The 72,089-nt window shown below is 38.8% G+C and overlaps 1 protein-coding gene across 1 annotated transcript; it reads left to right on the top strand.

Annotated features, from left to right (window-relative positions):
- The first annotated feature begins 13,268 nt into the window (after positions 1 to 13,268).
- On the top strand, positions 13,269 to 20,747 carry CDX4 (caudal type homeobox 4). The gene is made up of 3 exons (XM_033210918.1): positions 13,269 to 13,758; positions 19,544 to 19,689; positions 20,452 to 20,747. The coding sequence occupies exons 1-3, from the start codon at positions 13,269 to 13,271 to the stop codon at positions 20,656 to 20,658; spliced, it is 843 nt and encodes a 280-aa protein (XP_033066809.1). The 3' UTR covers positions 20,659 to 20,747.
- The last annotated feature ends 51,342 nt before the right edge of the window (positions 20,748 to 72,089 follow it).

Below are 72,089 nucleotides of genomic sequence, written 5' to 3' on the forward strand. Positions count from 1 at the left end.
AATCAACCTAAATGCCCGTCGATGGTAGACTGTATAAAGAAAATGTGGTACATATATACCATGGAATACTATGCAGCATATAAAAACAAGATCATGTCCTTTGCAGCAACATGGAAGGAGCTGGAGGTCATTATTCTAAGCAAACTAACACAGGAACTGAAAACAAAATACCGCATGTTCTCACTTACAAGTGAAGGCTAAATTATGAGACTACCTGGACACAAATAGGGGAACAATGGGGACACTTGGACCCAGCTGAGGTTGGAGGTGGAAGGAGGGAGAGGAGCAGAAAAATAACTATTAAGTACTAGAATTAGTACCTAGATGAAATAATCTGTACAACAAATTTGTGACACGAGTTTACCTATGTAATAAACCTGCATATGTACCTTGAACCTAAAATAAAAGTTTTTTTAGAAAGAAAATATACAAAGAAGTTGTAGAACACAACAGTAAGAAAGCAAATAACCTGGTTAAAACATGAGCAAAAGACCTAAGCAGACATCTGCCCTGAAAAAAAACAGATAAACAGATGGCAAATATGCATATACATGGTTATTCAGCATTATATGTCATTAGGGAATTGCAAATTAGAACAATGAAATATGACTATATGCCTATCAGAATGGCCAAAATCCAAAACAATGACAACATCTAATGTTCTCAAGGATGTGAAGTAACAAGAACTCTCATTAGTTGTTGATACAAATGGAAAATGGTACAGCCACTTTGTAAGACAGTTTCACAGGATTTTACAAAACTAAACATACTGTTATCATACAAAACAATCATGCTCCTTAGTGCTTACTCAAATAAATTGAAAACTTAATGTTCTTACACAAACCTGCATGTGGATGTTTATAGCTGCTTTATACATAATTGCCAAAACTTGGAAACAACCAAGATGTCCTTCAGTAAGTGAATGGATAAACTGTCACACATCCAGACAATGAAATATTATTCAGTGCTAAAAAGAAAAGAGCTAGCAAGTCATGAAAGATATGGTGCAACCATAAATGTATATTACTATATGAAAAAAGTCAATCTGAAAAGGTAACACATTGTATGGGTCCAACTATATGACATTGTGGAAAAGGCAAAACTATGGAAACAGGAAAAACATCAATAGTTGCCAGGGGTTAGGGGGAGGGATGACAGGCAGAGCAGAGAGGATTTTTAGGGTGGAGACTACTCTGCACAATAATTCAATGGTGAATACACGTCACACATTCATCAATACCGATAGAATATATAGCACCAAGAGTGGACTTTAATGTAAATCATGGACTTTGGGTGATATTAATATGTCAACGTAGGTTCATTGATTATAACAATTGTACTACTATAGTGTGGGATGTTTTTTGTTTTGTTTTTTGCTTTAGCTTGAACACATTTTTTAATTGAAATATGTTGTTAATTTTCTATTCCAGGAGCATCCATCAAGCTGCTTTCAAAGGGTAAGCTGCCTGCTTCCTGTAGATGTTCTTAATCCTGAAGCTAAGGAACAGTATAGAATAAGACATTTGCATACAAGTCATGTTAGTAATCCTAATCCCTAAACGTTTTCTATGGAATATTAAATGACTATATTCCCCCAAATATATAAATTGAATTCTTGCATCTAGATGTTGATAATGGGGGAGGTTATGGAGGGTCTATATTTCTTTTATCAACTTGTTCACCTATCCGGAGGCTTCTGGCCATCAGACTGGGCATATTCTTCTTCAGAACTAATCTAAATCTCTCCTATTTAGTCTTGCCAATTTTCCATTTATACTATGTTTAGTAAATATAGGCACTACTGCTAGGTCATTATTCTCCATCATGATCTCCAGGACCCGCATGAATGTTGTAGTCAGTCTGGAGTATGATTTACCAGCTGCCGCTTAATGGACGTTTGACCTTGAACCCATTACTAAACCTCAGTGAGGTTTAGTTCTGTATTCTTCACCTCTATAAAATAAGGCTGATCCTATCTACTCCCTTTGATTTTAGTGAGCCTGATGGGAATTTGCACAAGCAAGGACCCAGCACAGGCTCTAGCCTAAAGTGCCTGCTCTGTGAACTAGATTTCTGGTTTTCTTTCTCCAAGCATACAGCCAAGACTTGCACTTATCTTTTTATTTTAGAGAATCGGCCTCCTTCACCCTCTCAGACTGTTAGTTTGAGACTCTCCTACCAGGGCTAGAGTGTCGACTTTGCATTATCTCCCCATTCTTCATTGGCCTATCTTTCTTTTCTCTCTCTCTTCTGCAAAATCCCTCCCCTACATGTCCCTTCCAAGTCTGGGTTCTTGGCATTAGTCATTGAGCCCTACTTGCCTCCTCATATACACCTCTTTCCCAGAGTTGAGCCATCCTTGGAAGCCAAAGAAGCCTGTTCTTCACCACTTTGTCCTTTGGCCTTCATCTCAGAGCCCTGGGCCTTTCTCACTCTTTTTACCCTAATCCAGAACCAGGTTGCTAGATCCGGTGACAGGGTGGGTATAGAGTCCCAGTCCTCCACCACTCCAGTTGGTACTTGCCCTAACTACTCATGTTCCCACAAAAAAACCTTAACTTTTCGCCAAAACATACCTAGGTCCTGCCTCAACTGAGATGCTTTAGGGAAGGCCCAGAGCCTAGTGTTGCTCATTTCCCAGAGTGTCTAGTCCTGGAAGTGCAAAGCCCATCACAGTGATCAAGAAGGTGGATGTAAAGGGCTTGAGGTTTCCCTCCTTCCAGAAACCCAAGCACTGGTGTTGCTAAGGTTCCAAAGGGATTGAGGAGGGAGATTGGAGTGAGTGAGTGAATGAGGGCTATGTTCAGAGCCCAGAGTGTAAGCTTGAATGGAGAGGCAACAAGCAGCATGTTCAAATTGCTCTGGGCCTTCACTCCAATTACTAAGCATTTTCCATGCAAGGATGTGGACCAGAAGAGGCACAGTAGGCCAATACTCTGTGGAGTCCTAGCCACTCTCCAGATGGCAATAATAATGGCTATGTACTGAGCACATTACTGGTGCACTTAATCCTCCCAACATCCCTATAGAATGGTCTCTATTGTCTGCCCCATTTATAGTGTGTTGGAAACTGAGGCTGAGAGAGGTGGAGTGCCTTACAGAGGTCTACATTCAGTCATGTTTGGGTTTAGATCGCAGTTCCACAGATCACCTAATAGTGTCTGCCTTGGGTAAGACCCTGCCCTACTCTCAGCTTCAGTTACCATATAAACAAAAAAGAACTTAACTCTGGAATCCTCATCTCCCTCCCAGTAGTAGGAGGGCCCAATGATTGATGACTGGAGCTAAGTTCCATAGCACAGAGACCCAGATCAGGCCTGAATCTCAGCCAGGATAGTGGAAAAGGGTTAGGCAGGGGTGTAGTAGAGTGGAGAGTAACCTTTGGCAACTATCACGGAACTGAGAGGCCAGACCAGGCTTAGAGAATATTTACCAGGCACTCGGATTCTCCCAAAGCATTATGGCTGCTAAAGAAAAGGTTTACCCAGATCTCCATAGTTCATCATAGGTGGATCTCATTGTTTACAAGCAATTTCTCATTCATTATCTCCCTCAAGCCTTAAAACAAATCTGATCAGTGGGAATCAGCCCAGAGTCCAACAGATGCCCTATTTGATACCTGCCTCTCTAAGTCTCAGAAAAACTAAGAGATTACTCCCTAGTGGCAGTAAGATCTCTGCAGAGAAGCCGCCTCTCTGGTTAATCTTCAGGTTAATAAATAAATCAAAAGTTCCAGTAAAATAAACCAGACTAAACCTCCCTGTCTGTTCCTCCCCATCACCACACACACACAAACAAAAACCAGAGGAAACCTGAAGCCAAGTTCTGTCAAGCACTGGGCAATGTTCTTACTCGCTTCTCTTCCAGACATCCCTGGAGCTGGATCAAACAGTGATTTCCAATCTGCGGTTCCAAGGTAATTTACTGATTCAGTACACAAATATTTCCCAAGACCCTACCATGTACAAGGGCACTTTATTCCACTGGGTTCAAACATAATTCCCTATGCCCCTTCAAGGTGCTCAAATTTCAGAAGATTCAGATAGATCTCAAATAACTCTAAGGTAGACAAAATAGTCTCCATCAGTCCATCGGGAAGGGGAATTGATAATGGATTCCTAGAAGAGAAAGAGTGTTTTCTGAGAGGAGCATCACTACATAGGGCTTCAGGGAGAAGGGCACATTTCAACTGAACCTTGAAGAATAGGACAGCTGGGTAAGTTGGTAATGTGCCTGTAGTCCCAGCTACACAGAAGGCTGAGGTGGAAGGATTGCTTCATCCCAGGAGTTCGAGGCTGTAGTGAGCTATGATATGCCACTGCACTCAGCCGGGTGACAAGTGAGACTACATCTCTTAAGAAAAATGGGAGATTTTGAACAATTTTTTTTTCTTTCTGCATTAGAAGATTGTAGAGAGACACAGCCTAGTAGAAAGAATTGCATATGCGGAGGGGCGGAGCAAGATGGCCGAATAGGAACAGCTCCAGTCTTCAACTCCCAGCGCGAGCGACACAGAAGACCGGTGATTTCTGCATTTTCAACTGAGGTACTGGGGTCATCTCTCTAGGGAGTGCCGGACAATCGGTGCTGGTCAGCTGCTGCAGCCTGACCAGCGTGAGCTGAAGCAGGGCGAGGCATCGCCTCACCTGGAAGCGCAAGGGGGAAGGAAATCCCTTTTCCTAGCGAGGGGAACTGAGACACACAACACCTGGAAAATCGGGTAACTCCCACACCAATACTGCGCTTTAAGGAAACAGGCACACCAGGAGAATATATCCCATACCTGGCCGGGAGGGTCCCACGCCCACGGAGCCTCCCTCACTGCTAACACAGCCGTCTGCGGCGATCTATCCGCAAGGCAGCAGCGAGGCTGGGGGAGGGGCGCCCGCCATTGCTGAGGCTTAAGTAGGTAAACAAACCGCTGGGAAGCTCGAACTGGGTGGAGCTCACAGCAGCTCAAGGAAGCCTGCCTGTTTCTGTAGACTCTACCTCTGCGGACAGCGCACAGCTGCAGTCCATTAGGGGAAGAGCGGGGCCATGGCAGACGCGAACGACTCTGTCTGACAGCTTTGGGGAGAGCCGTGGATCTCCTAACGCGGAGGTTGAGATCTGAGAACGGACAGACTGCCTGCTCAGGTGGGTCCCTGACCCCTGAGTAGCCTAGCTGGGAGACATCCCCCACTAGGGGCAGTCTGACCCCCACACCTCACAGGGTGGAGTCACCCCTGAGAGGAAACTTCCAAAGAAAGAATCAGACAGGTACACTCGCTGTTCAGCAATATTCTATCTTCGGCAACCTCTGCTGCTGACACCCAGAAACAGGGTCTGGAGTGGACCTCAAGCAATCTCCAACAGACCAACAGACAGTCCTTCTGACTGTCAGAGGAAAACTATCAAACAGGAAGGACACCTATACCAAAACCCCATCAGTACGTCACCATCATCAAAGACCAGAGACAGATAAAACCACAAAGATGGGGAAGAAGCAGGGCAGAAAAGCTGGAAATTCAAAAAATAAGAGCGCATCTCCTCCTGCAAAGGAGCGCAGCCCATCGCCAGCAACGGATCAAAGCTGGTCAGAGAATGACTTTGACGAGATGAGAAGAAGGCTTCAGTCCATCAAACCTCTCAGAGCTAAAGGAGGAATTACGTACCCAGCGCAAAGAAACTAAAAATCTTGAAAAAAAGTGGAAGAATTGACAGCTAGACTAATTAATGCAGAGAAGATCATAAACGAAATGACAGAGATGAAAACCATGACACGAGAAATACGTGACAAATGCACAAGCTTCAGTAACCGACTCGATCAACTGGAAGAAGAGTATCAGCGATTGAGGATCAAATGAATGAAATGAAGCGAGAAGAGAAACCAAAAGAAAAAAAGAAAAAGAAATGAACAAAGCCTGCAAGAAGTATGGGATTATGTAAAAAGACCAAATCTACGTCTGATTGGGGTGCCTGAAAATGAGGGGGAAAATGGAACCAAGTTGGAAAACACTCTTCAGGATATCATCCAGGAGACTTCCCCAACCTAGTAGGGCAGGCCAACATTCAAATTCAGGAAATACAGAGAACGCCACAAAGATACTCCTCCAGAAGAGCAACTCCAAGACACATAATTGCCAGATTCACCAAAGTTGAAATGAAGGAAAAAATCTTAAGGGCAGCCAGAGAGAAAGGTCGGGTTACCCACAAAGGGAAGCCCATCAGAATAACAGCAGACCTCTCGGCAGAAACTCTACAAGCCAGAAGAGAGTGGGGGCCAATATTCAACGTTCTTAAAGAAAAGAATTTTCAACCCAGAATTTCATATCCAGCCAAACTAAGCTTCATCAGTGAAGGAGAAATAAAATCCTTTACAGATAAGCAAATGCTTAGAGATTTTGTCACCACCAGGCCTGCCTTACAAGAGACCCTGAAGGAAGCCCTAAACATGGAAAGGAACAACCGGTACCAGCCATTGCAAAAACATGCCAAAATGTAAAGACATCGAGGCTAGGAAGAAATGCATCAACTAACGAGCAAAATAACCAGTTAATATCATAATGACAGGATCAAGTTCACACATAACAATATTAACCTTAAATGTCAATGGACTAAATGCTCCAATTAAAAGACACAGACTGGCAAACTGGATCAAGAGTCAAGACCCATCAGTCTGCTGTATTCAGGAGACCCATCTCACATGCAGAGACATACATAGGCTCAAAATAAAGGGATGGAGGAAGATCTACCAAGCAAATGGAGAACAAAAAAAAGCAGGGGTTGCAATCCTAGTCTCTGATAAAACAGACTTTAAACCATCAAAGATCAAAAGAGACAAAGAAGGCCATTACATAATGGTAAAGGGATCAATTCAACAGGAAGAGCTAACTCTCCTAAATATATATGCACCCAATACAGGAGCACCCAGATTCATAAAGCAAGTCCTTAGAGACCTACAAAGAGACTTAGACTCCCATACAATAATAATGGGAGACTTCAACACTCCACTGTCAACATTAGACAGATCAACGAGACAGAAAGTTAACAAGGATATCCAGGAATTGAACTCATCTCTGCACCAAGCGGACCTAATAGACATCTATAGAACTCTCCACCCCAAATCAACAGAATATACATTCTTCTCAGCACCACATCGCACTTATTCCAAAATTGACCACATAATTGGAAGTAAAGCACTCCTCAGCAAATGTACAAGAACAGAAATTATAACAAACTGTCTCTCAGACCACAGTGCAATCAAACTAGAACTCAGGACTAAGAAACTCAATCAAAACCGCTCAACTACATGGAAACTGAACAACCTGCTCCTGAATGACTACTGGGTACATAACGAAATGAAAGCAGAAATAAAGATGTTCTTTGAAACCAATGAGAACAAAGATACAACATACCAGAATCTCTGGGACACATTTAAAGCAGTGTGTAGAGGGAAATTTATAGCACTAAATGCCCACAAGAGAAAGCAGGAGAGATCTAAAATTGACACTCTAACATCACAATTAAAAGAACTAGAGAGGCAAGAGCAAACACATTCAAAAGCTAGCAGAAGGCAAGAAATAACTAAGATCAGAGCAGAACTGAAGGAGATAGAGACACAAAAACCCTCCAAAAAATCAATGAATCCAGGAGTTGGTTTTTTGAAAAGATCAACAAAATTGACAGACCGCTAGCAAGACTAATAAAGAAGAAAAGAGAGAGGAATCAAATAGACGCAATAAAAAATGATAAAGGGGATATCACCACCGACCCCACAGAAATACAAACAACCATCAGAGAATACTATAAATGCCTCTACGCAAATCAACTAGAAAATCTAGAAGAAATGGATAATTTCCTGGACACTTACACTCTCCCAAGACTAAACCAGGAAGAAGTTGAATCCCTGAATAGACCAATAGCAGGCTCTGAAATTGAGGCAACAATTAATAGCCTACCCACCAAAAAAAGTCCAGGACCAGATGGATTCACAGCTGAATTCTACCAGAGGTACAAGGAGGAGCTGGTACCATTCCTTCTGAAACTATTTCCATCAATAGAAAAAGAGGGAATCCTCCCAAACTCTTTTTATGAGGCCAACATCATCCTGATACCAAAGCCTGGCAGAGACACAACAAAAAAAGAGAATTTTAGACCAATATCCCTGATGAACATCGATGCAAAAATTCTCAATAAAATACTGGCAAACCGGATTCAGCAGCACATCAAAAAGCTTATCCACCATGATCAAGTGGGCTTCATCCCTGGGATGCAAGGCTGGTTCAACATTCGCAAATCAATAAACGTAATCCAGCATATAAACAGAACCAAAGACAAGAACCACATGATTATCTCAATAGATGCAGAAAAGGCTTTTGACAAAATTCAACAGCCCTTTATGCTAAAAACGCTCAATAAATTCGGTATTGATGGAACGTACCTCAAAATAATAAGAGCTATTTATGACAAACCCACAGCTAATATCATACTGAATGGGCAAAAACTGGAAAAATTCCCTTTGAAAACTGGCACAAGACAGGGATGCCCTCTCTCACCACTCCTATTCAACATAGTGTTGGAAGTTCTGGCTAGGGCAATCAGGCAAGAGAAAGAAATCAAGGGTATCCAGTTAGGAAAAGAAGAAGTCAAATTGTCCCTGTTTGCAGATGACATGATTGTATATTTAGAAAACCCCATTGTCTCAGCCCAAAATCTCCTTAAGCTGATAAGCAACTTCAGCAAAGTCTCAGGATACAAAATTAATGTGCAAAAATCACAAGCATTCTTATACACCAGTAACAGACAAGCAGAGAGCCAAATCAGGAATGAACTTCCATTCACAATTGCTTCAAAGAGAATAAAACCTAGGAATCCAGCTTACAAGGGATGTAAAGGACCTCTTCAAGGAGAACTACAAACCACTGCTCAGTGAAATCAAAGAGGACACAAACAAATGGAAGAACATACCATGCTCATGGATAGGAAGAATCAATATCGTGAAAATGGCCATACTGCCCAAGTTATTTATAGATTCAATGCCATCCCCATCAAGCTACCAATGACTTTCTTCACAGAATTGGAAAAAACGGCTTTAAAGTTCATATGGAACCAAAAAAGAGCCCGCATTGCCAAGACAATCCTAAGTCAAAAGGACAAAGCTGGAGGCGTCACGCTACCTGACTTCAAACTATACTACAAGGCTACAGTAACCAAAACAGCATGGTACTGGTACCACAACAGAGATATAGACCAATGGAACAGAACAGAGTCCTCAGAAATAATACCACACATCTACAGCCATCTGATCTTTGACAAACCTGACAAAAACAAGAAATGGGGAAAGGATTCCCTATTTAATAAATGGTGCTGGGAAAATTGGCTAGCCATAAGTAGAAAGCTGAAACTGGATCCTTTCCTTACCCCTTATACGAAAATTAATTCAAGATGGATTAGAGACTTAAATGTTAGACCTAATACCATAAAAACCCTAGAAGAAAATCTAGGTAGTACCATTCAGGACATAGGCATGGGCAAGGACTTCATGTCTAAAACACCAAAAGCAACGGCAGCAAAAGCCAAATTGACACATGGGATCTAATTAAACTAAAGAGCTTTTGCACAGCAAAAGAAACTACCATCAGAGTGAACAGGCAACCTACAGAATGGGAGAAAATTTTTGCAACCTACTCATCTGACAAAGGGCTAATATCCAGAATCTACAAAGAACTCAAACAAATATACAAGAAAAAAACAAACAACCCCATCAAAAAGTGGGGAAAGGATATGAACAGACATTTCTCAAAAGAAGACATCCATACAGCCAACAGACACATGAAAAAATGCTCATCATCACTCGCCATCAGAGAAATGCAAATCAAAACCACAATGAGATACCATCTCACACCAGTTAGAATGGCAATCATTAAGAAGTCAGGAAACAACAGGTGTTGGAGAGGATGTGGAGAAATAGGAACACTTTTACACTGTTGGTGGGATTGTAAACTAGTTCAACCATTATGGAAAACAGTATGGCGATTCCTCAAGGATCTAGAACTAGATGTACCATATGACCCAGCCATCCCACTACTGGGTATATACCCAAAGGATTATAAATTACTCTACTACAAAGACACATGCACACGTATGTTTATTGCGGCACTATTCACAATAGCAAAGACTTGGAATCAACCCAAATGTCCATCTGTGACAGACTGGATTAAGAAAATGTGGCACATATACACCATGGAATACTATGCAGCCATCAAAAAGGATGAGTTTGCGTCCTTTGTAGGGACATGGATGCAGCTGGAAACCATCATTCTTAGCAAACTATCACAAGAAGAGAAAACCAAACACCGCATGTTCTCACTCATAGGTGGGAACTGAACAATGAGATCACTTGGACTCGGGAAGGGGAACATCACACACTGGGGCCTATCATGGGGAGGGGGGAGGAGGGAGGGATTGCATTGGGGAGTTATACATGATATAAACGTCATGCACATGTACCCTAGAACTTAAAGTATAATAAAAAAAAAAAAAGAAAGAAGAAAGAATTGCATATGCAAAGATAGTTTTATTTTAGTGGAAAGAGTGCTGACCTGGTAGTCAATGGACCTGGGTTCACTTCCTTAAAGATTACCTTCCTCTCTCAAGCCATCAGTTTCCTAATCTGTTAAATAATAATATTGGGTTAGTCAGCCTCTAAAGATCTTCCATGTGCTTCCACTCTGACATATTTTTTCAAATATCAGATAGTATAGTTTGCCTCAGAATTGAACAGGTGAAAGAATAATGCAAGGTAATTGGGTCTATATTGTGAGGACTTGAATGCCAGGCCTGAAAGCTTGAGCAGAGAAAGAAAATAGAAGCTAAGCCCCAGTTCTAAACCCTGATGTTGTGTATTTGGCCTGGTACCAATTGAAGAACTCTGCCTTGCAGTCAGGGTGGCCCAGAATTGAACCTAGCTTTACCACACACCAGCCATGTGCGTTTAAATAGTCATGCCACCTCGCTGAGCCTCAGTTCCTACCTCTCTAAAATGGGAATGACAATAACTCATGGAGCTGTTGTGAAGATAAAATAATATGCAAAAAGTGTAAAAAGTGCCAATAGGTATGTTGCTTTCCTGCCTCTTAGTCCCTTCTCCCCAGCACCAGACTTTAATTGGTCTTTTCTGATCAATCACTCATTTTCCTTCTTCTCTGAAACAAGTTTCAAATACATACAGAATCCAACCACTTATCTTCACCCACACTGTCATTCACTTTTATCATTGCAATAGTCTTTTTAAAAAATCTGCCTGATTCTGTCTACTTACAGTCTATTTTTGATCCAAAGGCCAGAGAGAACCATTCAAAATTTAACTCAAATCATGTCACTCCTCTGCTCTAAACCCTATAATGTCTCCCTACCTCAAAGCAAAAGCTAGAATTTTTGCAATGGCTTATTTCCCTTCAACTTTTAGACCTCATCTAGTCTTTAGCTACACTGTCTTCCTTGCACTTTCTCCAACAGAAAATGAACATTCTCTTTTCACTTGTTTTTTTCTTCTGAATCCTCTCTCCTCTTACCTCACTCCATTAACTTTCATATTTCACTTAAGTGTCAATTCTCAATGAAGTCATCCTAGACTATCACATTTAAAATTCCAACATCCACCTCCCAGCATTCTGTATATTCCTTCCCTGTTTTTTTTCTCCATAGAGTCGATTACTGTCTGATATACCATAAAATTTAATTACTTATCAGTGTTTCTCCCCACTGTTACATATGCTTAATAAAGCCAGAGGCTTTATCTGCTCACCACTGATGTCTCCATACATAGAACAGCACTAAGTACTCAATAATATTTGTTGAGTGAATACAGTGGTCCCATACTGTGTGCCAAGCACCAAGTTAAGCAGTTTGCTTGCATTATCTGAGGAAATACTGCTTGTAAGGTAGATACAATTAGGTTCTCTATTTTTAAAAGGGGAAACCCATGAAACTCAGAGAGGTTAAGTGACTTTCCCAAAGCCATAGAGGGATTAGCTAAATGGGGATGGGGGTGCCAGGTTATGTTGGATTTTGTGTAGGAGCAAATTTCCTGAGTAGGAAGCATCCTGGAATAAAGACTGTGGTAGGTCTTGGGGGCGCTGGGTGGAGAGGAGGAACACAAGAGGTGACCTAGTTTCTTGAGGCAAGATATTGATTTCATTGGCATCTACTAGCAAGTCTATGTCTTTTTCAACGATTGGAGTTTTACAAAGAAAACTTTTTTAGTTTGCTGCAGCTGCTATGGATTTGAGACTGCAAGAGTTCTGGCCCCTTGAAGCACTGGATTTCGGACAGAAGCCATACCTGGCAGAAAGAGACACCTGAGAGTAGTGGACTGACATGAAAATAGGAAAGTTTATTATCTACACGGTTCTTCTCTCTCTCTCCTACCATTTTTCATAACCTACGTTATTCATCTTTCTTTAATTTGTGCATATTTGTAAAACATTCGATTAATTCAGCCTGCCATCCACTACAGTATAATCTTAGGGAGGCAGAGCAAGAATTGTCTTTTATTCACCGCTGTATACCCACACCTACACAGTACCTGGCATACAGTAGACGCTCAACAGAGTTGTGAAATGAATCTTTGCCCTTGGAAACAAAGGCGTCCTCTTGATGGACGGAGTGAGGAGAGTAAGGGAAAGCTCTTTTCGTTGGCAGCCTGGGCCAGTGCCATGCAGTAAACCCCTGCGAGGGAATTTGGGCAGAAGGAGACTGCAGATGCAGGTTGGACGCGGGAAGATCGGTGAAAGGGAGGAGGACGCCGTGTAAGGACTGATTCCTAGAGAGCGGAACTTTGCCCTGTTTCTGCAGGTCTCTGTCTGACTTTGAGGGGAGCTGGTCAGAAACCCCTGGAGGAGTTCCTGTCCCCAAAAGCACAATACTGACGCTATGGGGACCAGATGGACAGAATCAAGAAAGATGAGACAGAAAGGCCTGGGAGCTTGGGGAGTGGGTGAACAAGTTCCTGTGAAAGTGAAATGGCCCTTCATTTGAATGCAAATGCTATGTAAAAGCCTGAAGCCCCTTGACGTCAGCCCAGTCATTGGTGGCCTATCTATACAGGGCTACCAGTCACCTGGATACCCTCGCAGGAAACGTGGGATGGAGTAGTCTGAAGGGTGCAGAGGAGCTTGCGGCACAACTAAGTACTGATAAATTCATTCTCTGGGCTTCTCAAAGTCGAGTTGGGGCCTTACAGGGACCTCAGGATGGCTTAGGGAGCGCCTTCTACCCAAGCCACGATGTACGGAAGCTGCCTTTTGGAGAAAGAAACAGGCATGTACCCGGGCACTCTCAGGAGCCCTGGGGTTGGCGGCACAGCTGGGACAGGAGGCACGGGGGACGGTGGGAGTCCGATACCAGCCTCCAATTTCGCTGTGGCACCGGCTTTCTCGCACTATATGGGGTATCCTCATATGCCCAGCATGGATCCTCACAGGCAGTCTCTGGGAGACTGGGGCTCACCCTACAGTCTCCCGCGAGAAGACTGGAGCGTGTATCCTGGGCAGTCTAGTACAATGGGCACAGTGCCGGTGAACGACATGACCTCGAGCCCCGCCGCTTTCTGCTCGACCGACTACAGCAACTTGGGCCCTGAGGGCGGTGGAACTAGCGGTAGCCCGGCTGGTGGGTCGCTTGTCCCGACGGACGCAGGCGTCGCCAACGCCAGTTCCCCCAGCAGGAGCCGCCACAGCCCCTATGCATGGATGCGCAAGACCGTGCAGGTGACGGGTGAGTAATCAATTCCAATGCCCACACACTTTTCCTTCCTTCCCTTCTGCGCTACTTCTCTCGGTCGGTCTGCCCTCGTACTTCTCAGGCCACTCCCAAGAGGGCTTAGCTGAGGAGACCCCTATATGGCTGACTGACCTATTAGGCATCTCCCTCGCGTTCGCCTGGGCTCAAAACTCACTCACTGAGTGCAGTGATTGGGACTAAACCTATCCTAGAGGTGATTTTCGCCTTTCGCTGCTCCATGAAGAAAATGAGTGAGTGGACAATGGGTATGCTGAGCCACAAGGATTAGGATGCAATCCTGTAGTTGCCCACATAGGAAAAGAGATGCCTGAGAAAGCTCAACGAGTGAATGAAGAGAGAGGGCAGCTGTGGTGTCCCGTTGTTCAGGCACTGCTGCTTGACTTCCATTTCCAAACCCTTACCCATCTGAGCGGGCTGTCTCCCACCTCCCCGCCCCCAAAGCTGGTGATGCTCAGTTTAGGTTCACAGTGCTTGGCTGGCAACAGACTCTCCAGTTTAGCCACGAAGTCGCCGACGGCAAAGCAGCCTCGTCACCCTGGCCTCTCAGGGAAGTTCCAGCTTCCTTCCTACAAGTTGGCAGAGGCAAATTGGCCTAAAATCCATTGCCCTCTTACAATGTCCTTTCTTCTAACCCAAGTGTTGAGGCAGGCGAGAAGGCTAGAGCACTGACCTGGCACATAATACGGTGACTAACCCTCACACCCGCTGGGCACGCAAACGAATCAGCTCCAGCACTAATAAAGGGCTAAAGCCCTCATAACTATCAACGCAGGCGTCTCTCAGTCTCTCAGGCGTAGGGGCTGAATGCAGGTCTGCGGCAGTGCGCAGGAAGGCACAGCGATCGCGATCTCAGCCTAACCAGCAAGCCAGTGGGCGACTGCTGGGAGCCAGGGTGAGGGAAGTGGCTGTTCTACTTTAATCTTAGACCGGAGCGGTGGGAGGAATGTTTGTTTTCAACTGTTGTTCTTTTATTACATTCTTATTATTCCAACCCTCGCTCCCTGTCATTAGAGAAAATTAGTAAAAATCGACTCAGTATTTTCATCCCTCTGGGGAGGAAATGGCATTTCAATAGCATTTGTCCACAATGATTATGCTCCTGTTCTCAGTTGTGCACTTTGTCTTTCCTCCAAAAAGCAAAGGCAGGAGGGTGGAAAGTGACTCATTTTTACCATTAGGAGAACTTTTAGCCGGGAAGAGGAAGTTCTGTGTATTAGAACATCACTAGAGTAGCAATCCCAAGGTAAAAGTAGAGTTCTTGGTTTTAAAGCGTTTGCAAGTAAATCTGCATTTTTTAAAAATATGAGTGAGTCTGTCGACAAAGTAGAATAGAAAAAGATGTTAGGGTGGGGCATTCCCAGAGTTTTTATTACATCTAATCTCGGGGTTATAATTAACATCCACTCACTAAACCCTAACAATCAGAAAAAGACACAAAAGCTAGAAAAGTAGTTGCTCGCAGTCTAGGATTATGTTTTGAAACACATTAAGAGGAAAGTCACTGGCGTGCTGTTTGCAATAGAGAACAAGAGAGGAAATAGATGAGATAAAAGAAATTATCTCCAGCCTTGATTTTTCTGTTTATGAGGAAAAATATGACAGTTTTATCTGATTAAAGGTCTTCCATTTACATTTGCTTTTATTAGCCTGAGTCTGTCTTGGGTAATTCTAATGCCAGGAAAGTTTTCGAAAAGGGCTCCTTAGTCTCTTGCATGTTCATCATTAGCTAAACCCTCAAACCTGACTTTATAATGGCACCTTCACAAGATTTTCTATCCAATTTCTATGAGAAGTTTAAAATTGAATGATATTGGAACTCTTTAGATTATTGGCAGCCTATTCTATAGATAAGGCTTCATTAAATTAAAACTTTGTTTAATTTTAATGTCTTATAAATGAAAATAACCCCTTAGCTGTATTCTTATAGTCTAAGGTGCATATTTAGCAGCAATTTAAGAATATGATGAAAAACTTTGGTTATCTCCCTAGAAAAATGCACAAAGGCACAGCAGCACACACACAAGTAATTCGTTACATAATTTCAGGAGATTCATGGATCCATTGAAGCCCTTTCAAGGGACATCAGGTTATAAACCCCAAGAAAAAAGTTAAACCGATCACCTCACTGGGCCACCCACTGAGGACCAAAATGCACCCATTTATATGCTTAGCACGTAGTGGATCTTAAATATTTGTTTAATGAATGAATGAGTCAGATCCTCCTAAATTTTCCACTTCACCCTGTAGTATTGTGGGACAACATATGGTTTATGACTGAGAGGAAAAGATGAACTTCAATATGAAAGTAACCCTTGATTAAGGTAGTCAAATGAAAGTTCTTTCTATTACTGAAAAATGTTTTAAATAAACATAAAAAAAGAAAAATACACGTATTAGTGGGCAATCAGAAAACATTTCATAGCGACTATTATAGCATGTGAATTTCTAATGAGAGCGAAGAGGCTGACACATAGATTAAATGACTGCTCCCTAAGTGATCTGATTTAAATGGAAGACATGTTTATCTACTCTTAGTTCTCTAAGTGGTCTATTTCTATACATATCTAACTTTAAATATTATGCAAAAAGGAATATGACAGAAAAGTTTCTATGGAAAGTTAAATATTTTCATGTGCTTTCACATTTTAAACATTGGTGAGGTGATAACCTAAGCAGGCTGGAGAGAGACTTTTATGTTAGAAGTGGAAAAGAGGGGGAGAGGAGAAAGTAATTGTGATTGATTCTGATTCTGATTGATTGTTTTAAGCCACTGGACAACATGGAGGAATTTATGCTTAAAAGGCATTATGCAATAAGGACACTTCATAAAATTAGTTGCTTAATAATTCTCGAGAGTTATCATTGTCTTCCTTGGTTTTGCTCGTTTCACAGAACAACTTTTAAAAAATGAATTTGGATGCAATTTTTAGCTATAAACAGTGAAATAAATCCCATAAGATGAAAAGTCCTCACAGTGGGGTCAATTAGACAGTACTTCCTACAGAAAAATATTTGTTTTTATTATCTTTACACTCACTCCCATCATCATCATCACCTCTATGTTTGGAGAGTGACTTTCTGCCTAGCAGCACTTTTGCAGCCAGTCTTTCAAATGAACAGCATTTTAATTTTATTTAGGGTGACAAGTTATCATATATTGTGACATTTGCTTGTGAATTCTGGGGAGATAATGTGGTTGGGAGGATGGGAAGGACTCCATCCATCTTTAACTACAGAAGTTTTTCTGACTCTTTGAGGAGAAGGCAAATACGTCTTAGATAGTATTAATTTCCTAAATAAACTCAATAACGGCTGAAAATGGAGCCCATCACACTCAGAAATGATATAGTCTCTAGAAGAAGAGAACAGCTTGAGCAATAAAAGTTCATTCTGTTAGTGCTATTTTTTAGTGCTTGGGTATGGGAATATGGACATTATACTTTACCAGAAAAATGTCCAAATCCCCTTCATCGTCTATTCTGGTTTCATCATTTTATCTGGTTTCATCATTTAAGAAGAGGCAATGGGATTGGGAGAGACAATTTGAGGAGAGGGACACAAAAGGAGCACCAGGAAATTCAAATTTATTTCTCTTCGTAAACTGTGTAGTCAGTTTTTTTCCCCTGAGCTACATCTTCTTGGAGTTTCAGGTCTTATCTATCAGATTTTGGCAACAGACTCTTTTTAACACTTCACATGGCTTTGATATGCAGCCAGGCTCTTCCTTACCCCTCCTTTCTTCAGAGGTTATATTGCCGGAAAGGGTAGGATTTTTATGGCAAATAAAGGGGCCTGGTCTTGACTTTATTGTCCTCAGAAGAAACTGCAAGAGGGAAATTTATGACCAATGGGGGTGGGGAAGGACTAGAGTGTTTCCAGAGTTATTGATGTCTGGTTATATTTATTGATGATCAAAGAGCATAAAACATGGATAAAGACAAGTTGAATTTTTAACCAGTCTGCCTCAAGTTTTAATTTAAACACTCAGCAACTTTAAGATTAAGAAGAGTTTTAGAAAACATGATTTCAAAGATACATTTTGATCTCAAGATTCGATGTTCTAGAAATAAATGAAATCTCCAAGTTTTCATTTTTTCTGTAAATATACATGCTGTCTTTGCAACATGCCAAAAGGCAGACTTCTGGTTTCCAGGTTTTTGCTTAGGTTCAGAAACCCAGATCAGAATTTAGGAGTTTAAGGTAGGTTAACTGACTGGACCACATAGTTTTCCTTTTCTAAGGGCAGGGAAAGGAGATTTCATTCAGTTCATTATTTATTTAGCCATTTAGATTAATCTTAAAATATATCACTTATCTAAAATTTATTTCTTCACTCATGTCCTTTTTTTTTCCTTTTCTGGAGATGAAAGGGTGTCTCACATTTGTTTGGGGCTTGTAAATTCTGAACCAATTGGCTGGTGTTCCTGAATGTAAAGAAGATTCAGAATGGGATCTGATGCTATGTAACTCTTTTGCTCTTTTGTTAGGACTGTGCTGTATCTTAACACCTCAATGGAGTTTAGGGAATCACTTTAAAGACGTCTTTGTCCTATGGATCGCCCCCAAAAAATCACATAAAAAACAACCAGGGAAGATCAGAAGGTGTATTTAAAACCCACAGAGAAAAGCAGGAAGATCCTGGAGGAGGGTAGAGAAATTAAAAGGAAAAGGGAACTTCCTAAGTACCTTAGGAAAATTTGAAAGGAAGAATAAAGCTCTATTTGAAGGAAGGCATGAGGAATTAGTTAAATGTTGTAACACAAAGCAAATGTTTGTATATCCTTTCAAAGGGCATGGAATACTCACTTTATTCTGCTTAAGTCAATACCTCCTCCTTCCCCCATTCACTATCCACTTAGTAATAAAAATTAAGACTCCCGCATAAAAACTATTTTTTTCTAATAGGTAATGGGGTTTTCTGAAACAGAATCTGCTAAATGACAATTAATGTTTTCTTTTTAAATTACTATTCAAACCAAACTCTAGGAAATTATGTAACTATAGTGTCAGGATCCCACAAGTGTTTTCCACTCTTGGGCCACTATTATGCATCCCAGCATATTTGAACTTGGAATAACATTTAGTTAGCATGCTTAAATAGGAGTCAAAGATATATGTTTGGGTCCCCACTCCTCAATTCTCTAACACAAAGTCATTTACCCTGAGCTTCATGTTCTTATCTGTAAAATGGAGATAAGACATGTTCTGCACAATTCAAGAAGGTAGGTAAGAAGTTTAATAGGAACAGTATGAAAAGACTGCATAAAAGGTTTAATAGGAACAGTATGAAAAGACTGCATAAAATGTAATGGGAAGTACCTGTATAATGGCATTACTATTACTGCCAATGCTAATCACATATGTAAGTGGGAAGGTAATAAACACCATGGGTTAAAGTGTTTAAGCATTTTCAATGCTCTGCTATAAAAATAGGTCAAGATGGGATGATTGTGATTTGACCAATCATTTTAGGAGATACATTAATTAAAGAGATGTTGATTTTATGTATAAAGAGCGATATAGATATATAGATATATGTCTATGTCTCTCGATGGTAGACTGAGATATTGCTATCATAGCCACAGATGACAATGTATTTAATGGAGAAATGGACTTTTATGAATATTTGATTCAAAAATATATTTATTTTATATTTTAAAGTAAAGAAGAGGGTGGGAAGAGTGTCTATGATTTCTTTAACTAAAACGATCTCCAAGAAGCAGAAAATGATTAAATGCAATGCTTTCTCTCCTAACAGGGAAAACCAGGACAAAAGAAAAGTATCGTGTAGTTTACACTGATCATCAAAGATTGGAGTTGGAAAAGGAATTCCATTGCAATACATATATCACCATCCGGAGAAAATCAGAGCTGGCAGTTAACCTGGGCCTTTCTGAGAGACAGGTACACCAGAAGTATATCAAACATGTCCCATATAGTCAATTTCAATAGAATCAGAATTCTAGAATTGTAAGCTCCCTTGATGCGTTGCCTTATCCCAAGTAGCTTGCATTTCGACCACGTGTGAATGCACATTGATATCGCTCTTGTCTATCTCCAGCAAGAAATATATAATATGTCATCACCCTTGTTCACTCATTTATGTTTCATTAATACTTTACTAATAGGAAGACAAACTTCCTATTAGTAATAGTATACTTTACTGATAGGAAGACAAACTTCCTATCAGTAATAGTATACTATTACTGATAGGAAGATAAATTTTCTATTTTACTTTATTTTATTAATATTTTACTAATAGGACTTTTTAGTGAAATATTAATAAAACATAGAAATGGCTGATTATAATTACCTCTGCTATTTAAATATCTCTCTCTTATCAGCACTCCTCAGCATCTATCATTCCACCATTATTTATTTCCACCTGTGCAACAGAGGAGGTGGGTAAGGTATAATATTAAGATTATTGCATTCAAAGTTAGTAGCCCTAGACTTGGATCTCAGTTTCATCTCATGCAAAGTGCTTGCCCTCTCTAAGTCTCAAGCTTTTTTTCTAACCTGTTAAGTGGGCATATTTCACAAGGTCATTGTGAGGCTCAAATGAAGTGATGCATATGAAGGGGCTTTGTAAATGCTAAAGTCTGTGTACAATATCAGAAATCACTAAGTTAACTGCATTCAGTATGTTGCTCCATTGTGTTTCAGGTGAAAATCTGGTTTCAGAATCGCAGAGCCAAGGAGAGAAAGATGATCAAAAAGAAAATCTCCCAGTTTGAGAATAGTGGAGGCTCGGTGCAAAGTGACTCTGGCTCCATCAGCCCTGGGGAACTTCCTAACACTTTTTTCACCACACCATCTGCTGTTCGTGGATTTCAGCCTATTGAGATACAGCAGGTTATAGTCTCTGAATGAAAGAAAGCAAAGAGAAATTTAAAGTGCCCCTTTTTTAGTGGTGCCTTTTGGGTCTCTAAGCTATCTGCAGGGGAGTTGGAGCAGGGTGTAATTCCCTGTAAGGCAGTATTTGGAACAGATGGATGTACAATGGGTTGAAGATAATTTAGGGGACTCTTACTTTTAGAAACTATCCCCAGAAAACTCCTGTCATGTGCTGTGCTTTATGTCACTCAGGAAGCTTAGTAGTAAGCTATATAATTAAAAGCTAGAATCACAGGCCCTTTCAAGTCTGTTCACAATTTCAGAAACTTGCTTATGAATAGACTGTAAAATACAATATTGCCAGAAAGCACCTTTGTGTATGTGTACTTTTGTTTGTTATTTGATGCTAGGTGTTTTCTTTTATGCTATCTTTAAGGAGTGAAAAAAGGTAAACCGAAGTTTATCTATCTTTAGCTACCTTACTAAGTGTTTAATTCAAGAGCTAACATAATTTTTATAATAAGATAAATGTTTTAAAAATCATCAGAAGGTGATTCTGATTCCATTGTCACTACTTAACAAGAACAACCAATAAAATAGACAATTTTGGCCCTCAGTCATACTTGTCTGGCATCAATTATCTCAGAACTTTCAACCTGCAGTGTCATTTTAAAATCTTGTCAAAACAATGAACCCAGACTAAAACAAAATAGGCCAGCTTGGTTGAGTAAGGCACATCTCCAACTCATAGGATAAACTCTACCCCTCTTCTGTCTCTCCATTCCCATTCTGGTAAGACTTGTGTAAGCACAAGACAGTGAACTGATATGTAACCCGTACGTGCCATCACCTTTCAACCTGTTCAATTTTACCCACATCATGTCATGTCAATGTAGTTTACTGGTTTATAATCCAAGAAGCTGCAGTTTACAAATTAAAAACACACAGCTTGACTAAGAAAAGGGGTTGCAGTGATCCAGGTTGCCGAGAGCTTATAGTGTGGGTCCAGCATACTGTTTGCATATTGAAGTGGGCAAAGACTAGGCTGCGAGTCCTTTTGAATTGAGATGGTTTAAAGGAAAGCTTGATTAAAGCATAAAAGCCATCAGGGTACAACTTTTGCTTTCAAGATACACTTTCATTGTTCTAAGAAAGTTAGAATTTTGAGCACAACTATCTGTCTTTGAGTTGGGAGTAAGAAATGTATCCTCCCTTTCCTTATGAAAATCTCAGAAAGAGGTTTTACTTCCCATGGCTGCTCCTGAAGGCACATCATTTAGTTCTGAAAAGATTTAAGGGAAAAAAAACTTTTCCATTCTTGGTCCAACCTCTTGGAATTATATTCTTCACAACACATTTATGAGGAAGGCATCAATTGCCCTATTTTACTGATAGGGAAACTGAGATGTGAGCAATCAAGTCACTTTCCAAAGATACATAGCAAGGATATTGTGAATGCTGATGTGAACCCCTAGCTACATAGGATGATCTTCCTCGGTCTCTAGTGATAAGTCCAAACTCAAAGCATCCCTTTCTTTTCATTTTGTATCTGATTATACTACTGAAGGTGCACACAGCTCCCTAAACACCAATCAGTGGATAATGACCACCTAGGAATGCAGCCTAAGTTTTCTTGTTTTCCAGCTCCCTTACCCTTCTGGTTAGTGAGTTTGAAGCTTCTACTAATAATCTTAATAATGCTTTATATATGTGTAATATTTTTATATATTTCAATGCAATTTTACATCTGTTATATTATTAGACCCAATATCCTCACGAGATATGAAAGAATTGCTACCCCTATTTTGTACTTTGAGAAGCTAGAGAACAGAAACACTTAAGTATCTTTGATAAACTAATTCACTTCTCTTAGCCCACATCTACATATTGGTGGATGGTGACAAGGATAGATCAATTTAAATTCTTTCCTCTTCAAAAAGTTACTGACTTTTTCAGTAAGTTGTTGGCAAAATCTAAAACTAGATCTCAGGTCTGCTGATTCAGTGAATGTTTATTGAGTGCCCACTCTGCCAGGCACTATGCTAGGGTTTCTTGACTCCCAGAAAAACACATATTCTACTCCACTCACCGCCTCCAATAAATTTGAGATGAACTACACAGCATGCTAATTGATTGGCAGGCCATCTGTAGTGCTGAACATAGAAAATAAGCATTGAAATGGGTCCTTCCAATCTGGTGGAGAGATGTGAAGTATTACTTGTCTATGTACACTCAGAACTTAATTTTGTCATCCTAGTCCTCACTCCACAAAAGGTATAACTTTGGCTATAGCAGCAGGATTTTCTCAGGAGTTTCTCTTTTCTGCTGCAAACAATCTTTCTCCCAAAGAAAAAACATTTTCCTATTTTTATAGATTCTGATTCTCTAGACCGTGCAAACAGAACCAAAATGGAGCTTTTGTTTTGACTAGCATATTGCGGCCACTTCCTCTAAGAATACATGCTAATTCATTCTCTGTGACCTAAGAAAAGTATACAACCACAAGCTTTTATTTCTAGCTTATGGAGGTTTATGCTGGAGGTATGTAGAGAAAAGAAATATAAACACTGAAGCTCAAAAGTTGCATTCAAAGTAGGTTTTAATAGAGGCTTTTTTCTTTTTCACGGGGAAAGCGGCAAGAATTAAAAATACCAAATAACTGAGTGTTCACTTAGGGTAATGGGATTATGAGGGATTTTCTTCTTTTATTATTACTAAAATTTATTATGTTTTATAATGGGGAAACAATGTTTCCTTCCTAAATATTTCTTTAGTTCATCCTCAGGTAATTTGCAGACTTTATAATCCTCCTTGCAACTTGTTCAAGTATTCCAGTTTCCCAGTAACTTTCTTAAGGCCCTTGATCTTATCTTGCAGTTGTTTGTGTGGAGCTGCAAAGAAAGGTCTTTGGGAGAATCTGGCTTCTTTTCAAAGAAGGAAGGAAGCAAGACCCAAGGAAAGTTTTTCACTCTTGGCTCAGATCCAGAGAATCTGGTTGCTTTTCTGAGTTGGAACATTTTAATACTACTATATTACGTCAAGAAGGAAAGAAGGGGCCGGCAAGGGAGGAGGGTGGTGGAAGGGAGAGGTGTATTTATAACAGGGAATAAGGAACATTTTGGGGGTGATGGATTTATTATCTTAATTGTGCTGATAGTTTTATGAGTGTATACACATGTCAAAACTCATCAAATTTTATACTTTAAACTTGTAGTTTCTTGTATGTCAATTATGTCTAAGAAAGCCGCAAAAAACAGCAGAGTTGTTGCAGCCCTGGTAACAAAAAAGGGAGGGAGGGAATCACTAGACTATTTAGTCTATAAATATAGTCACTTTATATAACTTAGGTTCAGCCCCACCTTCCCAGGTAGAGATCACTTGCTTGTATGTTCACGTCTAAATGTGCTACTGAGGAAGGACATCAACAATTGATAATCATTGGGTCTCTCATATCATGGTGAAAGAAGAGAGACAAATCCTCTCATACTGTTTTATACTGTTTTATACTCAGAAAAGGAAAGAGAAGTGAAACTAAAGGCAGGTAGCCCAGTGCCTAGGGACCAGACCCGAAACCAGGCCTGGGCCTACCTGACCTAAGCCTGGTAGTTAAAGATTGACTCCTGACCTAACTGGTTATGTTATCTGTATATTCCAGGCATTGTATGGAAAGGCATTGTAAAAATCCCTGTCCTGTTCTGTTTCGTTCTGATTACTGGTGCATGCAGCCCCCAGTCATGTACCCCCTGCTTGCTCAAATTGATCCCGACCCTCTCATATGGACCCCCTTAGAGTTATGAGCCCTTAAAAGGGACAGGAATTGCTCACTCAGGGAGCTTGGCTCTTGAGACGGGAGTCTTGCTGATGCTCCTGGCCGAATAAACCTCTTCATTCTTCAACTCAGTGTCTGAGGAGTTTTGTCTGTGGCTTGTCCTGCTACATTTCTTGGTTCCCTGACTAGGAAGCGAGGTGATTGGCAGATGGACGAGGCAGTTCCTTAGGTGGCTTAAGCCTGCCCTGTGGAATATCCCTGCAGGGGACTCCAACCAGCCCGAGGGACACAGATCATGAGAGCACTCCCAGGTAGGTATTTGCCCTGATAGGAACGCCTTGCCAGAGCAGTGTGTGACAGGCCCCTATGGAGGATCAGTGCGGTGGCTGAACACCAGAAAGGAACTGGTACTTGGTGTCCGGACATCTGAAACTTGATAAGACTAGTCTTGAGAACTTGCCCACTCCATTTGAGTGGAAGTGTGGCCTGATCACCCGCGGCATGCCTTTATTGGCACTTTGGTTTGGTTTTGGTTTTGGTTTTGACTTGGTTTGAATTGCTTGACAAGACAGGTCTTGGGGAATTGCCTACTCCATTTGAGTGGAAGCATGGCCTGATCACCCACGTTGTGCCTGTACGGGCACTTTGGTTTTTGTTTTTGACTTGACTTGGATTGCCTGATACTTTGGTTTTGGTTTTGGTTTTGACCGAGCTTGGATTTCTGGATACTCTGATTTTGGTTTTGATTTTGGTTTGGTGTAAACTGCAAAAAGTGTGCATGTGTGCCCTTTTTACCTGTTATTTGTTTTGTGGGGTGTGTGTGGTGTGAGCATGGTGTTTTGTCTTGAAGAAGCATGGGTCAGGCACAAATAAGCCCACACTACTAGAAACTATGTTAAAAATTTTCAAAAAAAGATTTAAAGGAGACTATGGAGTACTATGACACCAGGAAAACTTAAAACTTTGTTTAAAATAGACTAGCCAGCATTAGAGGTGGGGTGGCCATCAGAAGGAAGCCTGGACAGGTTCCTTGTTTCAAAGGTATGGCACAAGGTAACCTGTAAAACCAGGGCATACAGACCAATTCCTGTACATAGATGCTTGGTTACAGCTAGTTTTAGATCTCTCCACAGTGGTTAAGAGAACTGCAGCATAAGCGAGGCAGAGAGAGAGAGAGAGAGTGACAGAGAGGGGAGAGAGAGAGAGAGAGAGAAGCAGAGAGGAGAGTGAAAGAGACAGAGGCAAAAGGAAAGTCAAAGAGTGAGAGACAAAGTCAAGGAGAGATATAGAAAAGTAGTTAAGAAAAAAAGCCCATCTATACCAATTCTAAGTTAATTTGGACAAAACAAGGTCTGATTAATAGCAAAGGATAATTAAAATCCCAAACTTACAAGGTTTTCAACAAAAGTAAAGTTTGCTAAAAGTTAATAGTGTAACATGTGTTGTACTAACTTCTATTATTGTGAACTTAGACAGTCAAGTCTACAGACATAAAAGAAATTCACTTTGAAAAAGAATGATTATCATCTTCAAAAAAGGGGCGGGGAATTTATATAAAAAGAGTATTATATGGCAAATTCCTGTCCTGAAATAAATTAACTGGTTGTTTAAAGAAAGAAATATTTGTAACAAGTCAGAAAGTTGAGGCATGTTGAAAAATTGTCTGCGAAAGTTATAAAAGAGAAAAATGTTACAAAAAAGAAATTTATGCAAGAAATGTTGTATAGTTTAAAAGTAATTAGGCCTCCTAAATGTAAAACTAAAAAAAAAAAACAGTTTATATGCAAGGTGTATAAGGAAAGTAAAATATAACTTTGGTAAAAAAAAATTATAAGGAGGCATAAGAATGTATGTTTTTACCTACATTAAAAGATTAAAAATATGTATATTTTATTTTAAAGGTTTAATCAAGTTTTAAAATGGTAATTGGAAAGAAAATTATGTGTGTAAACCTTGGCTAAAGTTAAAGAGGTATCATCCAGTTTTTCTGTAAACTGGACATTAAAATAAAAGCATAGCAGGTTTTTTCTTAAAGCACCAACCTGCTCTTTAGCAAAAATTATAAAAGGTTAAAAAGAGTCTATAAAATATTACCTTATAGTCAAATATTCAAAATTGGATAAATATGTCTACAAGGTTTTATTAAAATTAGGTTTAACATTAATAACACACTAATATAAGGTAAAATTTAACTTACCTGTTATAAAAGTCATACAGGAAGCATTGTCAAATATAAAATGGTATTTGAGTTTCTTTGGTTTAAAAACCAATAAAAATAAGTGCTAAAGGAAATTTCTCATCAAAAAGGCACTAAGGACTAAGTTCGCTGCCAAGATCCCCACATTTAAAACAAAAGGTCAATTTCTTAAAAATTAAATACTTGGTTTATCTTCCACTTTCCTTTCCCTCAAAAACTAAAAGTCTTGTAGCACATGTACTACCCCTAGAATTTCCAGTAAACCAGCACCAGCCTGAACATCACGTTCTCATCAAAAGGTGGAAAGAAGAAAAAATTGAGCCAGCCTGGGAAAGACCCTACCTTTTGCTGCTAACCACCAAGACTGCTGTTTGTACAGCAAAAAAGGATGGACTCATCACACTCGAGTCAAGAAAACGCCACCCCCTCCAGAGTCGTGGGCCATAGTCCCAGGGAAAAACCCTACCAAACTGAAGCTAAGAAAAATTTAGCTCTTTTCATCTATTCCATTAGTCTTTTTTCTTTCCTCATTCTATTGCTGACCATCTAGTTATTAACATAACCAAGTCAATTTTGCCTAAAACTATTGCATTTAATGCTTGCCTTGTTATACCCTGTGGAGACTTGCTAAGTCAAAGACAGCTTTCTACTTCAGAAAAGTACTTCTGTCCCGTTCCTCAATCTCCTTAGACTGGACATTAGCAAAGTAGGACCATTTAATCCAGGGAGATTTCGATAAAGACCCCAGTGCCAACCGGGAGTCTTGCCCCCCAATGTAGAGCTTTCATGCCATAGTTGGTCCAACGTTCTGTGGACCACTAAAGAGCAAGGATGGATTGCTCCAACTGGTTTTTGTAATTACCTAAAATCATACATTCATTTTACTAGAGGATCATAGAAATTAAAGACTTAAACTTTAGCAATTAAGACAGGATACCAAGATGCAAATGCCTGGTTAAAATGGATCAAATATTCCATCTGCACATTAAACAAAAGCAATTGTTATGCTCGTGCACATGGCAGTCCAAAGGCCCAGACTGTCCCCCTTCCACTAAGGTGGTCCTCCAGTCGACCAGGCATAGGCTGCATGGTAACTGTTTTCCAGGATTCTATAGCCTAGAGTAGTAAGTCATGCCAAGCTCTCTCTGCTATATCCCAAAGTCCAGCACCCTGTGGGTCAGCCCCTGAGGGCCATCCAGCTTCTGTCTCCCAACACTATGTTCACTTCATGTCTCTCACGACAGGGAGGAAACTTAGCATTCCTTGGAAACCTTAGGGAAGCTTAAGAGTTTTCAAGAGTTTATCGATCAGTCAGCCCTTGTTCATCCCCAAGTGGATGTGTGGTGGTATTGTGGTGGACCTTTACTGGGCACTCTGCTGAATAACTAGAGTGGCATTTGCACTTTAGTCCATTTGGCTATCCCTTTCACCTTGGCATTTCATCAACCAGAGACAGAAAACATAAGATATCGTAAAGCAAGAGAAGCCCCTTGTAGGTCTTTCAACTCTCACATCTATTTAGATGCAATTGGAGGCTCACAAGGAATACCAGATCAATTTAAAGCTAGAAATCAAATAGCTACAGGATTTAAGTCAATATTTTAGTAGGTGACAGTTAATAAAAATGGAGATTAGATAAACTACACCTATTACAACCAACAGCAACAAGCTATTTATGAATTAAAAGAAAAGCTCATGTCAGCCCCAGCCCTGGGGCTACCTAATCTGACAAAACCCTTTACACTCTATGTGTCAGAAAGAAAAAAAAAAGGCAGTTGGAGTTTTAACCCAGACTGTATGTAGGTCCCTGGCCAAGGCCAGTGTCCTATCTCTCAAAACAAATAGACAGGGTTTACAAAGGCTGGCCCCCATGTCTAAGGGCCCTGGCAGCAATGGCCCTGTTACCACAAGAAGCAGATAAGCTAACTCTTAGGTAAAACCTAAACATAAAGTCCACCCATGCTGTGGTGACTTTAATAAATACCAAAGGACATCATTAGCTGATGAATGCTAGACTAACTAGATACCAAAGCTTGCTCTGTGAAAATTTCCACATAATGATTGAAGTTTAAAACACCCTAAACCCTGCCACTTTGCTCCTGGTATCAGAGAGCCCAGTTGAACATAACTGTATAGAGATATTGGACTCCGTTTATTCTAGCAGGCCCAACCTCTGAGACCATCCTTAAACATCAGTAGACTGAGACCTGTATGTGGATGGGAGCAGCTTCACCAACTCCTGCAAAGTGACTCTGAAGAAGGCAATAAGCCCTGTTCCAGTCACACCTGGAAGCTGACTGGTCCACACATGGCCAAAGCATGAGAAAACTCATCACAGATCTCATTTTCCTTAAAATTTGGACTTGTACAGTAAGGACTTCAACTTACCTTCCTCAGACTGAGGGCTGTTCCCAGTGTATACATCAAGTCACTGAGGTAGGACAAAAGGTTGCTATGGTCCTGTTATTCTACAGTTATTGTAAGTGTACTGGAACTCTGAAAAGAACTTGTTTGTATAATGTTACTCTATACAAGGTATGTAGCCCAGGAAATAACCAACCTAATATGTGTTATGACCCATGTGAGCCTCCCATGACCACAGTTTTTAAAATAAGATTAAGAACTGAAGACTGGTGGGGGCTCATATATGATACAAGTAAAGTGTTAGCCAAAACAGAAAAAAAAAAGGTGCCCAAACAAGTCACCTTGAAATTTGGTGCCTGTGCTGTCATTAACAGTAATAATTTAAAAATAGGATGTGGTTCTCTTAATTAGGAAAGAGGTTATAAGGCAGAAAATAAGTACATTTATCATACTGGTCTTGGGTCATTTAGGTGACTTGGATAAAAAATGAAAAAATCCTGTCCACCTTCAGCAAGGGAAAAGTGGCCTTTTCTGTACCAGTGGTCAGTGTAACCCCTTAGAACTAGTAATAACCAACCCCCTTAATCCTCACTAGAAAAAAGGGGAACGTATAACCCTAGAAATGGATAGAGCTAGATTGGATCTTCAAATAAATATCACAGTTTGAGGAAAAGTTTATAAACAATCTCCTGAGCCAGTATTTCAAACCTTCTATGATGAACTGAATGTGCCAGTACCAGAAATTCTAGGAAAAACAAGAAATTTGTTTTTGCAATTAGCTGAGCATATAGCCCAGTCTCTCAATGTCACTTCATGTTATGTATCAGCACAAGTGTACTACATGAATCATTATCAACCTATTGCACCGGAAGACATAAGTAGCAAAAATAAGAGTGAGAACTCCCACTAATAAAAAGTCAGAGTCTCAAAGTGGGGAAATAAGAGAAGAGATACAGACCCTCTCATATTGTCTTATATTGTTTTATACTCAGAAAAAGAAAGAGAAGTGAAACTAAAGGCAGGTAGCCCGGTGCCTAGGAACCAGACCCAAAACCAAGGAACCAGACCCAAAACTAAGCCTGGGCCTGCCTGACCTAAGCCTGGTAGTTAAAGATTGACCCCTGACCTAACCGGTTATGTTATCTATATATTCCAGACATTGTATGGAAAGGCATTGTAAAAATCCCTGTCCTGTTCTGTTTTGTTCTGATTACTGGTGCATGCAACCCCCAGTCACATACCCCCTGCTTGCTCAAATTGATCCTGAACCTCTCACATGGGACCGCTTAGAGTTGTGAGCCCTTAAAAGGGACAGGAATAGCTCACTCAGGGAACTTGGCTCTTGAGACAGGAGTCTTGCCGATGCTCCTGGCTGAATAAACCTCTTCCTTCTTTAACTCAGTGTCTGAGGAGTTTTGTCTGCGGCGTGTCCTGCTACAATGAGAATGAGTTTGGAGGGTAGAGGGAGACCAAGTTATGTAAGGATTGAATTTTCAAAGTGAAAAAATGCACAGCAAAGAAATGCAGTGCCTTTAGGAACAATATTGCGAGTTGTTAGTAAAAGTAGATCTTCGGCTAGACATGGTGGCTCACGCCTGTAATCCCAGCACTTTGGGAGGCCAAGGCGGGTGGATCTTGAGTTCAGGAGATCGAGACCATCCTGGTTTACATGGTGAAACCCCGTCTCTACTAAAAATACAAAAAAAAAAAAAATAGCTAGGCATGGTGGCAGGAGCCTGTAGTCCCTGCTACTCGGGAGACTGAGGCAGGAGAATGGCGTGAGCCTGGGAGGTGGAGCTTGCAGCAAGCCAAGATTGCACCACTGCACTCCAACCTGGGTGACACACCGAGACTCTGTCTAAAAAAAAAAAAAAAGAAAAGAAAAAGCAGATGTTCATGTGGTATGGCATAAGAAGTACTGAATTGGGAAATGAGACCTGACGTTCTAGTTTTACCCAATTCTGTAACTAAACAGCTGTGTAATTTTTTGTTAAGTCAAAAAAGTATTCCACCAATAAGGGTCACTTAATTTCATTTGTAAAATCTGAAGATTTGACTTGGCTTTAAGGGTTTATTCTAGCTCTAATTTCTACATGACATTTTGAGAAGACTCTATATGCTTTTCCACTTCCCCACCACTCACACAAAGTAACACACACACACACACCACACACACACACACACCACCCCTCCCTTGTTGGCTTCCCAGGGCTTATAGTATCACTGTTGAGAGAGTCAGCCCTTTGGTCTCAAAGAGATTTTCTGCCTTCTAGAGTTTACTATGAGGGCCTACTCTTTCAGAGTCCCAGTGTCTCCATCTGTAAAATGTGAATCTTGAGTTTAATCTCACCAATTTCCAAAATTCTACATTTGTGGATCTTTAATTAAAATACAAATGTCTCTGAAAAAGAAATGCACTTAAGCTGCTATAAGTTATTTCTCGAATCCCTTTCAAACCAGAAAAGCCTTACAAAGGTCTACTCTAAATGGATCACAAGAAAATGTCCCCCCAAATAGGAATAAACCCCCAAGACAGGACAAATATACCACAGAGCAATAAATTCAAATTACTTGGACTTTAGAAGTTTGCCTTTAGTTGTACTTAAGCACACATATTTGATTCTTCCCTATAGATAAGGGAAGAAGCAATTCAAATCTCTTTTAGGAAAAATGGGGAAAATTATCCTTTTTCTTTTTCTATCACAGTCTCTGCTTGCCTGACAAAAGAAAAGTGGATGTAAAATGGAGCCTGTAATGAGCCAAATTGTGGTTTCCCAAAAGACATGTCCATATCTTAATCCACATAACTTCTGAATATGACAAAAGACTACATATTATCTCTTGTGATAAAAGATATGATTAGGTTAAGGAACTTGAGAGGAGAATCTTATCCTGGATTGCCTGGGTTGACCCTAAATACAATCATGTATACTTACAATATAGTGGCAGAAAGATATTCAAAACAAAAGAGGAAAAGGAAGCAATGTAAATATGAAGGCACATATTGGAGTGATGTGATCAAAAGCTAAGTAATGCCTGGAACTAAGAGAAACTGGAAGAGGCCAGGAGCAAATTTTCCCCGAGAGCATCTATAAGGAGGAGTCTTACTAATACCTGGATTTTGAACTTCTGACTTCCAGAACTATGAGAATATGAATGTATGTTTTGTTAAGCCACCAAGTTTATGGTAATTTGTCATGGCAGCCACAGCAAATGAATACAGAGCCTTTACAAGGGCCCTTCCAACCAAGTCTAAACTGATCACCACCTTTGATCATTTCCATAAAATGTTTAGTAAAAAAGAAATCACTCTTAGAGCAGTGTCAGCAAAATGGCAAAGTAGGCAGCTTCAAGGGCCCTTCCCTTCACAAAAACATCAAAAACTTAATCAAAACCTGTTAGAATCAACTTGATCAGAGCTCTGGAGAACAGTCAAAGGTTTTCAGCAGCCAAGTAAATGCTGAATCAAGAAAAGTGCAACTTAAAGGCAATAGGAAAGCTTTGTGACATTTTTACTTGTCTTTTGCCTCACTCCCCTGCCAGCTCAGTGACAATCTTAAAAATGGAGGCTTATGTTACCAGTGTGGAACTTCGGTGCCTTGTTCTGGAGGGAACAAAAACAATCTTATTTGCAAAGAATTTTGTTTGTTCTAACCTGTTTGGAGGATACCTGAAGGACTGATGCAAAGTACTTGTCTATATTTTGCTTAATTCGGAACTTACTCAGATCTGAAAAGTGATGAGTAGTCCTCAAAACATTGTGACATTAACAAATAACTGAAGCTGCCTGGAGCAAACATTTATGGTTGACACGTAACAATAGAATGACAAAAGCCTGGAAAGAAAAGCATGGAAGAGAGCTTCTTTGGGAAATTAGGGCATTTAAAATTGCTTGTGTGTACTGGGAAATTTAAAAAGTGACACAAATGATCAAGGGAAGATTCAAGTTCATAAAAGACTTAAGAAGATGTTAAGTTTTCACTTCTGGCTAACCTCTAGGCTCAATGCAAGCAGAGAGTGAAGACTAAGCCAAGGTTGCTGCACTCTTTCTTCACAAGGAAGCAGACTTCAGTCCACTCCTGTTTTCCAACACTAAGCTCTACTTTATAATTTTAGTTCCTAGCATTTAAGCACTGCTGTAATACAGAGCCAAACTCTAAAGACTAAGACAGGGGTTTTTTTCTTCATCTTTCTCCCTTTCTCGCTCCTTCTCTCTCTTCTCTCTTTCTCTTATTTTCTTTCTTTCTCTCTTTCCCCTTTCTTCCCCACTCTTCTTCTGTTCAAAGAAACCTCTGTCAGAACTCTAGCAGACACACTTAAAGGAACAGAGACTTCCTAGATCACATATGACAGATAAATGTCATCTTTATAAAAATAGTTTTTAAAAGTATCAAACAGTTACAGTGACTGCACGCAACATAAACTGAGAAGAGGAATAAGAATCAGACGTCCAGAGTTATTACGTTGTAATATTCAAAATGTTCAGTTTTCAACAAAATTGCCAAATAATGGAAGCATAAACAAGGAAGTATGACCCATTGAAAGAACAAATTAACAGACACTGTCCCTGAAGAAGCACAGACATAGGACATAATAAACAATAATTTTAAATCCACTATCTTAAATTTGCTCAAGGAGAAAAGAAAATCACAGAAAAAAATCTAAAGGAAAGACAGAATTATACATGAACAAATCAAGAGTAACAATAAAGAACAGAGATTTACAAAGGAACCAATCAGAAATTCTGGAGTTGAGAAGTACAATAACTAAAATGAAAAAAAATGTGAACTGAAAGATAGGTCTTTTGACATTATCTAGTCTATGGAACTGGTCATTATCCAGTCTATGAAATTATAGTATCCAGTCTATATATTGACATTATCCAGTCTACAGAATATAAAAGAATGAAGAAGAAAATGAACAGAACCTGAAGGTCCTATGACACATCATGAAGTTTAACAGCATACACATTATGGGAATCCCAAAAGGAGAAAATAGAGCAAAACAACAAAAAAGAATATTTGAATACATAATATTTTGAAAAATAATGGCAAAAAAGGTCTCAATTTTATTCATAGACATGAATATATCTGTGAAGCTCAATGAATTTCAAGCAGGAGAAAGTCAAAGAGGTCCACACTGAAACACATTATAATGAAACTATTGAATGTCAATGGCTAATAGAGAATCTTGAAAGCAGCAAGATAGAAGCAACTTGTCACAGCTAAGAGATCCTCAATAAAATAATAGCAGGCTCCTCATTGAAAACCATGGAGGCCAGAAAGGATTGGAATGACACTTTCAAACTGTTGAAAGAAACAAAACCTGTCAAAAATTGGCCCCAGGATGTTGAGCTGGTAGTCCTCCTTTTTCTATTGTGACAAAATCTACTTAACATAAAATGTATTATTTAAACTATTTAAAATTTATTTTTATTTTAATTAATATGGGTACATAATAGGTGTATATATTCACAGGGTACATGAGATGTTATAATACAGTCATACAATGTGTCATAGTCATATCAGGATAATTGGGGCATCCATCCCCTCAAGCATTTAACAGTTCTCTGTGTTAAGAACCTTGCAATTTCATGTTTTTAGATATTTTAAAATACACAATAAAGGCAGAGTGCAGTGGCTCATGCATGTAATCCCAGGACTTTGAGAGGCCTAGGCGGGCAGATCACAAGGTCAGGAGATCAAGACCATCCTGGCTAACATGGTGAAACCCCATCTCTACTAAAAATACAAAAAAATTAGCCAGGCATGATGGTGGGTGCCTGTAGTCCCAGCTACTCGGGTGGCTGAGGCAGGAGAATGGCACGAAACTGGGAGGTGGAGCTTGCAGTGAGCCGAGATAGCGCCACTGCACTCCAGCCTGGGTGACAGAGCGAGACTCCATCTTAAAAAAAAAATGTGCATATATATATATATATACACACATATATATATATAAAATAAATTATTGTTGACTACAGTCATCCTGTTGTGCTATCAAATACTAGATAGAGGTCATTCTGTTGACCTATATTTTTGCACACATTATCTATCAATATATGTCCCCCTCTCTCTACTACGCAGCTCCACCCTGCCCAGTACCTTTTCTAGCCTCTGATAGCAATCATTCTACTATGTGCATAAGTTCAATTGTTTTAATGTTTAATTCCCACATATGAGTGAGAACATGTGAAGTTTTTCTTTCTCTGCCTGGCTTATTTCACTTAACATAATTGTCTCCAATTCCATCCATGTTGTTGCAAATGGCAGGATTTTATTGCTGTTTTATAACTGAATAATATTCCCTTATGTGTATGCATCACATTTTCCTTATCCATTTATCTGCTGATGGACACTTAGGTAGCTTCCAAATCATGGCTATTGTGAATAGTACTGCAATAAACATGGGAGTACAGTTATCTCTTCAATATCGTTATTTCCTTTCTTTCAGATATATACCTAGGAGTGAGATGGCTTCATCAATTTTATAATAGGTCCATTTTTTGTTTTTTTAGGAACCTCCATACAGCTCTCCATAGTAACTAGATTAATTTACATTCTTAACAGTGTACAAATGTTCCCCTTTCTCCACATCCTCACCAGCATTCATTATTGCCTGTCTTTTGGATAAAAGTTATTTTTACTGGGGTGAGATGACATCTTATTGTAGTTTTGATTTGCATTTATCAGATCATTAATGATGTTGAGCATTTTTCCATATACTTGCTGGCAATTTGTATGTCTTCTTTTCAGAAATGTCTATTCAGGTCTTTTGCCTGTTTTTAAAATTGGATTATTTATTTTTTTTCTGTCAAGTTATTTGGGCCCCTGTTAATTTCTGGTTCTTAATCCCTTGTCAGATGGTTAGATTGCAAGTATTTTCTTCCAATCTGTGGGTGGTCTCTTCATTTTTTTCATTGTTTTCTTTGCTGTGCAGAAGTTTTTTAGCTTGAAGTGATCCCATTTGTTGATTTTTGCTTTTGTTGCCTGTGTGTTTGAGGTCTTACTCAAGAAATTGCTGTCCAGACAAATATTCTGGAGAGTTTTCTCAATGTTTCATGACTTAGATTTAAGTCTTTAATCCATTTTGGTTTCATTTCTATATATGGTGAAAGACAAGAGTCTAGTTTCACTCTTCTGCATATGGGTATTCAGTTTTTCCAGTATTACTTACTGAAGAGACTATTCTTTCCCCAGTGTATGTTCTTGGCATCTTTGTCAAAAAGGAGTTTTCTGTAGATGTGTGAATTTACTTCTGGGTTCTCTGTTCTGTTTTATTGGTCTATGTGTATGCTTTCATGACAGTACCATTCGGTTTTCATTGCTTACCTCTGTAGTATAATTTAAAGCCGTCAGTTAATGTGATTTATCTAGTTTTGTTCTTTTTGCTTAGGATAGCTTTGGCTATTCTGGGTCTGTTGTTGTTCCATATAAATTTTAGAATTGCTTTTTATATTTCTGTGAGAAATGTAATTGGGATTTTCATGGGAATTGCATTGAATCTGCAGATTTCTTTGGGTAGTATGGACATTTTAACAACATTGATTTTTTCAATCTATGAACATGGAGTGTATTTCCATTTTTTTGATGTCTTCAATGTCTTTCACCAATGTTTCATAGTTTTTATTGTAGAGATCTTTCACTTCTTTGGTTAATTCTTAGACATTTAATTTTATGTGTGGCTATCATAAATGGGATTAGTCTTTTATTTCTTTTTCAGCTGGTTGATTCTTGGCATATAGAAATGTTACTGATTTTTGTATGTTGATTTTGTGGCCTACAACATTACCAAATTTGTTTATCAGTTCAAATAATTTTTTGGTGGAGCATTTAGGTTTACCTAGATATAAGTTTACATTTCTAAAAGTAAAGATAATTTGACTTCTTCTTTTCCAATTTGGATGCATTTTACTTATTTCTCTTGTCTAATTGCTCTAGCTAGGAATTTTAGTACTATGTGGAATAACAGTTGTGTAAGTAGGCATCCTTTTCTTCTTTCAGGTCTTAGGGGGAAGGCTTTCAGCTTTTCTCCATTCAGTTTGATAATAGCTATACGTCTGTCACTTATGGCATTTATCATGATGAGCTCTATTCTTTCTATAGCCAGTTTTTGAGAGTAGTTACTGTCATTAATGGATGTCAAATTTTATCAAATGCTTTTTCAGCCATCTGTTGAAATGATTATATGGTTTTGGTCTTTTATTCTTATTTGGTCCTCAATTGATGTGATGTATCACATTGATTGTTTGTGTATGTTGAACCATCCTTGCATCCCTTGTCATAATGAATAATCTTTTTAATGTATTGTTGAATATGACTTGTTAGTATTTTGTTGAGCATATTTGCATCAATACTCATCAGGAATATTGGCCTGTGCTTTGGTTTGCTTGCGTGTTTGTCTGATTTTGGTATCAGAGTAATATTTGCCTTTCAGAGCCATTTTGGAATTATTCCTTTCTCCTTAATGTTTCATAATAGTTTGAATAAGATTGGCATTAGTTCTTTAACAGTTTGATCGAATTCATTAGTGAAGTCATTGGGACCTGGTCTTTTCTTTGATATACTTTTTATTATGGGTTCAATATTGTTACTTGTTATTGATCTACTCAGGTTTTGAATTTCTTCATGGTTCAATCTTGGTAAGTTGCATGTCTTGGAATATATCCATTTCTTCTAAGTTTTCCAATTTATTGCCATGTAGTTTGTCATAGTAGTCTCCAATGATCCTTGGAATTTCTGTGGTATCAGTTGTAAAGTTTCCTTTTTCATCTCTGATTTAATTTATCTGGGTTTTCTCCATTTTCTTAGTCTGGCTAAAGGTCTGTCAATTTTATTTATCTCTTCAAAAAATTAACTTTTTATTTTGTTGACTGTATTTTTTAAAATTTTATTTCTTTTTGTTCTGATCTTTATTTTTCTTCTATTAATCTTGGGTTTGGTTTGCTCTTGCTTTCCTAATTCTTTGAGATGCATAAGTAGGCTTTTTATTTGAAGATTTTCTACTTTTTTGACATAGTTGCTTATTGTCACTAGTTTTCCTCTTAGTACAACTTTCACTGTACCTCACAGGTTTTGGTATATTTTGTTTCCATTATCACTTGTTTCAAGAAATTTTTAAATTTCCTTTTAAATTTCTTCATTGATCCACTGGTCATTCAGGAGCATATGTTTAATTTTCATGTGTTTTGATAGTTTCCAAAGTTCTTTCTATTATTGATTTTTTAGTTTCATTCCATTGTGGTCAGATAATATACTTGATATAATTTACATGTTTTTGAGTTTTATAAAACTTGTTTTGTGTCCTAACATAAGGTCTATCCTTGAAAATGATCCATGTGCTTAGGAGAAGAATGTAAATTTTGCAGCTATTAGATGAAATGTTCTGTAAATATGCATTGGGTCTATTAGATTTGTAGTGCAGACTGAGTCCAATTTTTTGTTGATTTTCTGTCTGCATGTTCTGTTCAATGGTGAGTGTGAAAAATGGTGGTCTCCGGGTACTGTATTGGGGTCTGTCTCTCTTTTGTTCTAATAATATTTGCTTTATGTATCTGGGTACTCCAGTGTTGAGCACATATATTTATGATTGTTTTATCCTTTTGCTACATTGACCTTTGTATCATTTTATAATGCCCGTCTTTGTCACTTTATAGTTTTTGTCCTAAAGTCTATTTTATCTGATATAAGTAGTTAGTCTTGCTCTTTTTTGGTTTCCATTTGCATGGAATGTCTTTTTTTATCCTTTTATTTTCAGCCTGTGTATGTCTTTATAGTGAAGTGAGTTTCTTGTAGGTATCATATACTTGGGTCTTGTTTTTTTAATTCATTCAGTCACTCTTGGTCTTTTGATTAGAGATTTTAGTTTACTTAAATTTACTGGTAACAATAATTAAACAGAAAAATGGAGAATACTCTAAAACTGTTTTTGTAGTGTGTCCATCACTCATATCTTTAATAGGAAGACAGAAAGAAAAACCTATCAAAAATATAGCTACACCAACTTTTTAAGAGTCAGGTAGTATAAAAAGACATAAATAGAAACAATAAAAAGTTCAAAAATGGGGAAGGGATGGAGTTAGTGTAATTTAATGAAATTATTGATAAGTTAGGACATACTACTGCCATTTTGTTACTTGATTTCTGGTGTTCTGCGGTCCTCTCTGTCTTCCCTCTTATCTTCTTTTGTGTAAAAGTGATTTTTCTTGCTGGGTGCGGTGGCTCATGCCTGTAATCCCAGAACTTTGGGAGGCCGAGGCAGGAGGATCATGAGGTCAGGACATGGAGACCATCCTAATACGTGAAACTTCATCTCTACTAAAAATACAAAAAGTTAGCTGGGTGTGGTGGCTGGCGCCTGTAGTCCCAGCTATTCCGGAGGCTGAGGTAGGAGAATGGCGTGAACCCGGGAGGTGGAGCTTGCAGTGAGCCGAGATTGCACCACTGCACTCCAGCCTGGGTTACAGATTGAGACTCCATCTCAAAAAAAAAAAAAAAAAAAAAAAAAGGTAATTATCCCCCAGTAATGTGTTTTAATTTCTTGCTTTTTATTTTTTGTGTATCTGTTGTAGGTTTCATTTGATGTAACCATAAGGCTTACAAATAACCTCTTATAACCAATTATTTTGGACTGATGACAACTCAACTCTGTTACAAAAATCAACCAAATAAGCAAAGAGAAAACTAATAAATACTTTGCATTTTAACTCCATTACCTCTCCATATTAGAACTTTGTATTTTATTAATTTATATTGTTTCATACTATCTCTGAAAATGTTGGTGTAGTTATTATTTTGATAAGTTCTTCTTTTTGTTTTCCTACTAAAGATATGAGTGATTTTCACACTACAATTACAGCGTTAGTGTTAGAGTTAGAGTATTCCACGTTTGTCTGTGCACTTACTGTTACCAGTGAGTTTTGTACCTTCAGATGATTTCTTACTGCTTATTAACATCCTTTTCTTTCAGATTGCAGGACTCCCTTTAGCATTTCTTGTAGGGCAGGTCTTGTGTTGATAAAATTCCTCAGCTTTAATTTGCCTGGGAAAGTGTTTATTTCTCCATGATGTTTGCAGAATATTTTCACTGATTATGATATTCTAGATTGGGAGGTTTTTTTTTCTTCAGCACTGTGAGTATATCATGCTATTCTCTCCCTGGCCTATAGGATTATCCCTGAAAAGTATACTGCCAGATGTATTGGAACTCTTTTATATGTTATATATTTTTTTATCTTGCTACTTTTAGGATCCCTTCTTATCATTGACCTTTGCAAGTTTGATTATTAAATGCCTTAAGGTAGTCTTATTTGAGTTAAATCTTCTTGGTATTCTCTAAGCTTCTTGTATATGAAATATTGATATCATTCTGTCTGTTAGAAAGTTCTCTGTTAATTTTTTTTGAGTAAATTTTCTACCCTAATCTTTCTCTATCTTTTCTTTAAGGTCAATAACTCTAAGGTCAATAACTCAATAATCCTTTTGAGGATATTTTCTTATAGGCATGCTTTATTCCTTTTTTATTCATTTTTCTCTTCTGTGTATTTTCATATAGCCTGCTTCAAACTCACTATTTTTTCTGCTTGATCAATTCTGTCATTGAAATGCTCTGTTGAATTTTTCGGCTTGTCAATTCAGTCTTTGAACTCCAATATTTCTGCTTAATTTTTAATTATTTCGTCTGTTAAATTTCTTGTATAGGATTCTAAATTCATTCTCTGTGTTTTCTGGAAGTTTCTTGAGCTTCCTCAAAACAGCTGTTTTTGAATTCTCCACCTGAAAAGTCACATATCTCTGTAACTCCAGGATTGGTTACAGTGCCTTATTTAGTTCATTTGCTGATGTCATGTTTTCCTTGATGTTTGCCAATGACTGGGCATTGAAGAGTTAGATATTTATTTTAATCTTCACAGTCTGGGCTTGTTTGTACTCATTCTTTTTGAGAAGGTTTTCCAAGTATTATAAAAAAAATTAGGTGTTTTGATCTACGTTTTTGGTCACTGTAGTCATTCTGGACTAAGGGAAGCCCCAAGCCCAGTAATGATGCTACTCTTGCAGACTCTTACCACCAGGCAGATTTTCTCATTCTCTTTTTCCATGCTTTCTCAAATAGAAGGAGTCTCTGTCTCCATGCTAGGCTGCCTGTAGCTGGGAGAGCGGTAATGCAAGCACTCCCATGGGCACCACAGTTGGGACTATGTTGAGATACACCTTAAGACAGCACACTATTGAGTTTTACCCAAGGCCCGTGGTTAGTATTGCTTGACTACCACTGATGTTTATTTCAGGGCCCTAGGTCACTTTAATCAGTAGATGGTGAATCCTGCCAGGACCAGGTACTTCTCTCCAGCACAACAGGTTTCTTTCTGACTCAGGGTCAGTCTAGAAATATCATTCAGGAGGAAGGGGCTAGAATCCGGGGATTCACGTGTCTGCTTACTGCTTTATTTTACAGTGGCTGAGCAAGTATCCAAGTTACAAAATTATCATTACTCTTTCCTCTCCTTTCCAAAAGTGGAAGGAGTCTCTCTCTGAGTTGCACTGGCTGGATTTGGGATAGAGGTGATGTGAGCACTCCTTTGGCCATGATAGCTGTTGTCACACTGAGTCACATGCATCCCAAGTTCGCTGACTCTGAGCCCAGTTCGGCATCCAGAGCTGACAATGTCTGAAGTTCTTGTGGCCTGACTGCTTTTCCAATTTTTCAGGACCTCAGATCATTTTAGTTAGCCAGTGGTGGAGCTATACAGAACTCAGGTTTATACCACTAAGGTAGAGGATTCCCCTCTGGTCAGAGATAATTTAAATGTTTCCACCATGGTCACCAACAGAATTCTGTTCTGTGTTATGTTCCACTGCTGCTTACAGTGGGAAGCCTTATACTATAGTTAGAATTTGGGTAGTGTGATGCCTCCAGCTTTGTTCCCCCCCCCCACCCTTAGAATTGCTTTGGCTATTTTGGCTCTCTTCTGGTTTTGCGTGAATTTTAGAATAATTTATCTAATTCTGTGCAGAATGACATTGGTAGTTTGACAGAAATAGTTTTGAATCTGCAATGCCTTGGACTGCATGGCCATTTTAATGATATTTATTCTTTTAATTCATGAGCATAGAATGCTTTCCCCTTTATTTGTGTTGCCTCTGATTTCTTTCAGCAGTGTTTTGAGTTCTCTTTGTAGAGATCTTTCATCTCTTTGGTTAGCTGTAATTCTAAGTATTTCATTTTCTTTGGGGTTAATGTAAATTGGATTGTGCATTTGATTAGACTCTCAGCCTGGATGTTATTGATGTATAGAAATGTTACTAATTTTTGTACATTGTTTAGTATCCTGAAACCTTTCTAAAATCATTTTACCAATTCTAGTAGCCTTTTGACAAAGTTCTTAGAGTTTTCTAAGTATAGAATCATATTGTCAGTGAAGAGACATATTTTGATTTCTTCTTTTTCTACTTGGCTGCCTTTTATGTCTTTCTCTTGCCTGATTGCTCTGGCTAGGACTTCCAGTAATATTTTGAACAAGAGTGGTGAGAGTGGGCATCCTTGGCCTGTTTCTGTTCTCAAGGGAAATGATTCCAGTTTTACCAATTTTGTATGATGTTGGCTGTGGGGCTGTCATAGATGGCTGTTATTATTTTGAGCTATGTTCCTTCAATGCCTAGTATGTTGAGGGTTTTTTTAATCGTAAAAGGATGTTGGATTTCATTGAAAGCTTTTTCCTCATGTATTAAGAGGATTATATCATTTTGCTTTTAATTATATGTGGTGAATCACAATTGTTATTTTGTGTATGTTGAACAAGTCCTGCATCTTGGGAATAAAGCATACTTGATCATGATGAATTAACTTTTTGATGTTCTGATGAATTCAGCTTACCAGTATTTTGTTGGAAATTTTTGTGTCTATGTTAATCAGAGATATTGGCTTAAATTTTCTTTTTTAATCATGTCTCTGCCAGATTTTGGTAGTAGGATTATGCTGGCTTCATAGAGTGAGTTAAGGAAGTCTTCCTCCTCAATTTTTTAGAATAATTTTAGTAGGATTGTACCAGTTCTTTTTTATACATCTGGCAGAATTCAGCTATGAATCTACCTAGTCCAGGGCTTTTTTGGTTGTTTATTTTTTATTACTGATTCAAATCAGAGCTCAAAATTGGTGTGTTCAGGGTTTCAATCTCTTTTGATTCAATGTTGAGATTGTGTGATTCCAATAATTTATCTGTTTTATTTGGATTTTCTAATTTCTGTGCATAGGGTTGTCCATAGTATTCTCTGAGGATTTTTGTATTATTGTAGGGTCAGTTGTAATGTCATCTATGTCAGTTCTGATTATACAATTTGGATCTTTTTTTTTCCTTATCAGTCTCGTTAGTGGTATGTCAATCTTGTTTATTTGAGAAGTAAGTCTTGCTTTCATTGATTCTTTGTGTGCATTTTTGCATTTCAATTTTATTAAGTTCTTATCTAATTTGAGTTATTTATTTTCTTCTGCTAGCTTTGAGGTTGCTTTGTTCTTTCTCTTCTAGTTCCTTTAGATGCAACATTAGGTTGCTAATTTCAGATCCTTCTAACTACTTGATGAAGGCATTTAGGGTATAAACTTTCCTCTTAGCACTCTTAATTTTTCATTTAGCTTCATCCTAGAGATTTTTGTCAATTGTTTCCCTATTTTTATTAATTTCAAAGGATTATTTGACTCTGTCTTAACTTTTGTGCTTGCCCACGAGTTATTCAGGAGCAAGTTGTTTAATTTCCATGTATTTCTATACTTTTGAGAGATCTTCTTGATACTGATTTCTGTGTTTATTGCACTATCGTTTATGAGTGTACTTGTTATAATTGCAACTTTTTTGAGCTTATTGAGACTTGCTTTATGACTAAGCATGTGGCCAATCTTAGAGTGTGCTCCGTGTGCAGAAGAGAAAAATGTATATTTTGTGGTTGTTTGGTAGAGTGTTCTATAAATGTCTATAGGTCTAATTTGTCAAGTGTTGAGCTTAAGTCTAAAGTTTCTTTGTTAGTTTTCTGCCTCAGTTATCTGTCTAATGCTGTCAGTATGGTGTTGAAGTCTCCCACTATTGTTGTGTTGTTAAGTCTTTTCATATGCTAAGAACTTCAATGCTTCAATGTAGGGTGCACATATTTAGGATTGTTAAGTGTTGTTGTTGAATTGCACCCCCTATCCTTATGGGATGCCTTTTATTGCCCTTTTTGATTGTTGTTGGTTTAAAGTCTGTTTTATCTGACATAAGAATAGTAACTCTTACATTTTTTTGTTTTCCATTTGCATGGTAGATCTTTCTCCATTCTTTACTTTGAGCCTGTGGGTGTCATTACATGTGAGACCGGTCAGTTGAAGAGAGAAAATTGTTGAGTGTTGACTTTGATCCAGCTTGCCACTTTGTGTCTTTTGAATGGTGTGTTTAGTCCATTTACATTTAAGGTTATTATTATGTGTGATTTTGATTTTGTCATTAGTTTGTTAGCTGGTTATTATGTAGACCTAATTGCATAGTTGCTTTACAGTGAGTGTGTGCTACAAGTGTGTTTTTGTGGTAGCAGGTATCATTCTTTCAATTCCATGTTTAGCAAGGAGTATGTTGTTAATAAATTGTGGCAGGAAATAATACAGGCATGCCTCAAAGACATTCTGAGTTCACATACAGACTACTGCGATAAGGTTAATATTGCAAAACAAATTAGTCATGCAAATTTTTTGGTTCTTTAGTGCATACAAGACATACTATGTTTACACTATACTGTTGTTTATTAAGTGTGCTATGGCATTATATCCAAAAAATTGCATACCTTAATTTAAAATTAATGTATTTTAAAATGCTAATGGTAATATAAGCCTCCAACAAGTCACAATATTTTGTTGGTGGAGGGTCTTGTTTTCTTGTTGATGGCTGCTGACTGATCAGGGAGGTGGTTGCTGAAGGTTGGAGTGGCCATGGTAGTTTCTTAAAATAAGACAATAAAGAGGTTTGCAAAATTATCAAGATGGCCGAATAGGAGCAGCTCCAGTCTCCAACTCCCAGCGCGAGCGACACAGAAGACCGGTGATTTCTGCGTTTTCAACTGAGGTACTGGGGTCATCTCGCTAGGGAGTGCCGGACAATCGGTGCTGGTCAGCTGCTGCAGCCTGACCAGCGTGAGCTGAAGCAGGGCGAGGCATCGCCTCACCTGGAAGCGCAAGGGAAAGGAATCCCTTTTCCTAGCCAGGGGAACTGAGACACACAACACCTGGAAAATCGGGTAACTCCCATCCCAATACTGCGCTTTAAGGAAACAGGCACACCAGGAGAATATATCCCACACCTGGCCAGGAGGGTCCCACGCCCACGGAGCCTCCCTCACTGCTAACACAGCCGTCTGCGGCGATCTATCCGCAAGGCAGCAGCGAGGCTGGGGGAGGGGCGCCCGCCATTGCTGAGGCTTAAGTAGGTAAACAAAACCGCTGGGAAGCTCGAACTGGGTGGAGCTCACAGCAGCTCAAGGAAGCCTGCCTGTCTCTGCAGACTCTACCTCTGCGGACAGCGCACAGCTGCAGTCCATTAGGGGAAAGAGCGGGGGCGGTGCAGACGCGAACGACTCTGTCTGACAGCTTTGGGGAGAGCCGTGGATCTCCTAACGCGGAGGTTGAGATCCGAGAACGGACAGACTGCCTGCTCAGGTGGGTCCCTGACCCCTGAGTAGCCTAGCTGGGAGACATCCCCCATAGGGGCAGTCAGACACCCCACACCTCACAGGGTGGCGTCACCCCTGAGAGGAAACTTCCAAAGAAAGAATCAGACAGGTACACTCGCTGTTCAGCAATATTCTATCTTCGGCAACCTCTGCTGCTGATACCCAGGCAAACAGGGTCTGGAGTGGACCTCAAGCAATCTCCAACAGACCAACAGACAGTCCTTCTGACTGTCAGACGGAAAACTATCAAACAGGAAGGACACCTATACCAAAACCCCATCAGTACGTCACCATCATCAAAGTCCAGACAGATAAAACCACAAAGATGGGGAAGAAGCAGGGCAGAAAAGCTGGAAATTCAAAAAATAAGAGCGCATCTCCCCCCGCAAAGGAGCGCAGCCCATCACCAGCAACGGATCAAAGCTGGTCAGAGAATGACTTTGACGAGATGAGAGAAGAAGGCTTCAGTCTCAAACTTCTCAGAACTAAAGGAGGAATTACGTACCCAGCGCAAAGAAACTAAAAATCTTGAAAAAAAAGTGGAAGAATTGACAGCTAGATTAATTAATGCAGAGAAGATCATAAACGAAATGACAGAGATGAAAACCATGACACGAGAAATATGTGACAAATGCACAAGCTTCAGTAACCGACTCGATCAACTGGAAGAAAGAGTATCAGCGATTGAGGATCAAATGAATGAAATGAAGCGAGAAGAGAAAACCAAAAGAAAAAGAAGAAAAAGAAATGAACAAAGCCTGCAAGAAGTATGGGATTATGTAAAAAGACCAAATCTACGTCTGATTGGGGTGCCTGAAATGAGGGGGAAAATGGAACCAAGTTGGAAAACACTCTTCAGGATATCATCCAGGAGAACTTCCCCAACCTAGTAGGGCAGGCCAACATTCAAATTCAGGAAATACAGAGAACGTCACAAAGATACTCCTCCAGAAGAGCAACTCCAAGACACATAATTGCCAGATTCACCAAAGTTGAAATGAAGGAAAAAATCTTAAGGGCAGCCAGAGAGAAAGGTCGGGTTACCACAAAGGGAAGCCCATCAGAATAACAGCAGACCTCTCAGCAGAAACTCTCCAAGCCAGAAGAGAGTGGGGGCCATATTCAACGTTCTTAAAGAAAAGAATTTTCAACCCAGAATTTCATATCCAGCCAAACTAAGCTTCATCAGTGAAGGAGAAATAAAATCCTTTACAGATAAGCAAATGCTTAGAGATTTTGTCACCACCAGGCCTGCCTTACAAGAGACCCTGAAGGAAGCCCTAAACATGGAAAGGAACAAGCGGTACCAGCCATTGCAAAAACATGCCAAAATGTAAAGACCATTGAGGCTAGGAAGAAACTGCATCAACTAACGAGCAAAATAACCAGTTAATATCATAATGACAGGATCAAGTTCACACATAACAATATTAACCTTAAATGTCAATGGACTAAATGCTCCAATTAAAAGACACAGACTGGCAAACTGGATCAAGAGTCAAGACCCATCAGTCTGCTGTATTCAGGAGACCCATCTCACATGCAGAGACATACATAGGCTCAAAATAAAGGGATGGAGGAAGATCTACCAAGCAAATGGAGAACAAAAAAAAGCAGGGGTTGCAATCCTAGTCTCTGATAAAACAGACTTTAAACCATCAAAGATCAAAAGAGACAAAGAAGGCCATTACATAATGGTAAAGGGATCAATTCAACAGGAAGAGCTAACTCTCCTAAATATATATGCACCCAATACAGGAGCACCCAGATTCATAAAGCAAGTCCTTAGAGACCTACAAAGAGACTTAGACTCCCATACAATAATAATGGGAGACTTCAACACTCCACTGTCAACATTAGACAGATCAACCAGACAGAAAGTTAACAAGGATATCCAGGAATTGAACTCATCTCTGCACCAAGCGGACCTAATAGACATCTATAGAACTCTCCACCCCAAATCAACAGAATATACATTCTTCTCAGCACCACATCGCACTTATTCCAAAATTGACCACATAATTGGAAGTAAAGCACTCCTCAGCAAATGTACAAGAACAGAAATTATAACAAACTGTCTCTCAGACCACAGTGCAATCAAACTAGAACTCAGGACTAAGAAACTCAATCAAAACCGCTCAACTACTACATGGAAACTGAACAACCTGCTCCTGAATGACTACTGGGTACATAACGAAATGAAAGCAGAAATAAAGATGTTCTTTGAAACCAATGAGAACAAGATACAACATACCAGAATCTCTGGGACACATTTAAAGCAGTGTGTAGAGGGAAATTTATAGCACTAAATGCCACAAGAGAAAGCAGGAGAGATCTAAAATTGACACTCTAACATCACAATTAAAAGAACTAGAGAGGCAAGAGCAAACACATTCAAAAGCTAGCAGAAGGCAAGAAATAACTAAGATCAGAGCAGAACTGAAGGAGATAGAGACACAAAAAACCCTCCAAAAAATCAATGAATCCAGGAGTTGGTTTTTTGAAAAGATCAACAAAATTGACAGACCGCTAGCAAGACTAATAAAGAAGAAAAGAGAGAGGAATCAATAGACGCAATAAAAATGATGAAGGGGATATCACCACCGACCCCACAGAAATACAAACAACCATCAGAGAATACTATAAATGCCTCTATGCAAATCAACTAGAAAATCTAGAAGAAATGGATAATTTCCTGGACACTTACACTCTCCCAAGACTAAACCAGGAAGAAGTTGAATCCCTGAATAGACCAATAACAGGCTCTGAAATTGAGGCAACGATTAATAGCCTACCCACCAAAAAAAGTCCAGGACCAGATGGATTCACAGCTGAATTCTACCAGAGGTACAAGGAGGAGCTGGTACCATTCCTTCTGAAACTATTTCAATCAATAGAAAAAGAGGGAATCCTCCCTAACTCTTTTTATGAGGCCACATCATCCTGATACCAAAGCCTGGCAGAGACACAACAAAAAGAGAGATTTTAGACCAATATCCCTGATGAACATCGATGCAAAAATCCTCAATAAAATACTGGCAAACCGGATTCAGCAGCACATCAAAAAGCTTATCCACCATGATCAAGTGGGCTTCATCCCTGGGATGCAAGGCTGGTTCAACATTCGCAAATCAATAACGTAATCCAGCATATAAACAGAACCAAAGACAAGAACCACATGATTATCTCAATAGATGCAGAAAAGGCTTTTGACAAAATTCAACAGCCCTTTATGCTAAAAACGCTCAATAAATTGGTATTGATGGAACGTACCTCAAAATAATAAGAGCTATTTATGACAAACCCACAGCTAATATCATACTGAATGGGCAAAAACTGGAAAAATTCCCTTTGAAAACTGGCACAAGACAGGGATGCCCTCTCTCACCACTCCTATTCAACATAGTGTTGGAAGTTCTGGCTAGGGCAATCAGGCAAGAGAAAGAAATCAAGGGTATCCAGTTAGGAAAAGAAGTTCAAATTGTCCCTCTTTGCAGATGACATGATTGTATATTTAGAAAACCCCATTGTCTCAGCCCAAAATCTGCTTAAGCTGATAAGCAACTTCAGCAAAGTCTCAGGATACAAAATTAATGTGCAAAAATCACAAGCATTCTTATACACCAGTAACAGACAAGCAGAGAGCCAAATCAGGAATGAACTTCCATTCACAATTGCTTCAAAGAGAATAAAATACCTAGGAATCCAGCTTACAAGGGATGTCAAGGACCTCTTCAAGGAGAACTACAAACCATGCTCAGTGAAATCAAAGAGGACACAAACAAATGGAAGAACATACCATGCTCATGGATAGGAAGAATCAATATCGTGAAAATGGCCACACTGCCCAAGGTGATTTATAGATTCAATGCCATCCCCATCAAGCTACCAATGACTTTCTTCACAAATTGGAAAAAATGGCTTTAAAGTTCATATGGAACCAAAAAAGCCCGCATTGCCAACAATCCTAAGTCAAAAGGACAAAGCTGGAGGCATCACGCTACCTGACTTCAAACTATACTACAAGGCTACAGTAACCAAAACAGCATGGTACTGGTACCACAACAGAGATATAGACCAATGGAACAGAACAGAGTCCTCAGAAATAATACCACACATCTACAGGCATCTGATCTTTGACAAACCTGAGAGAAACAAGAAATGGGGAAAGGATTCCCTATTTAATAAATGGTGCTGGGAAAATTGGCTAGCCATAGGTAGAAAGCTGAAACTGGATCCTTTCCTTACCCCTTATACAAAGATTAATTCAAGATGGATTAGAGACTTAAATGTTAGACCTAATACCATAAAAACCCTAGAAGAAAATCTAGGTAGTACCATTCAGGACATAGGCATGGGCAAGGACTTCATGTCTAAAACACCAAAAGCAACGGCAGCAAAAGCAAAAATTGACACATGGGATCTAATTAAACTAAAGAGCTTTTGCACAGCTAAAGAAAGTACCATCAGAGTGAACAGGCAACCTACAGAATGGGAAAAAATTTTTGCAACCTACTCATCTGACAAAGGGCTAATATCCAGAATCTACCAAGAACTCAAACAAATATACAAGAAAAAAACAAACAACCCCATCAAAAAGTGGGAAAAGATATGAACAGACATTTCTCAAAAGAAGACATCCATACAGCCAACAGACACATGAAAAAATGCTCATCATCACTGGCCATCAGAGAAATGCAAATCAAAACCACAATGAGATACCATCTCACACCAGTTAGAATGGCAATCATTAAGAAGTCAGGAAACAACAGGTGTTGGAGAGGATGTGGAGAAATAGGAACACTTTTACACTGTTGGTGGGATTGTAAACTAGTTCAACCATTATGGAAAACAGTATGGCGATTCCTCCAGGATCTAGAACTAGATGTACCATATGACCCAGCCATCCACTACTGGGTATATACCCAAAGGATTATAAATTACTCTACTACAAAGACACATGCACACTATGTTTATTGCGGCACTATTCACAATAGCAAAGACTTGGAATCAACCCAAATGTCCATCTGTGACAGACTGGATTAAGAAAATGTGGCACATATACACCATGGAATACTATGCAGCCATCAAAAAGGATGAGTTTGCGTCCTTTGTAGGGACATGGATGCAGCTGGAAACCATCATTCTTAGCAAACTATCACAAGAAGAGAAAACCAAACACCGCATGTTCTCACTCATAGGTGGGAACTGAAAAATGAGATCACTTAGACTCAGGAAGGGGAACATCACACACTGGGGCCTATCATGGGGAGGGGGGAGGAGGGAGGGATTGCATTGGGGAATTAACATGATATAAACGTCATGCACATGTACCCTAGAACTTAAAGTATAATAAAAAAAAAAAAAAAAAAAAGAGGTTTGCAACATTGGTTGACGCTTTCTTTTCTTTTTTTTTTTCATTGTAAATAATTTTATTTTATTTTATTTTATTTTGTTTTTTTTTTCTTTTTTTTTTTTTTCTTTTTTTATTTTTTTTTATACTTTAAGTTCTAGGGTACATGTGCATACGTTTATATCATGTATAACTCCCCATGCAATCCCTCCCTCCTCCCCCCTCCCCATGATAGGCCCCAGTGTGTGATGTTCCCCTTCCCGAGTCCAAGTGATCTCATTGTTCAGTTCCCACCTATGAGTGAGAACATGCGGTGTTTGGTTTTCTCTTCTTGTGATAGTTTGCTAAGAATGATGGTTTCCAGCTGCATCCATGTCCCTACAAAGGACGCAAACTCATCCTTTTTGATGGCTGCATAGTATTCCATGGTGTATATGTGCCACATTTTCTTAATCCAGTCTGTCACAGATGGACATTTGGGTTGATTCCAAGTCTTTGCTATTGTGAATAGTGCCGCAATATCATATGACCATCCCACTACTGGGTATATACCCAAAGGATTATAAATTACTCTACTACAAAGACACATGCACACGTATGTTTATTGACGCTTTCTTTTCTAAAAGATTTCTCTGTAATATGTAATGTTGTTGGATAGCATTTTACCCATTAGAACTTCTTTCAAAACTGGAGTCAATCTTCTCAAATCCCACCACTACCTTACTAACTAAACTTATCTAATAATTAAAATCCTTTGTTTTCATGTCAATAATTTACAGTATCTTCACCAGGAGTAGATTCCATCTCAATAAACAACTTACTTTGCTCATACATAGAAAGCAACTTCTCATCGATACAAATTTTAACATATTGTTGCAGAAATTCAGTCACATCTTCAGGTGCCACTTCTAATCTTATCTTGCTATTTTCATCACATTTGCAGGTACTTTCTTCACTGAAGTCTTGAACCCCTCAAAATTATCTAGGAGGATTGGAATCAACTTTTTCCAAGCTTAATGTTAATATTTTAATCTCCTCCCATGAATCACAAATGTGTAGTCACATCTGGAATTATGAATCCTTCCAGGTAGTTTTCAAAGTACTTTGTACAGATTGATCAAAGGAATTACAAACTGTGGCAGCTATAGCCTTATGAAATGTATTTCTTAAATAACAAGATTTACATTTAAAGTCAAAATAACTCCTTAATCCATGGGCTGCAGAATGGATATTGTGTTAGCAGACATGAAAACAACATTACTCTCCTTGTTCATCTCCATTAGCGCTCTTGGGTAACCAGGTGCATTGTCAATGAACAATAATACATTGAAATAAACTTTTTAATGAGCTGTAAGTCTTGACAGTGAGCTTAAAATACTCAGTTAAGCATGCTGTAAATAGATGTGCGGTCATCTGGGTTCGGTTGTTCTGGGCACAGGCAGAGTAGATTTAGCAAATTCTTAAGATCCCTGGGACTTTTTAAAATATCAAATGAGCATTGACTTCAATTTAAAGTCACCAGCTGCATTAGCCCCTAATAAGAGAGTCAGCCTATCATTGGAAATTTTAAAGCCAGGCATTGACCTCATAGAACTTATGAAAGTTCTATATATTATATTCTCCTAATATAAGGCTGTTTTATCTACATTGAAAATCTTTGTAGTATAGCCACCTTCATCGGTTATTTTAGCTAAATCTTCCGGATAACCTGATGCAGCTTCTACATCAGCACTTCCTGCTTCACCGTGTAGTTTTATATTATGAAGACCACTTTTTTCCTTAAGCCACATGAGCCAACTTTTTCTAGCTGCAAACTTCTTTCTACAACTTTATCATCTCTCTCAGCCTTCATAGAATTGAATACAGTTAGGGCCTTGCTCTGAATTAGACTTTGGCTAGAGGGTATGTCGTGGCTGGTTTAATATTCTATTATGACTACTAAAACTCTCTCCATATCAGTAATAAGGATGTTCAACTTTCTTGTCACTTATAAATTCACTGGAATCGCACTTTTAATTTCCTTCAAAAACATTTTTTGGCATTCACACTTTGGCTGTTGGGCACAAGAGGCCTAACTTTCATCCTCTCTTGGATTTCTACATGCCTTTTCACTAAACTTAATCATTTCTAGCTTTTGATTTAAAACGAGAGAGATGTGACTCTTCTCTTCACTTGAACATTTAGAGGCCATTACAGAACATTTAGAGGCCATTACAGGGTTGTTAATTGGCCTGATTTCAATACTGTGTCTCATAGAATAAGGAGACCTGAGGAGAGTGAGAGTGATGGAGGAACAGCCCATTAGTGCAGCAATCAGTATGCACACAATGTTATTAAGTTTTCCATCATTTATGGGTGCAGTTTGTGTGCCTCCAGACAATTACAATGGTAATATCAAAGATCATTAATTATAGATCACTAGAACACACATAATAATGGTTAAAAAGTTTAAAATGTTGCAAGAATTACCAAAATATAACAGACACAAAGTGAGCACATGGTGTTGGTAAATGATACCAGATTTGCTCAATGCAGAGTTACCAGAAACTGTCCATTTATAAAAAAAAAAAAAGATGCAATATCTGAGAACTACAGTAATACAAAGTGCAATAAAACAAGGTATTCCTGTACCTCAATGCAATGCTTGTCAATCAGCTACTCTACAAATTTGAGAGACCACAGTATGCTGAAATCCTAGGAGATCACCCTGGTACACCCATGTCCCAGATGTATGGAACACCACAGCTAGACAGATCATTTGTACAAATGGGAGGAACTTTGGATTATACACCCTGGATGAGAATAATCTTGCTTAATTAATGAATCTTTATGATAATTCCTAAAAAACCCAGAAAAATATTCTGCAACTTTGTTTACTGTCAGTAATTATGACGTGATTCCTCCTGAGTATCATCAAAACCTGTGTGAGAGGTGATAACACTCTCTATATAGTTGGATATCTGTAAAGATATTCTTTGTTTTTAGTCCTTCTCTTTTATGAGTGATATATATTGAAGATAGGGTATAACATAATTGATTATTGTTTTCTCTTTGATTTTAAACAGAGAAAATAAAAAAGCATATAACTCCTGTTGTGTTTTCTTACCATTTTTGTTATAAAGTTGCTACCTGTTTATTAAATAATGGACAACTGAGCGGCATGCTGTAGAGTGTTTAATTGCTTAATTGACAAAGCTCCTTTTGAGTGTCAGTGGTTCTATTCCTTTAATATCATGCACTTTTATACCATGCTAATGTTATATGACACAATGCTCTAAGTCTTAGAGTCAAAGATTCAATTCAGTTTAATAACTAACACACTCATCCATTTGTTCTTCCTTTTGTATGGAGCCTAAAGTAAAGCGCTCATTTTTTTAAGTCATCCATGTTGTTCCTTAGGCTTTTTATCTTTGGTCAAATTTTTGAAGAATTGTGGCTTGTTTCATGATTTTTGTATTTGTGTCTAATGCACATTTTATCATAATAAACACTGCATTGTGTAGCTACAGCTTCTGGAAAAGTAAATCTTTTAGAAATTGTCTTTCAGATTGTCAATAAACTTTTTCTTTAAATTTCAAAAAGAAAAAGAAAAAACTGTCAAGAAATGGAAATATTCAACAAAATTATCTTTAAAAAAATGAAATTAAGACTTTCCCAGATTAACAATGCATGAGAAAGTTCACCACTAGTGGGACTGCCATACAAAAAAAAAAATTAAAATGAGTTCTTGAAGCTGAAATAAAAGGACATTAAGCAATAAGTGAAAACAATATTTTTAAAAAACTGATAAAAGTAACAACATGAGTAAATATAAAAGGCAGTATTGTTGTACCTTTGAATTGTAACTTCTCTTCTTATTTCCTACATAATTTAAAAGTATATAAAACAACTATAGACCTATATTAATGGGCACAAATATTTATTTATTTTTTTTTCTTTTATTATTTATTTTTTATTATACTTTAAGTTCTAGGGTACATGTGCATAACGTTTATATCATGTATAACTCCCCAATGCAATCACTCCCTCCTCCCCCCTCCCCATGATAGGCCCCAGTGTGTGATGTTCCCCTTCCCGAGTCCAAGTGATCTCATTGTTCAGTTCCCACCTATGAGTGAGAACATGCGGTGTTTGGTTTTCTCTTCTTGTGATAGTTTGCTAAGAATGATGGATTCCAGCTGCATCCATGTCCCTACAAAGGACTCAAACTCATCCTTTTTGATGGCTGCATAGTATTCCATGGTGTATATGTGCCACATTTTCTTAATCCAGTCTGTCACAGATGGACATTTGGGTTGATTCCAAGTCTTTGCTATTGTGAATAGTGCTGCAATAAACATACGTGGGGCACAAATATTTAAATACATAATCTGTGACAATAACCTAAGGAGGCTGCAGAGATTTACAGGAGTAGAATTTTTTTTATTATTATACTTTAAGTTCTAGGGTACATGTGCACAATGTGCAGGTTTGTTACATATGTATACATATGCTATGTTGGTGTGCTGCACCCATTAACTCATCATTTACATTAGGTATATCTCCTAATGCTATCCCTACCCCCTCCCCGCTCCCCACAATAGGCTCAGTGTGTGATGTTCCCCTTCCTGTGTCCAAGTGATCTCATTCTTCAATTCCCACCTATGAGTGAGAACATGCGGTGTTGGTTTTCTGTTCTTGTGACAGTCTGCTGAGAATGATGGTTTCCAGCTGCATCCATGTCCCTACAAAGGACACAAACTCATCCCTTTTTATGGCTGCATAGTATTCCATGGTGTATATGTGCCACATTTTCTTAATCCGGTCTGTCACTGATGGATATTTGGGTTGATTCCAAGTCTTTGCTATTGTGAATAGTGCTGCAATAAACATACGTGTGCATGTGTCTTTATAGCAGCATGATTTATAATCCTTTGGATATATACATAGTAATGGGATTGCTGGGTCAAATGGTATTTCTAGTTCTAGATCCTTGAGGAATCGCCACACTGTTTTCCATAATGCTTGAACTAGTTTACAGTACCATCAACAGTGTAAAAGTGTTCCTATTTCTCCACATCCTCTCCAGCATCTCTTGTTTCCTGACTTTTGAATGATTGCCATTCTAACTGGTGTGAGATGGTATCTCATTGTGGTTTTGATTTGCGTTTCTCTGATGGCCAGTGATGATGAGCATTTTTTCATGTGTCTGTTGGCTGCATAAATCTCTTCTTTTGAGAAGTGTCTGTTCATATCCTTTCCCCACTTTTTGATGGCGTTGTTTGTTTTTTTCTTGTAAATTTGTTTGAGTTCTTTGTAGATTCTGGATATTAGCCCTTTGTCAGATGAGTAGATTGCAAAAATTTTCTCCCATTCTGTAGGTTGCCTGATCACTCTGATGGTAGTTTCTTTTGCTGTGCAGAAGTTCTTTAATTTAATTAGATCCCACTTGTCAATTCTGGCTTTTGTTGCCATTGCTTTTGGTGTTTTAGACATGAAGTCCTTGCCCATGCCTATGTCCTGAATGGTATTATCTAGGTTTTCTTCTGGGCTTTTGTGGTTTTAGGTCTAACATTTAAGTCTCTAATCCATCTTGAGCTAATTTTCATATAAGGAGTAAGGAAAGGATCCAGTTTCAGCTTTCTACTTATGGCTAGCCAATTTTCCCAGCACCATTTATTAAATAGGGAATCCTTTCCCCATTGCTTGTTTTTGTCAGGTTTGCCAAAGATCAGATGGTTGTAGATATATGGTGGTATTTCTGAGCTCTCTGATCTGTTCCATTCATCTATATATCTGATTTTGTACCAGTACCATGACGTTTTGGTTACTGCAACATTGTAGTATAGTTTGAAGTCTGGTAGCCTGATGCCTCCAGCTTTGTTCTTTTTGTTTAGGATTGTCTTGCTATGCGGGCTTTTTTTGGTTCTACATGAACTTTAAAGTAGTTTTTTCCAATTCGGTGAAGAAAGTCATTGGTAGCTTAATGGGGATGGCATTGAAACTATAAATTACCTTTGGCAGTATGGCCATTTTCATGATATTGATTCTTCCTATCCATGAGCATGGTATGTTCTTCCATTTGTTTGTGTCCTCTTTTATTTCACTGAACAGTGGTTTGAGGTTCTCCTTGAAGGGGTCCTTCACATGCCTTGTAAGTTGGATTCCTAGGTATTTTATCCTCTTTGAAGCTATTGTGAATGGGAGTTCATTCATGATTTGACTCTCTATTTGTTATTGGCGTATAGGAATGCTTGTGATTTTTGCACATTGATTTTGTATCCTGAGATTTTGCTGAAGTTGCTTATCAGCTTAAGGAGATTTTGGGCTGAGACAATGGGGTTTTCTAAATATACAATCATGTCATCTGCAAACAGGGACAATTTGACTTCTTCTTTTCCTAATTGAATACCTTGATTTCTTTCTCTTGCCTGATTGCCCTAGCCAGAACTTCCAACACTATGTTGAATAGGAGTGGTGAGAGAGGGCACCCCTCTCCTGTGCCAGTTTTCAAAGGGAATGCCTCCAGTTTTTGCCCATTCAGTATGATATTGGTTGTGGTTTGTCATAAATAGCTCTTATTATTTTGAGATACGTTCCATCAATACCTAGTTTATTGAGAGTTTTTATCATGAAGGGCTGTTGAATTTTGTCAAAGGCCTTTTCTGCATCTATTGAGATAATCACATGGTTTTTGTCTTTGGTTCTGTTTATATGCTGGATTATGTTTATTGATTTGCGTATGTTGAACCAGCCTTGAATCCCAGGGATGAAATCCATTTGGTCATGATGGATAAGCTTTTTGATGTGCTGCTGGATTTGGTTTGCCAGTATTTTATTGAGGATTTTTGCATCAATGTTCATCAGGGATATTGGTCAAAATTCTCTTTTTTTGTTGTGTCTCTGTCAGGCTTCGGTATCAGGATGATGTTGGCCTCATAAAATGAGTTAGGGAGGATTGCCTCTTTTCTATTGATTGGAATAGTTTCAAAAGGAATGGTACCAGCTCCTCCTTGTACCTCTGGTAGAATTCGGCTGTGAATCCATCTGGTCCTGGACTTTTTTTGTTGGTAGGCTACTAATTATTGCCTCAACTTCAGAGCCTGCTATTGGTCTATTCAGGGATTCAACTTCTTCCTGGTTTAGTCTTGGGAGAGTGGATGTGTCCAGGAATTTATCCATTTCTTCTAGGTTTTCTAGTTTATTTACATGGAGGTGTTTATAGTATTCTCTGATGGTAATTTGTATTTCTGTGGGGTCGGTGGTGATATCCCCTTTATCATTTTTTATTGCATCTATTTGATTGTTCTCTCTTTTCTTCATTATTAGTCTTGCTAGTAGTCTATCAATTTTGTTGATCTTTTCAAAAAACCAGCTCCTGGATTCATTGATTTTTTGAAGGGTTTTTTGTGTCTCTATCTCTTACAGTTCTGCTCTGATCTTAGTGATTTCTTGCCTTCTGCTAGCTTTTGAATGTGTTTGCTCTTGCTTCTCTAGTTCTTTTAATTGTGATGTTAAAGTGTCAATTTTAGATCTTTCCTGCTTTCTCTTGTGGGCATTTAGTGCTATAAATTTCCATCTACACACTGCTTTAAATGTGTCCCAGAGATTCTGGTATGTTGTATCTTTGTTCTCATTGTTTTCAAAGAACATCTTTATTTCTGCCTTCATTTCGTTATGTACCCAGTAGTCATTCAGGAGCAGGTTGTTCAGTCTCCATGTAGTTGAGCGATTTTGATTGAGTTTCTTAGTCCTGATATCTAGTTTCATTGTACTGTGGTCTGAGAGACAGTTGTTATAATTTCTGTTCTTGTACATTTGCTGAGGAGTGCTTTACTTCCAACTATGTGGTCAATTTTGGAATAAGTGTGATGTGGTGCTGAGAAGAATGTTTATTGTGTTGATTTGGGGTGGAGAGTTCTATAGATGTCTCTTAGGTCTGCTTGGTTCAAAGTTGAGTTAAATTCCTGGATATCCTTATTAACTTTCTGTCTCGTTGATCTGTCTAATGTTGACAATGGGGTGTTTAAGTCTCCCATTATTATTGTATGGGAGTCTAAGTCTCTTTGTAAGTCTCTAAGGACTTGCTTTCTGAATCTGGGTGCTCCTGTATTGGATGCATATATATTTAGAATAATTAGCTCTTCTTGCTGAATTGATCCCTTTACCATTATGTAATGGCCTTCTTTGTCTCTTTTCTTCTTTGTTGGTTTAAAGTCTGTTTTATCAGAGACTAGGGTTGCAACCCCTGCTTTTTTTTTGTTCTCCATTTGCTTGGTAGATCTGCCTCCCTTCCTTTATTTTGAGCCTATGTGTGCCTCAGGAGCAGAGTTTTTATATTTCATTGAAGCTAGGTTGATAATAATTCAAATTCAATTATTAGACATTTAGGATATTAATTGTAACTTTAAGGTAACTGAGAACAAAATCACCTGGTGACTATCAAGTAAGCCCCATAGAGAAACCAACTTATATGAGGAATGTAGAAGTATAATGAAGGGAGAAAAGACCCCTTGGTGACCATCAAAAAGGCCACCCAGAAGCCAATTCTTTATCTGGGGAATTTAGAAGTAATTAAACTTCTCTAGTGTCTCAAGTTGGCTTCTGGTTCCAGGCTTTTTTTTTTTTTTCTTTTTTTTAAATTTTACTTTAAGTTCTGGGATACATGTGTAAAACGTTCAGGTGTGTTACATAGATATACACGTGCCATGGTGGTTTCCTGCACCTATCAACACGTCAATTAGGTTTCAGACTCCGCATGCTTTAGGTGTTTGTCCTAATGCTCCCTTCCCTTGACTCACTCCCTGACAGGTCCCGGTGTGTGTTTTTTCCCTCCCTGTGTCCATGTGTTCTCATTGTTCAACTCCCAATTATGAGTGAGAACATGCAGTGTTTGGTTTTCTGTTCCTGTGTTAGTTTACTGAGAATGATGGCTTCCAGCTTCATCCATGTCCCTGCAAACCACATGAACTCATCCTTTTTATGGCTGCCTAGTATTTCATGGTATATATGTGCCACATTTTTTTTATCCAGTCTAGCATTGACGGGCATTTGGGCTAGTTCCAAGTCTTTGCTATTGTAAACAGTGCTGCAGTAAACATACGTGTGCATATATTTTTATAGTAGAATAATCTGTAATCTTTTGGGTATATACCCAGTAATGGGATTGCTGGGTCAAACGGTATTTCTGGTTCTAGATACTTGAAGAATTGCCACACTGCCTTCCACAATGTACTAATTTACATTCCCACCAACAGTGTAAAAGCATTCCTATTTCTCCACAGCCTTGCCAGTATCTATTGTTTCCTGACTTTTTCATAATTGCCATTCTGACAGTCATGAGATGGTATCTCATTGTAGTTTTAATTTGCATTTCTCTAATGACCAGTGATTATGAGCTTTTTTCATATATTTTTTGGCTGCATAAATGTCTTCTTTTGAAAAGTGTCTGTTCATGTTTTTGACCACTTTTTGGTGGAGTTGCTTTATTCTTATAAATTTGTTTAAGTTCCTTATAAATTCTGGATATTAGACCTTTGTCAGATGGGTAGATTGCAAAAATTTTCTCCCTTTCTGTGGGTTTCCTATCCGCTCTGATGATAGTTTCTTTTGCTGTGCAGAAGCACTTTAGTTCAATTAGATTCCATTTGTCAATTTTGGCTTTTTTGCAATTGCTTTTCATTTTTAGTCATGAATTCTTTGTCCATGCGTGTATCCTGAATGATATTGCCTAGGTTTTCTTCTAGGGTTTTTATGGTTTTGGACTTGACATTTAAGTCCTTAATCCATCTTGACTTAATTTTTGTATAGGGTATGAAAGAGAGACCAGATTCTGTTTTCTGTATATGGCTAGCCAGTTTTCCAACACCATTTATTAAATAGGGAAGCCTTTTCCCATTGCTTGTTTTTGTCAGGTTTGCCAAAGATCAGATGGTTGTAGATATATGGTGGTATTTCTGAGCTCTCTGATCTGTTACATTCATCTATATATCTTATTTTGTACCAGTACCATGACATTTTGGTTACTGCAACATTGTAGTATAGTTTGAAGTCTGGTAGCCTGATGCCTCCAGCTTTGTTCTTTTTGTTTAGGATTATCTTGCTATGCAGGCTTTTTTTGGTTTCCATACAAAATTTATAGTGTTTTTTTCTAATTCTGTGAAGAAAGTCAATGCTAGCTTCATGGGAATAGCGTTGAATCTATAAATGACTGGCAGTATGGTTATTTTCAAGATAGTGATTCTCTCTATCCATGAGCATGGGATTTTTTTTCCCATTTCTTTGTGTCCTCTCTTGTCTTTGAGCAGTGGTTTGTAGTTCCTGATGAGGTCCCTCATATCCTTTGTAAGTTGTATTATTAGGTATTTTATTCTTTTTGTAGCAATTGTGAATGGACGTTCACTCATGATTTGGCTCTCTGCATGTCTATTATTGGTGTATAGGAATGCTTGCTCTTTTCACACATTGATTTTGCATCCTGAGACTCTTCTGAAGTTGCTTATCAGCTTAAGGAGTTTTGGGGCTGAGAGGGTGGGGTATTCTAAATATGGAATCATATCATCTGCAAATAGACACAATTTGACTTTCTCTTTTTCTATTTGAAGTTGCTTTATTTCTTTTGCTTGCCTGATTGCCCTGGCCAGAGCTTCCAACAATCATTGAATAGGAGTGTCAAGAGAGGGCATCCTTGTCTTGTGCTGGTTTTCAAAGGAAATGCTTCCAGCTTTTGACCATTCGATATGATATTGGCTATGGGTTTTTCATAAATAGCTCTTATTATTTTGAGATACGTTCCATCAATACCTAGTATATTGAGAATTTTTAACATGAAGGAATGCTGGATTTTATCAAAGTTCTTTTCTGTATCTATTGAGATAATCATGTGGTTTTTGTCATTGGTTCTGTTTATGTGATGGATTACGATTATTGATTTGTATATGTTGAACGAGCCTTGCATTGCAGGGATGAAGCTGACTTGATCATGGCGAATAAGCTTTTTGATGTGCTGCTGGATTTGGTTTGTCAGTATTTTATTGAGGATTTTTGCATCGATGTCCATCAGGGATATTGTCCTGAAATTTTTGTTGTGTCTCTGCCAGGTTTTGGTATCAGGATGATGCTGGCCTTGTAAAATGAGTTAGGAAGGAGTCTCTTATTTTCTATTGTTTGGAAGAGTTTCAGAAGGAAAAGTATCAGCTCTTCTTTGTACCTCTGGTAGAATTCAGGTGTAAATCCATCTGGTCCTGGACTTTTTTTTGGTTGATAGGCTATTAATAACTGGCTCAATTTCAGAACTCGTTATTGGTTTATTCAGGATTCCACTTCTTCCTGGTTTAGACTTGGGAGGTGTATGTTTCCAGGAATTTCTCTATTTCTTCTAGATTTTCTAGTTTATTTGCATAGAGATGTTTATAGTATTCTCTGATGGTAGTTTGTATTTCTGTGGGATCAGTGGTTTTATCCCCTTTATTATTTTTTTATTGCATCTATTTGATTCTTCTCTCTTTTCTTCTTTATTAGTTTGGCTAGTGGTCTATATATTTTGTTGATCTTTTCAAAAAACCAGTTCCTGGATCCATTAATTATTTTAATGGTTTTTCATGTCTCTATCTCCTTCAGTTCTGCTTTTATCTTAGTTATTTCTTGCCTGCTGCTAGCTTTTGAACTTGTTTGCTTTTGCTTCTCTAGTTCTTTTAATTGTCATGTTAGGGTGTCAATTTTACATCTTTCCTCTTTGCTTTTGTGGGCATTCAGTGCTGTAAATTTCCTTCTAAACACTGCTGTAGCTGTGTCCCAGAGATTCTGGCACATTATGTCTTTGTTCTCATTGGTTTCAAATAACTTATTTATTTCTGCCTCAATTTCATTATTTACCCAGTAGCCATTCAGGAACAGGTTGTTCTGTTTGTTGTGCGGTTTTGAGTCAGTTTCTTAATCCTGAGTTCTAATTTGATTGCATTTTGGTCTGAGAGACTGTTTGTTATGATTTCCATTCTTTTGCATTTGCTGAGGAGTGTTTTACTTTCAATTATATGATCAATTTTAGAGTAAGTGCAATGTGGTGCTGAGAATAATGTAAATTCTGTTGATTTGGGGTGGAGAGTTCTGTGGATGTTTATTAGGTCTGCTTGGTTCAGAGCTGAGTTCAAGTCCTGAATATCCTTGTTAATTATTTGCCTTGTCAATCTGTCTAGTATGATGGTGGAGTGTCAATATTTCCCACTATTGTTGTGTGGGAGTCTAAGTCTCTTTGTATGTCTCTAGAACTTGCTTTATGAATCTGGGTGCTGCTGTATTGAGTGCATAGATATTTAGGATAGTTAGCTCTTCTTGTTGCATTGATCTTTTTACCATTATGTAATGCCCTTCTGTGCCTTTTTTATGTTTGTTGGTTTAAAGTCTGTTTTATCAGAGATTAGAATTGCAACCCTTGCTTTTTTTTTTTTTTCTTTCCATTTTGCTTGGTACATATTCCTCCATCCTTTTATTTATAGCCTATTTGTGTCTTTGCATGTGAGATGCATCTCCTGAACACAGCACACTGATAAGACTTGACATTTTATCTAATTTGTCAGTCTGTTTCTTTTATTTGAGGCATTTAACCCATTTACATTTCAGGTTAATATTGTTATGTGTCAATTTGATCCTGTCCTTATGACGCTGCCTGCTTATTTTGTACATTAGTTGATGCAGTTTCTCCATTGTGTTGATGGTGTTTAGAATTTGGCATGTTTTTGCAGTGGCTGATACCGGTTTCTCCTTTTCATATTTAGTGCTTCCCTCAGTAGCTCTTGTAAGGAGGGCCTGGTGATGACAAAATCTCTCAGCATTTGCTTCTCTGTATGGGATTTTATTTCTCCTTTGCTTATGAAGCTTAGTTTGGCTGGATAGGAAATTCCAAGTTGAAAATTCTTTTCTTTAAGAATGTTGAATATTGGCCCCCATTCTCTTCTGGCTTGTAGGGTTTCTGCAGAAAGATCCACTGCTAGTCTGATGGGCTTCCATTTGTGGGTTACCTGATCTTTCTCTCTGGCTGCCCGTAACAGTTTTCCTTCAATTCAACCTTGCTGAATGTGACGATTATGTGTTTTTGGGTTGCTCTTCTCGAGCAGTATCTTCGTGGGTTCTCTGTATTTCCTGAATTTGAATGTTGACCTCTCTTGCTAGGTTGGGCAAGTTCTCCTGCATAATATCCTGAAGAGTGTTTTCTAACTTGGTTTCATTCTCCCCATCACTTTTAGGTACACCAATCAAACGTAGCTTTGGTCTTTTCACATACTCCCATATTTCATGGAGGCTTTGTTTGTTCCTTTTTATTTGTCTCTAATCTTGTTTCCATGCTGTATTTCATTAAGTTGATCTTCACTCTCTGATATCCCTTCTTCTGCTTGATTAATTCAACTATTGATATTTGTGTATGCTTCACGAAGTTCTCATGCTGTGTTTTTCAGCTCCATCAGGTCATTTACGTTCTTCTCTAACTGGTTATTCTGCAGAACAGAAAAGATTGCTGCCTACTCCTTTCTCTGGAAGTTTCATCCCAGAGGGGCACCAGCCTTATGCCAGCTGGAACTCCCCTGTATGAGGTATTTGTCGGCCCTGTTGAGAGGTTTCTCCCAGTCAGGAAGATGTGGAGTCAGGCACTCACTTGAGGAGGCAGTCTGTCCCCTAGCGGAGCTGATGCAGTGTGCTGGGAGAATGCCTCTTGTCAGGATCAGCTGCTCTCTTCGGCGCTGACAGGCAGGAATGATTAAATCCACTGAAGCTGCACCCACAGCCGCCCCTCACCCCATGTGCGATGCCCCAAGGAAGTGGGGGTTTTGTCTCTAAGCTGCTGACTGGGACTGTTATCTTTCATTCAGAGATGCCCTGTCCAGTCAAGAGAAATCTAGAGAAGCAGTCTGGCCACAGCTGCTTTGTTACACCCAGCCCAGACCTCCCAGCCTCCTTAGCACTGTCAGGGTACAACCGCCTACTAAAGCCTCAGTAATGGCGAACACCCCTCTGCAACACCACGCTGGACAATCCCAGGTTGACTTCAGACTGCTGGGCTGGCAGCGAAAATTTCAAGCCAGTATTTCTTAGCTTACTGGGCTCTGTGGGAGTGAGGCCCACCGAGCGAGATCTCTTGGGTCCCTGGCTTCAACCCCCTTTCCAGGGAAGTGGACAGTTCTGTCTCCCTGGGGTTCCAGGCACCTCTGCAGTACAAAAAATAAAAAAATAAACTCCTTCAGCTAGATCAGTGTCTACCCAGACAGCCAACCAGTTTTGTGCTTGAAATTCTGGGCCCTTGAGGTGTAGGCACACAAGGGAATCTCCTGATTTGCAGATTGCAAGAAAACATGGAAAAAGCGTAGTAACCTGGCTGGGTAGCACAGTTCATCATGGCTTCCCTTGGCTGGTGGGAGGGAGATCCTCAGGCCCTTGTACTTCCTGGGTGAAGTGACCCTCCACCCTGCTTCTGCTCACCCTCCACAGGTTGGAGCCACTGCTTAACCATTCCCAATAAGATGAACTGGATACCTCAGTTGGAAATGCAGAAATCACCCACCTTCTGTGTAGGTCTCACTGGGAGCTACAGACTGGAGCGGTTCTTATTTCACCATCTTGGCCCCTCCAGACGAACCTACAATTGCTTGGAGTACCAGAAGGAGACAGGGAGAATGGAAACAAGCTGGAAAACACATTTCGGGATATTATCCAGGAGAACTTCCCCAGCCTAGTAAGACAGGCCAACATGTAAATTCAGGTCTGGATCAAGCAGACCTAGTAGACGTCTACAGAACTCTTTACTCCATACCAACAGCATATACATTCTTCTCAGTGTCACATGGCACTTATTCTAAAATTGGCCACATAAATGAAAGTAAAACACTTCTCAGCAAATGCAAAAGAGCTGAAATCACAATAGTCTCTCAGACCACAGTGCAATCAAATTAGAACTCGGGTTAAGAAACTCAAAACCACACAATTTCATGGAAATTGAACAACCTCCTGAATGACTCCTGGGTAAATAATGAAATTAAGGCAGAAATCAAGTAGTTTTTTGAAACCAATGAGAACAAAGAGAAAATATACCAAAACCTCTGGGATACAACTAAAGCAGTGTTAAGAGGGAAATTTATAGCACAAAGTGTCCACATCAGAAAGCTAGAAATATCTCAAATCAACTCCCTAACATCACAATTAAAAGAGCTGGAGAGGCAAGAGAAAACAAATCCAAAAGCTAGCAGAAGGCAAGAAATAACTAACACCAGAGAAGAACTGAATGAGATACAGACATGAAAAACTCTCCAAAAAACTTGAATCCGGGAGCTGGTTTTTGAAAAAATTTACAAAATAGATAGACCGCTACTTAGACTAATAAAAATGAGAGAGAAGGATCAAATAGACACAATAAAAAATGATCAAGGGGATATCACCATTGACCCCACACAAATACAAACTAACATCAGATAATACCATAAACACCTCTACACAAATAAACTAGAAAATCTAGAAAAAGTGGAAAAATTCTTGGATGCATTCACCCTACCAGGACTAAACTGGAAAGAAATTGAATCCCTGAATATACCAATAAGGAGTTCTGAAATTGAGGCAGTAATTAATAGCCTATCAACCCAAAAAAGCCCAGGATCAGATGGATTCACACCCAAATTCTACCAGAGGTACAAAAAGGAGCTGGTACCATTCTCTCTGAAACTATTCCAAACAACTTAAAAACAGGGACTCCTTCCTAACTCAGTTTATGAAGGCAGCATCATCCTGATAACAAAACCTGTCAGAGACAAAACAAAAAAAGAAAACTTCAGGCCAATATCCCCGAAGAACTTTGATGCAAAAATCCTCAATAAAATACTGGGAAGCCAAATTGAGCAGCGCATCAAAAAACAGTTCCATCACGGTCAAGACATCTTCATCCCTGGGATGGAAGGTTTGTTGAACATATGCAAATCAATAAATGTAATCCATCACAGGAACAGAAACATAGACGAAAACCACATGATTGTCTCAATAGATGCAAAAAAGGCCTTTGATAAAATTCAACATCCCTTCATGTTAAAAACTCTCAACAAACTAGGTGTTGATGGAACGTATCTCAAAATAATAAGAGCTATTTATGATAAACCCACAGCCAATATACTGAATGGACAAAACCTGGAAGAATTCCTTTGAAAATTGATACAAGACAAGTGTGTCCCCTCTCACCACTTCTACTCAACATAGTATTGGAAGTTCTGGCCAGGGCAATCAAGCAAGAGAAAAAATAAAAGGCCTTCAAATAGGAAGAGGGGAAGTCAAGTAGTCTCTGTTTTCAGATGACGTAATTTATACTTAGAAAACCCCCATCATCTCGGCCCAAAAACTTTTTTTTTTTTTTTTTTTTTGAGACAGAGACTCCTTCTGTCACCCAGGCTGGAGTGCAGTTGTGCGATCTCAGCTAACTGCAACCTCCATCTCCCGGGTTCAAGTGATTCTATTGCTTCAGCCTCTCAAGTGGCTGGGACTACAGACATGCACCACCACACCTGGCTAATTTTTTTGTATTTTTTTCAGTGGAGACGGGGTTTCACCATGTTGGCCAGGCTACTTTCGAACTCCTGACCTCAGGTGATCCGCCTCCCTTTGCCTTTCAAAATGCTGCAGCTCCAGGCGTGAACCAACACACCCAGCCTCTAACACTTTTTGAACTGATAAGTAACTTCAACAAAGTCTCAGGATACAACATCAATGTGCAAAAATCACAAGCATTCCTACACACCAACAATAGGCAAGCAGAGAATGAAACCACGAATGCACTCCCATTCAAAATTGCTACAAATCGAATAAAATACTGAGAAATACAGCTCACAAGGAATGTGAATGACCTCTTCAAGGAAAACTACAAACCACTGCTCAAGGACGTAAAAGAGGACACAAACAAATGGCAATTCATTCCATCCTCGTGGATAGCAAGAATCAATATCATGAAAATGAACATACTGCCCAAAGTAATTTACAGATTCAGTGCTATTTCCCTCAAACTACCATTGGCATTCTTCACAGAATTACAATAAAGCTATTTTAAATTTCATATAGAATTGAAGAAGACCCTGTATAACCAAGACAATCCTGAGCAAAAAGAACAAAGCTGGAAACATCACGCTTCCTGACTCCAAAATATACTTCAAGACCACAGTTAAAAAAAAAAAACAACACAGCATGGTACTGATAACAAAACAGAAATGTAGACTAATGGAGCAGAACAGAGACCTCAGAAATAACACCTCAAATCTACAGCCATCTGATCTTTGACAAATCTGAAAAAAACAAGCAATGGGAAAGGGATCTTCTATTTGGTAAATGGTGCTGGGAAAACATGCTAGCCATGTGATGAAAACTAAAACTGGACCTCTTCCTCACATCTTATACAAAAATTAACTCAAGATGGATTGAAGACTTAAAAGTAAAACCCAAAACCACAAAAACCCAAGAAGAAAACCTAGGCAATACCATTCAGGACATAGGCACGGGCAAAGACTTCATGACTCAAAAACCAAAAACAATGGCATCAAAAGCCAAAATTGACAAATGGGATCTACTTAAACTAAAGAGTTTCCACACAGCAAAAGAAAGTATTATCAGAGTTAACAAGCAACCTACAGAATGGGAGAAAATTTTTGCAATCTATCCATCTGACAAAGGTCTAATATCCAGAATCTACAAGGAACTTAAACAAATTTCCAAGAACAAACAAACAAAACTCAACATCACTGATCATCAGAGAAATGAAAATCAAAACCACAATGAGATACCATCTCACGTCAGTGAGAATGACAATTATTAAAAAGTCAGGAAACAATAGATGTTGGCGAGGCTGCAGAGAAATAAGAATGCATTTACACTGTTGGTGGGAATGTAAATTAGTTCAACCATTGTGGAAGAGAGTGTGGCGATTCCTCGAGGATCTAGAACCAGAAATACCATTTGACCCAGCAATCCCATTACCAGGTATATACTCAAAGGAATGTAAAACATTCTACTATAAAGATGCATGCGCACGTATGTTTACTGCAACACTATTTACAATAGCAAAGACGTGGAACCAATCCAAATGCTCATGAAAAGTAAAATGGATAAAGAAAATGTAGTACACATATACCACGGAATACTATGCAGCCATAAAAAAAAAAAAAAGAGATCATCTCCTTTGCAGGGACATGGATGAAGCCCAAAGCCGTCATCTTCAGCAACCTAACACAGGACCAGAAAACCAAACACTGCATGTTCTCACTCATAAGTGGGAGTTGAACATTGAGGACACATGGACGCAGAGAGGGTAATAACACACACCAGGGGCTGTTGGGGGTGAGGGGTGCAGGGAGGGAACTTAGAAGATGGGTCAATAGGTGCAGCAAACCACCACGGCACACGTATAACTATGAAACAAACCTGCACATTCTGCATATATACCTTGTTTGCTTTTTTTCTTTTAGAAGAAATAAAGAAAAAAAGAGGAAAAAAAGAAAGAAAAGAAAAGCTACCTATTGGGTACTATGCTCACTCTCTGGGTTGCAGGACCCGTGCTTCAATCCTCAGCATCACACAGTATACCCATGTTACTAGTCTTCACGTATACCCTCATATGTAAAAGAAAAGATGAAATTATATTTTTAAAATGTTTTACATCAAGGAAGAGCCCAGGACCTGATGGTTTCACTGTTGAATTCTACCAAATATTTTAAAATGAACTAATACAAATTATCCTCAAACTTCTACAAAAAATTGAAGAGGATTGATTCCTTCCTCACCCATGTTACAAGTCCAGCATTACCCTGATTCCACAACCATTCAAAGACACAACAAAAATAAATACTCCAGGCCAGTATTTCTGATGAAAATAGTTGCAAAAATTCTCAGCAAGATACTAGCAAATGGTATCAACAGCACATTAAAATGATAATTTACTATGATCAGTTCATATTTTTCTTGGAGATGTAAGGATGATTTATGACATACAAATAAATAAATGTGATACAACACATTAACAGAAAAGCAAAAATTATTTGATTATTTCAGTAGACAGAAAAGTGCATTTTACAAAATCACCATCCTTTCAAGATAAGAACTAAAACAATTAGATGTAGAAGGTTTGTACATAAACACAATAAAAGCCATAGATGACAAACTCACAGTGAACTTAATACTGGATGGAGAGCAACCGAAAATATTTTCTCTAGAAATTAGCAACAAAACAAGAAAGCCCATTTTCACTGTTTCTATTCAAGACAGCACTGGAAGCATTAGCCAGTGCACTTAGGCGTGAGAAAGAAATAACAGGCATTCAAATTGAAAAGGAGAAAGTCAAACCGTCCCTGTTTGCAGAGGACATAATCTTACATGTAAAAAATACTAACGATTCCACCAAAAATAGATGTTAGAACTAATAAACAAATCCAGTAAAGTCACATGATGCAAACTTAGCATACAAAAATTAGAAGCATTTCTTTCCTGCTTTTTCTTCAACTTTTAAGTTAAGGGGTACATGTGCAAAATATGGTTTTGCATATTTCCTGTGTAAGAAGGTTTCTTACACAGGAAAACGTATGCCATTACGGCCTGCTGCGTAGATGATACCATCCCCCAGGATCCAGCCCAGCATCCAATAGCTATTCTTTCCAATGCTCTCCCTTTTCTCACCCCAACCCCTCTGACAGGCCCCTCTTCCATGCGTCCATGTGTTCTCATCGTTCAGCTCCCACTTATAAGTGAAAACATGCAGTATTTGGTTTTCTGTTCTTGCATTAGTTTGCTGAAAATAATGGCTTCCAACTCCATTCATGTCCCTGCAAAGGTCATGATGTCATTCCATTTTATGGCTGCATAGTATTCCGTGGTGTATATGCACCACATTTTCTTTATTCAGTCTATCATTAATGGGCATTTGGGTTGATTCCATGTCTTTGCTATTGTGAATAGTGCTGCAATGAACATATGTGTGTATATCTTTATAATAGAATGATTTATATTCCTTTAGGTATATACCCAGTAATGGGATTGCTGGGTCAAATGGAGTTTCCGCACCTAGGTGTTAGAGGAATTGCCACACTGTCTTCCACAATGGTTGAACTAATTTATGCTCTCACCACATGTAAAAACTTTACCTTTTCTCCACATCTTTGCCAGCATCTGTTGCTTTTTGCCTTTTTAATAATAGCTATTCTAACTGGCAAGATATGGTATCTCATGGCGTTTTGATTTGGATTCCTCTAATGATCAGTGATGTTGAACTTTTTTTCATGTATTTTGGCCACGTAAGTCTTCTTTTGAGAAGTGTCAATTATGTTCTTTGCCCACTTTTTTTTTTTTTTTTTTTTTTGGAGACTTTAATATTCCTTTATTGGCAACTGATGAGTGACTAAAACAAAAATCAATTAGTAAGGCCATAGATTTTTGATCAACAGTATTAACTTAGACCTAAGTAGTATTTATAGAATACCATACCCATGACCTTTAAAATACTGATAATTTTTTTTTTCCTCATTTGAATACAGTTACATGAGTGTGCTCACTTTGTTAGCCATTATTTTGTACTTGTTGTTTTATAATTTGATTTCTTTTTTTTTTCTTTCTTTTTTTTTATTATACTTTAAGTTCTAGGGTACATGTGCATAATGTGCAGGTTTGTTACATATGTATACTTGTGCCATGTTGGTGTGCTGCACCCATCAACTCGTCAGCACCCATCAAGTCATCATTTATATCATGTATAACTCCCCAATGCAATCCCTCCCTCCTCCCCCCTCCCATGATAGGCCCCAGTGTGTGATGTTCCCCTTCCCGAGTCCAAGTGATCTCATTGTTCAGTTCCCACCTATGAGTGAGAACATGTGGTTTTGGTTTTCTGTTCTTGTGATAGTTTGCTAAGAATGATGGTTTCCAGCTGCATCCATGTCCCTACAAAGGACGCAAACTCATCCTTTTTGATGGTTGCATAGTATTCCATGGTGTATATGTGCCACATTTTCTTAATCCAGTCTGTCACAGATGGACATTTGGGTTGATTCCAAGTCTTTGCTATTGTGAATAGTGCCGCAATAAACATACGTGTGCATGTGTCTTGTAGTAGAAGATTTATAATCC

This window comes from Trachypithecus francoisi, unplaced genomic scaffold, assembly GCF_009764315.1.
Source record: "Trachypithecus francoisi isolate TF-2019V2 unplaced genomic scaffold, Tfra_2.0 Contig00330, whole genome shotgun sequence".
NCBI lineage: Eukaryota > Metazoa > Chordata > Mammalia > Primates > Cercopithecidae > Trachypithecus > Trachypithecus francoisi.

Excerpts from the sequence above, each read along its gene's own strand:
- CDX4 (XM_033210918.1), top strand. The coding sequence starts at position 13,269 with ATGTACGGAAGCTGCCTTTTGGAGAAAGAAACAGGCATGTACCCGGGC. Across the intron at positions 13,759-19,543 it reads CAAGACCGTGCAGGTGACGG|GGAAAACCAGGACAAAAGAA; the intron begins GTGAGTAATCAA and ends CTCTCCTAACAG. Across the intron at positions 19,690-20,451 it reads TGGGCCTTTCTGAGAGACAG|GTGAAAATCTGGTTTCAGAA; the intron begins GTACACCAGAAG and ends ATTGTGTTTCAG.